At 34.4% G+C, this 70,196-nt stretch overlaps 10 protein-coding genes and 1 long non-coding RNA gene across 12 annotated transcripts in view; 5 read left to right on the forward strand and 6 right to left on the reverse strand.

Annotated features, from left to right (window-relative positions):
• Nucleotides 1–277: 277 nt before the first annotated feature.
• On the reverse strand, nt 278–5,961 carry LOC114728961 (uncharacterized). Its single transcript, XM_028915905.1, has 4 exons — nt 5,497–5,961; nt 4,820–5,424; nt 4,470–4,747; nt 278–636 (listed from the first exon to the last, which is right to left on the reverse strand). Exons 1-4 carry the CDS (start codon nt 5,959–5,961, stop codon nt 278–280), a joined length of 1,707 nt encoding a protein of 568 aa, XP_028771738.1.
• A 10,960-nt stretch (nt 5,962–16,921) lies between these two features.
• On the forward strand, nt 16,922–19,249 carry LOC114728962 (disease resistance protein SUMM2-like). Its single transcript, XM_028915906.1, has one exon. The coding sequence runs from the start codon at nt 16,922–16,924 to the stop codon at nt 19,247–19,249; it is 2,328 nt and encodes a 775-aa protein (XP_028771739.1).
• Nucleotides 19,250–20,835: 1,586 nt separating this feature from the next.
• LOC114728972 (uncharacterized) lies at nt 20,836–22,666 on the forward strand. The gene is made up of 4 exons (XR_003738695.1): nt 20,836–20,977; nt 21,157–21,212; nt 22,181–22,222; nt 22,314–22,666. It is a non-coding gene; the product is annotated as an uncharacterized LOC114728972 (long non-coding RNA).
• A 1,737-nt stretch (nt 22,667–24,403) lies between these two features.
• LOC114728963 (mitochondrial arginine transporter BAC2-like) lies at nt 24,404–25,792 on the forward strand. Its single transcript, XM_028915907.1, has 2 exons — nt 24,404–24,731; nt 25,085–25,792. Exons 1-2 carry the CDS (start codon nt 24,489–24,491, stop codon nt 25,790–25,792), a joined length of 951 nt encoding a protein of 316 aa, XP_028771740.1. The 5' UTR covers nt 24,404–24,488.
• Nucleotides 25,793–26,542: 750 nt separating this feature from the next.
• On the reverse strand, nt 26,543–27,963 carry LOC114728988 (pyridoxal 5'-phosphate synthase-like subunit PDX1.2). The gene has a single exon (XM_028915929.1). The coding sequence runs from the start codon at nt 27,748–27,750 to the stop codon at nt 26,836–26,838; it is 915 nt and encodes a 304-aa protein (XP_028771762.1). The 5' UTR covers nt 27,751–27,963; the 3' UTR covers nt 26,543–26,835.
• Nucleotides 27,964–30,417: 2,454 nt separating this feature from the next.
• Nucleotides 30,418–36,034, forward strand: LOC114728951 (kinesin-like protein KIN-13B). Its single transcript, XM_028915895.1, has 12 exons — nt 30,418–30,799; nt 31,130–31,345; nt 31,883–32,071; nt 32,286–32,387; nt 32,892–32,969; nt 33,066–33,147; nt 33,550–33,709; nt 33,791–34,093; nt 34,339–34,557; nt 34,724–35,075; nt 35,153–35,218; nt 35,570–36,034. The coding sequence occupies exons 1-12, from the start codon at nt 30,635–30,637 to the stop codon at nt 35,747–35,749; spliced, it is 2,112 nt and encodes a 703-aa protein (XP_028771728.1). The 5' UTR covers nt 30,418–30,634; the 3' UTR covers nt 35,750–36,034.
• A 3,179-nt stretch (nt 36,035–39,213) lies between these two features.
• LOC114728985 (uncharacterized) lies at nt 39,214–40,634 on the reverse strand. Its single transcript, XM_028915925.1, has one exon. The coding sequence runs from the start codon at nt 40,078–40,080 to the stop codon at nt 39,433–39,435; it is 648 nt and encodes a 215-aa protein (XP_028771758.1). The 5' UTR covers nt 40,081–40,634; the 3' UTR covers nt 39,214–39,432.
• A 2,487-nt stretch (nt 40,635–43,121) lies between these two features.
• On the reverse strand, nt 43,122–43,901 carry LOC114728986 (uncharacterized). Its single transcript, XM_028915927.1, has one exon. It carries the CDS (start codon nt 43,825–43,827, stop codon nt 43,381–43,383), a length of 447 nt encoding a protein of 148 aa, XP_028771760.1. The 5' UTR covers nt 43,828–43,901; the 3' UTR covers nt 43,122–43,380.
• Nucleotides 43,902–45,035: 1,134 nt separating this feature from the next.
• Nucleotides 45,036–58,277, reverse strand: LOC114728984 (ATP-dependent DNA helicase DDX11-like). Of its 2 annotated transcripts, XM_028915923.1 has the most exons (10): nt 58,007–58,277; nt 54,279–54,359; nt 48,911–49,543; nt 48,715–48,803; nt 47,817–48,170; nt 47,223–47,525; nt 46,863–47,105; nt 46,536–46,757; nt 45,798–46,371; nt 45,036–45,345 (listed from the first exon to the last, which is right to left on the reverse strand). In XM_028915923.1, exons 3-10 carry the CDS (start codon nt 49,527–49,529, stop codon nt 45,125–45,127), a joined length of 2,625 nt encoding a protein of 874 aa, XP_028771756.1. In that variant the 5' UTR covers nt 49,530–49,543; nt 54,279–54,359; nt 58,007–58,277; the 3' UTR covers nt 45,036–45,124. The 2 variants fall into 2 exon arrangements, with proteins under 2 accessions (XP_028771756.1, XP_028771757.1); XM_028915924.1 differs by lacking the exons at nt 54,279–54,359; nt 58,007–58,277 and adding an exon at nt 49,763–49,834.
• On the forward strand, nt 51,393–52,728 carry LOC114728987 (60S ribosomal protein L37-3-like). The gene is made up of 4 exons (XM_028915928.1): nt 51,393–51,504; nt 51,612–51,747; nt 52,186–52,287; nt 52,416–52,728. Exons 1-4 carry the CDS (start codon nt 51,502–51,504, stop codon nt 52,460–52,462), a joined length of 288 nt encoding a protein of 95 aa, XP_028771761.1. The 5' UTR covers nt 51,393–51,501; the 3' UTR covers nt 52,463–52,728.
• A 5,637-nt stretch (nt 58,278–63,914) lies between the features above and the next one.
• The window catches only part of LOC114728964 (uncharacterized), a 7,516-nt gene continuing 1,234 nt past the window's right edge, over nt 63,915–70,196 (reverse strand). Inside the window, exons 2-15 of the mRNA XM_028915908.1 lie at nt 69,728–70,121; nt 69,467–69,644; nt 69,199–69,338; nt 67,919–69,122; nt 67,720–67,820; nt 67,460–67,604; nt 66,981–67,049; nt 66,832–66,877; nt 66,447–66,732; nt 66,165–66,305; nt 65,913–66,048; nt 64,835–65,015; nt 64,636–64,718; nt 63,915–64,265 (exon numbers count right to left, since the gene is read on the reverse strand). Coding sequence (XP_028771741.1) covers nt 64,131–64,265; nt 64,636–64,718; nt 64,835–65,015; nt 65,913–66,048; nt 66,165–66,305; nt 66,447–66,732; nt 66,832–66,877; nt 66,981–67,049; nt 67,460–67,604; nt 67,720–67,820; nt 67,919–69,122; nt 69,199–69,338; nt 69,467–69,644; nt 69,728–70,121 — 3,239 coding nt within the window. The 3' untranslated portion in view covers nt 63,915–64,130. The remainder of the gene's footprint in view (nt 64,266–64,635; nt 64,719–64,834; nt 65,016–65,912; nt 66,049–66,164; nt 66,306–66,446; nt 66,733–66,831; nt 66,878–66,980; nt 67,050–67,459; nt 67,605–67,719; nt 67,821–67,918; nt 69,123–69,198; nt 69,339–69,466; nt 69,645–69,727; nt 70,122–70,196) is intronic.

Consider the following 70,196-nt stretch of genomic DNA (forward strand, 5'->3'; position numbering starts at 1 on the left):
TTAAATTCAAATACAAGCAGAAGAAATTCTCTCAAGCTACCAAGTGACCAAGTCTGAAGGGGAAAAAATGTCGGATGCAGAGTATTAATGTCAGATATAATCTACTATTAAAAAGGGGAAAAATGGACCTTTTCAATGCTCTTGCTGATCTGCGATGACCGAACGAAGTCGAAGAAGGGAGTTTGAAGTCTGAAGTTCAGACTCTGAACCTTGCGACGGCGACAGACTTAGGCGATCTGCAAGAACTTCGACTGAACTGTGCAATCCGCTTGCAGACTTAGGGCTTGGAGAGGGGATGGGAGTCGAGAGTCTGGGAGAGAGGGAGCAAGCTACGAGCGACGAGCCTGTGAGCGTCGAGTGAGCTGTGGGCGTGATTAGGGCGATCTACGAGAACTTCGAAAACGCTGTGCAATCCGCTTGTAGACTTAGGGCTTGGAGAGGGGATGGGAGTCAAGAGTCTGGGAGAGAGGGAGCAAGCTGCGAGCGGCGAGCCTGTGACTGTGAGCGTCGAGTGAGGCAGTGAGCTGTGGGCGTGATTGAACTGAACTACTGAAGGAGTGTGAGGCCGACTGAGTGTGAAGGTGAAGGCGAGAAGGGCCGGGTGGCGGTGTGGACTGTGGGTCACGGGACTATTATCTATTGGATTGGATCACTGGAAGTCTGGAATGACTGGATAGATGGTAGCTGGGCCGCGGGAATTGGGGAGAATGGGAGAGAAATATTTTTTTTATAAAAAAAAATGTTCAAATTCGGTTATTTCGGTACTAACCGAATTATTTTTCAGGACACCAAATCGAACACCGATAACCGAAGTATCCGAATAAAATAACCGAAAAAAAAATAACCGAAATAACCAAACCGAAATAACCGAATTGAGTTCGGTTCGGTTCGGTTCGGTTCGGTTTTCGGTTCCGGTTCGGTTTTGCTCACCCCTAGCTTAGATGGATGGCAAAAGGCTAAAGGTTTTGAAGACTTAACCTTTTACTTTGAAGACGTGGAGAAAGCTAACTGAGTCAAAGATAGTGAATTGTTTACCTCTTTATTAATGGCTCCCATTGGGCTCCACAGCTTGCCTTCATGCAACGCATTGTTGTGTTTATGCCATTGATGAGGATGATGATGCTCTTAACCACTGTATAGAAACCATCATTATTAATTGTTGCAAAGTGATTTTTAACTAATGAATAAATATCATAAAATCAAAATTTGGAAGTCTTATATTGAGACAGCCAAACCATAGTGTTTTGACATCAGGGCATTGAATGAACACATGCTCCATAGTGTCTTCCATATAGCATCCAAAAAGACAGAGTGGAAACTTGCAGATGATGTTTTTGCAAAATATCAGTAAGTGGCAAAGCTTTATGCACTAGCCTCCAAATGAGTGGGAGCTGTTTGTATGGGAGAGCAATAGACCAAATAAATTTTCAAAATGGGTCCACATTAGCTCTAACTGGATTGTAAGATTGGAGGAGCAAGGTATGGCTGTCTTTAACTTGATAACGGCCAAATGAATTCCTGGTCATGTGAGACATTCCTCAACATTATTAGAGACTAAAGGCGGAATTTCTGAGATGGCTTTTAAAATGTGAGTTGAGTTTAAAATATGAAGTAAAGGCAGCTTCCATTTGACTGGATTCTGAGGAAAACGAGTATGCAGTAAAAGATCTGCTACATGAGTTAGGTGCATCATGTGAGCATAATCTTGATGCATAGACCACCGAAGAGGGTGGTTTAAATTAATAGAAGCTCCACTGCCTACTTGCCACCTCAGATTCTCTAAGAAAGTGTTGGCATTATGTAGAATTCCTTTCCACATCCAAGAGATACTATAGGGCTTTTCGGCCAGAGATTCAGAGTTGAGATCAAAGTATTTAACCTTAAGAGTCTTGGACAAAAGAGAATTACTTTCTACAGATAGAACATGTCAGACCTGTTTGGCTAACATGGCATCATTTATGTAGTCGGTAGGCCTCGATCCCAAACCACCTTGATCGGTTGGAAGAAATAAGATATTTCTATTTGAGCTGAATTTTCTTCCTGTCATTGGTGGATCCCTAGAAAATAATACATCTTGAGTCAATTTTGTCACATATATACTTCGGCAACTTTGTACAAGATTGAACAGGAAAATTAGCAGTTGAGAGGATAGATTTGAGTTGACTAAAGTAAGCCTCGCTGCTTGAGATGCAATTCTTTCTTTCCAACCACAAGTCCTTTTCTCTATGGATTGTATCACTTGATTGTAGATGATGTTCTTTTCTCTTTCCGAATCAATCCAAATACCAAGATATTTTCATAACCTTATAGTAAAGTGAACTCCCAAGCAATTTGAAAGTGATATCTTGGTATTGCGTGCGACATTTGGGCTGAAAATAATTGAAGACTTGGACTTGTTGATTTCTTGCCCAGAAAGATTACAATCAGATTCTAGAACATGCTTGACCACAGCCATATTTTGTTTAGAGAACCCAAAAGAATAAGCTATCATCAGCATAAAAGAGATGGGAAGTAGCTTGAGCTTCAGAATAAATTTTAATTCCTTTCCTTTGATTGGTGGATTTCAAATAATTGATCATGCATGAGAAGACATTAGTTGCAAGAATAAAAGATAAGGTGAGAGGGGATCACCTTGCCTTGAACCCTTGAGATGCATTGATGAATGAGATTAATCCATTTCCTAGAGAAGTTCATTCTAGTCATCACAGCTGTAATAAAATCCCAGGACAATTTATTAAAAGCTTTTGACAAATCTATCTTCAAAGCTCCGATTCTTCCTCTTCCTTGTCGGCCATAATGTATCGGATGGGTAATGAATTGTGTTGTTAAAAGAGAAAGCGAACCACTTATGTCTCAAACAAATTCAAAAAGAGCATCCTCACTTTTGATTATAATAACTAGCATATGCTGCCCATGCAAAGGAGATTAAACTTCCCAATATTAATACAAGGGAAAATTAATTCGTGAGTCCTTACAGTTTACTTCAATTTTGAATCAGATCCCTATAGTTTATTTCTTTTAAATCAAACCCTTACACTTTGATCTGTTAAGCCCATCCATCCTTAAGGGTTAACATTGTTATAACACCGTTAAGTTTTGATGATGTGGCTAATAGTATGCTTCCATGGCTAGCTGACATGTTAAAAATATAATATTAAAATTATTTTACTTTTAAAACTTTCAGGTAAACACGAAAAAAAAATCAAGGGTTACTGTTTCTAGGTCTTCAGTTTCCGACTCCCGCCGCGGAATTCCTTGCCTTCAATTGCAATCATGATACAAGGAACGTACTTTTAAAATTCACGGTGCTACATGTCGTCAAGTATTACTCAACCATTCTTATATCTTAATCTACCACTTGTTGCTAGATTTTTGTTTCTCTTCTTTAATTTTCTTGCCGTGAGAGTTTTATTTTTTTGGTGGATCTTAGTTGAGTTTTCAAAACTTCTGATATAAACCCAGTGGATCCTGTACTATTTAGCATATCCTATACTATCGAGCTTAAGTCCTTAACTGGTTAGCAATTGAAGATTAAGAAAGTAAATCATGGTAAGAAATTGAAATTGTCAAAACTTATATTGAAGAGGATGATGTCCCAACTTAGCCGCACGTTGAATACAATTTAATGGTGAAAACAGTAATCATATGTAAATCAACAATTGAAGAGGAAAATTAAAGAGTCATGTTTCATATATAAATTAAAATGTCCGATTTTATTATTTGCTCGCATTGTTGGTTTCTTCGTTGATAATATCAACATTTGGGATCTTACTTCTCTCAAGAAAACAGTAAGCTGTGCTTGTTGAAGATTTTTTTAATATCAATTGTCTAATTAAATTTCCAAATATTGAATGATGGAAATATTCTATTCTATGACATGTACCTTGTGCAAATTTTTTATGGGATACTTTATTTATGTTCCCTGTTGCTTTGGAGTATTCCTTTTTATGCGCCTACTTATATTTTACAATCAATATAGGTCCTATTGCTGGATACAGAATCATGTTAGTCAAGCACTTCAATCGACTAAGAGGATATTATTATGAAATGGAAAGGGCTTTTCAAGAAGAGATGAGAAACATGCTCAATATCATTTGATTGAATAGTTGATCTAGCTTCTTATTGTTTGAATAAACCCTCCACTTCAATTGGTATTTTTTCATGAAAAGCAAATATGAAATAATAAATCCAGTCTTTCGTCTCCAATCAAAAGAAAAATTAGAACTAAAATTGAAGTCATTGTTTGCATACTAAATATCCAGCAAGACGGATATAAAAGTCTACATACTAAATTAGCATTCATTGCCACAATCAAAAACAAATTGAAGACATTGTCTGCATACTAAAAATAACCTAAAATAGTATAACTAAAAGTCTTAAACTCCAAAAGAGTTGGGTACATCAATGGTTTGGAGGTGGGCTTTTTATTGAAGGTTGCTTGCATGTTCTTCGGTTGTGACCATAATTACCACAAGCTTTACACTTGATGCTTGTATTTTGTCTCCTGATTTTGTGTGGAGGTTGTGGCTCATCTTTCTCTCTCTTTCGTCGCTTCTTAGGTCTACCAGGACGTTTGTGAAATGTTGGAGGATCTATGGGCTCTGATTCAATTTGTTCCCACAACTCTTCTCCATTTATGGGCTGTATAATGGGAGCGTAACATTCTTCATATTTGTTCAGAGTAAGATATTCATTGACATATGTATGAGGGTCCTCACGCTTCTCGTAAATACAAATAACAGCATGCCTGCAAGATAAGAAACAAGTTATATATTGAATTTTTCAGATTATAACCACATAAGACAATTTATCTAATTACCTACAAGGGATTCCAGATAACTGCCACCATCGACATTCACAAGTCTTCTCTTTGAGATCAACAATAAATCTTTGAGTGTTATATTGAACTTCAAACTTGTCGTCTCCTGCCCATCTTGGCATCCACTTTCTAGACTCTTCAACCTCCTTGTCAAGTCTCTTACGGGGACGAGGGCATACAATTCCCTTCCCCTGATATTTTGCAGCTTTGATGCGATTTTCTGCAAATCTATTCATCCAATAAATCCGAATCCAATCAAGAAGACCTACTATGGGAAGTTCTCTCGCTTCCAACAACCGACTATTAAAAGATTCTGATATATTATTCATTATCATATCACATGTTGAATACTCTGAAAAGTGAGACTTGGTCCAACAAGATGGAGGAAATATCATCAAGTGATCATGCGCTTCCTTTGACACATTATGCAATTGTTTCATTAGTTCTTTCCAAGCTGGGGGATAAGTGGCCTTCGCTGCACGTATCACTAAATCTCTAATCACCGTTCCACCACCATACCTTGACTTGATGTTGGCATACAAGTGTCTTACACAATATCTATGTTCAACACCTTCAAGTAATTCTCCAAAAGCTTGAACCAATCCCTACAATTAAAACATAATTGTTAGTTTTGAAATTTATGTTAAATAAGTGTAAAAATTAACTAAACATATTACCTTCTGTTGGTCTGAGATAAAAACCCATTTCTTTTCAGCCATACTACCAATATCATCAAACAATTTTTTTAAGAACCATGTCCAAGAATCTTTGTTCTCAGTCTCAACTACCGCCACAGCTAGAGGAAAATATTGATCATTAGGATCGCGAGCTACAGCCACCAACAAAATACCTCCGTATGTGCCCTTAAGGAAGCAACCGTCTAATCCAATAATTGGCCTACATGCTTTCATAAAACCTCTTTTCACTGGTTCTAAGCACACATACAATCTCTTAAACACACGTGGGCGATCTACATAATAAGTAGTGTCAGTGACAAGAGCAAATGTAGATTGCGGATTTCTCTTCTTGACTTCATTACAAAAGTTTACCAACTTGTTGTACTCTTCTTTGTGGTCTCCCTCTATTGTTTTCTTTGCAATCTTCCTAGCCCAAAATGCCTTGTTTATTGAAGGTTGCACCATATAATTTTGTTTTACTATTGAAACCACATCTCCTAGCTTCAAATTCTTATTCATCCTCATATGATCTGCTATCTTCTGAAACCCACTTTGATGTGGCTAACCTTGAATTAAATGTTACCCCACAAGTATGCTTTGGTCCAAGTGTTTTCACTCGAAAAGTCATTGAGCCACCAACTTTGCTTACAAGTATCAACCAACCACACTTCTTCTTGCACCTAACTCGGCATCTTTCCTTATCATTTTTAAGAAACTTAACATCATACCCATGTAGCAAACAGTACTCCTTGAGGGCTTCTCGAAACTGTTGGACTGAATTAAACTCCATTCCCAACTTAAATTCAAACTCCTTGCACATTTGAGCAGAATTGTATTTCTCATACCTTGTTATTGCCTTATTGTCCTTGTCATCACATGCATACTCCTCATACAACTCATCATCTTCTAGATCAGAAAGCATAGCCAACGTGTTCTCGTTCGGTAACTCAGAAGCAGTAACAGCCTCTGAATGCACAGATTCGAATTCGGCCAAATGATTAGAACCCCTACTTCCTTGACCCACATTCTCAACATCAACATCAAGAAATTGATGAAAACAATCATCATCCAACTCTGCATCGTCACTATCCTCAGCTTGCGGGCACGTCAAATTATCATCCTCAACCTCTATTTCGTTCCCACTCCCTAAATTTATATTCCCATTTTTTATGCCTACGTCATCTCCCCTCCTTCGTTCCATATATACTAAACTGATAGAACAAAAGAAAAAAATTAATGAGAGAAACATAGAATGTAGAAAGCGTTTAACAAATTATAACTTTAAAAAGCCCAAATCATTTTTATTGATTTTGATTGGAATTAATATTCAATGTATAGTTTCGGTTTCAAAAAAGATTCAAACTTTATTATGTCAAATCAACATCTTTGTTCTCTTCTCATTGTGGATAGAGAAAATCTGCACATGCTTATAAGGGTACTTTTTCTTTTTTTTAATTTATAGAAGATCAAAGATGGGACCTTTACAAATGGATATGAAATATGGGTTACCTGCTCGAAATTCAAAAACTGTGTTTGAGAGATGGAGAGCAAGAAATAAAATAAAACACGTTGAGGCAAAGCACCAACACGCAGCCTTACTCAGATAATACAAATCGAGACACAGTACCAAAATGCAGTTTTACCTGGATAATCTTGGTTGCCGCCGTCCTCCGCACCCAATGAAAACCAAAACTAAACGTTCTGCAACTGGCCGCAAAATTAGCGAGAGGGCGGGAATGCGATGGTTTCCTGAATCGACTGATCACGATGGTCTTAGTTAAAGGCTTCTTAATCACCTTATTATCCACCTGTCGTCAAAATTAATCCATGTGGTGCCAACTCATGTTTCTTTATCCACGTGTCAGTTTAGTCAGCCTCTACATCATCAAAACTTAACGGTGTTAACCTTTGAGGATGGATGGGTTTAACGGATCAAAGTATAAGGGCCCTATTCAAAAGAAATAAACTATAAGGACCTGATTCAAAATTGAAGTGAACTATAAGGACCTACGAATTAATTTTCCCTTAATACAATAATCATAATTCATTTAGAAAATTAATTGACACATTAAGGCATATATTAGAACATAATATATTCGTAAATGGAACATGGTGAAAGAGAAATTTTGTAATGATAAATTCAAATCTTGCAAAATAATCACAGAGATATATATTTTCAAAATAAATAATTGGTGATCAATAACTTAAAAATGAAAAAAGAAGAAAAAAGTATCATGTTATGCTTCCCGAGTAAAAATCACCGACAGGCAATACCCACCACGTTGAAGAAATTACACATACTGAAATAAGCTTTCACTAATTACTAATGCAGGTGAAGTTTTATTTGTCTTGCAGAACAAAGAAAATCTTCCTTCATTTTGAGCTTGGGTTAATCTTTATGGGGCCATGGGAAATCCCACACAACCTCACTCGTCATAATTCTTTGAGTTAATGAAATACGAACCAGTGCCTCCCAATATTTAAATGTTAAATATAATAAACACAGAATCTTTCAGAAAAATTTATTATTGACGTCAATATAAAATATTAGGAGAATCTCAATTAATTTCAGCTAAAATATCTAAATATAAATTAAGGTCTACATTTTTAACAAATTTTTAATAAGATCATGAGGTCTAATTAAAGATTTCTGAGTATTGTTAAATGATTAGAATACCCAGTTTTAATTAAGAAGAAAAATTAATTATTTTACCCCTGTTAAGTAGTCCTTCATCTTTTATGATTATTTTTTAAGACAAAAGAACATATAAGTAATTTTATAGTGCTTAAAATTTGTATATATTACCGAAAACTTCAAAAATATTTTAATAAAACGTTTTAAATTACAAATATAAGTAATATTTAAATAAATTTTTTTATTTTTAGTTCTAATAATTTACTTTAGTTGTATTTATTTAAGCAATACCGGATCAATGTCAAGACGTAAATTATAACACTTAATATTAAACATTTCTTGTCAATAAAATATTTTCAAATCTTAATATAAATAGTTACAGCCTGAAAAAAATATTTTTTTAGGATTTCTTATATTGTAATGTAATATGATTTAGTTATATATACAAAATTTTAAACACTGAAAAATATTTATATATTTTTAATCTAAATATTAATCATAAGATATAAGGAATCACTTGGCAGAGGTAAAATAATCAATTTTTATTTTTAATTAAAGAGAGGCATTCTAATAATTTAACGACATTCAAAAATTTCTAATTAGGTCTCATGTCCTCATTAAGAATTAAGAATTTGTTAAAAATATAAACTTGAATATAAATTTAAGTATTTTAACTGGATTTTATTGAGATTTTTTCTGAAATATTTTGCATTTCACTTTGAAACAATTTGTTTAGCAATGACAATAATATTATCAGATACAACTAGTTTATTGCATTGGATTTACGTTTTAGCTTCACACACATGAGGCGGGAAAACAATAGATCTAGAATTGTGATAAGTTAATTAACCATTTGTACTCTACAAAAGTAATTATTTGAAAACTAGAATGATTAGAATTATAAACTAATTAAGCAATCGCGATTTCAACACAATATATTTAATATCTTTGTTTCAATCTTACTTAGGCATAATTTATTCCATTCACTATATGTGGGACTTATTTTGGAATTAAATTTTACTAAATGATTGCAATTTAATGCAAAAGTTCGGCATTTATCTTCCTTATTGTCAATTACCAAGAATATGACATCTTGATCTCTCCAAACCAAAATCCTGGATTTAAATTTGATAATACTGATAGTATATTCGCCGAAGGCTAAAGTTACTAAGACAAGAAATCCTTGTGTGCACACAATATCCTATTACTGAAAATTTTTCTGTCAAATGTTTCACAACAAAAGTAACTTGACATTGTGAAAGACAGCCGTAGTAAATCGTGATTTTGAAACATTGATATTGAATCTGATAATATTTTTTTTCCCCTTCTACATGCAGCAGTATATAATAGTTAGATTGAATAATATCTTTATATAACATCTGTTTCCATTGGTAGATAACCGCCAAATACCATACAATTTTCATTGGTAGAGCCTTTTTCAGCATCTCCTCCCTCAAAATATGCTAGCTCAGATTGCAACTATATCCACCCTTCAAAGGCTTAACTTTTCTATGGTTAGCAGCAAAAAATAAACTCTTATAAACCATAAGATATTTTAAGTTGCAACTGAAAAGGTTTCATTTTATTTTCTACAATGAGCACAATAGAGAGAGAAACAAATCACCATTAACACATCAAGAGAATCAAGTTGTCAAGAACAAAGGCAAAGAGTCTAAAGTCATAGAACACTCAACAATCAGCATAAATATGGATACAGATAAAGTGAAAAGAGAATCACTCCATCCTAATACCAAGTGTATAAGCGGAAGAGATAACCAAGTGTGTATCTTACAAGAGGCAATGCTGTTACGTTGGGAGGCACAGCAAAATTTTGAACATCCTTATCAAAGATAGGACAATGAGTCAAAGTAGCATATTCATAGCTGTACAAATTATGAAAGTGTTTTTAAAGTGAACGATATAGAGGAAAACTGCAATAGTGAAAGGGCCAAAACTAGGTCCATGCATATTTTGACTCTTGGTATTGGCACTCTCGTAGTTCATAAACACTTTCAGTGAACTGGACTCAACCTCAGCCCCTCTCGGAAGGAACTTCCTATACATCATTATAACAAATGCAATCATGATAATATCAATCACAAGGTTAAGCAAGGAGAACTTAATATTTAGAATACAAAATATAAAGCAATCGGGCCAATTTTACTTGCAAAGTGCAGTAAGTAAGAAACAATAACAAACATGTCATGAACATAGTGGGGGAGCCCAAAGTTAATGCTGGATATATTTTCAATCTGTTATATGATGAAGTATGATAAATTTCTATCAGACCCATATAAAAACTCTGATAAATGATAATGACAAATTGTGCTATTTGACATGTTCAAAGAGATAAAACATATTTGTCTCTTAAATCACCTTGAGACAACAATAAAGGACACAATGTATGTGCCATAGATTCATGGTCTAAAAGACGCTTGAATGATGAAAATAACTGAATGACTATAGTTTAGCCTATTAAACTGTCACCACATTGAACAATAGTGTTATCTGCTCCTCCTCCTCCTCTTCCTGCTTCTATGGTTATCAAGGATTTCTTAGGAGGAATGATCAGATTTTCACTGAAACACAAAAGGTTTCTTTTAACCCAAGGCACAAGATGAGACCCTGGTGGAAGAAAAGACAGTCATTAGCTTTGAAGCTTTTCATAGCCAAACAAAAATACCTTAAAAAATAATCCCCCGTCTCCCCTGAGAAAACCCCCCTCCCCCCACCAGGAAATTTCACTTGCCCCGATTTCAATGTTCAAAATCTCAAGCATATATAAATAAAATATCATTCTCTTATGGAACATTCATATGACATACAAGCTTACATAAGATTCGCTGCCAGAGCATAATTTCTATGAACATACAGGCAAATCAAAACATGGTGCAAGAACACACTTTGTTTGAGAAAAACATCTTCAAAGACGGGAGAAGTCATTATAAATGTTTGCAAAACGTTCATATTTGGGGCATCCTTTTAAAGACCCAAGTTCAAGAAATGGTTTAAGCATCTTTTAGTGACACATAAGCAGAAGGGGAGAAGCAAAAGCAATAGTGAGAGAGAGATGGAATAGATGAAGAAAAGCAGAGGAAGAGCAGAGAGCAGAGATGCCTTGTTGAATGCTTAGGACGGAAGCACTGATTCATCGACGAGCATGAAAGAATACTGTGAAGGAGAAGAAATCATGGAACGGTTTGCGGAGGAAGAATTTGAAGTGAGGATGAGGGAGATTGGAAGATTATGGATATGTTTGGATTAGCGACGACAAAACTAATTTTTATTCTATCTAATTTTTATAAAAATCAGTTAGAATAAAAGTTAGTTAATATAATATGATTTAAATTTAGATTGATATTTCTAAAAAGTCTGTTTGAAAAGTTAAAACTTGTTTGGATGGATAATTAAAAAAGTAAATTTAAACGTAAAATAGCTAAAAAGGACATGAGTTTTTATATAAGACTCAATTAACTAATTTGATAAGGTTAAGAAAATTAAATAAATTACTGAAAAGCATTTATATTTAATTAATTTACTTGACTAATAAACTAATATATAATTTAGTGATATATATAAGTATTTTAAAAAGATCATGGATTATATAATATAGTTAAGTAATTTATTTAGCATTTTTAAACTGCTCAAATTAATCTATTAAGATCTTATATTAATGAGCAAATGTGATATATCACATATATATACAACTTGTAAATATTTAAAAACAAATAATTATATATATTGAATAAATAAATATATGAAAATTACAAATAACAACAAATGATTAAAAGATTAAAGGTAACAGAAAATCTAATTAAAAAAGTCAAATTAGAAAAACGTAAAACACAACCAAAAAAAAAAACAGAGAGAGAGAGGCTTCATTCAGAGAGAAGAAAAGAGGACAAACCTGGAAAGTAGTTATGCAACCCAACGCAAACCAGCGCACCTAACGTGATAGTAAAAAAAAATGGCTTCAGCCCTAGCGCAGGTTTGGAAGCTAAATAACTTCGGAGCTACCGCTGATCCAAACAAGAAAAATTTGACAAAACAATTTTTAATTGAACAAACATATAAGAAGAAGAGAAAAATTATTTTTTAAAAAAAAAACTATAACCTATCTTTTTTATCTGAAAACTTTAAACGTTTTTGTTAATGAAAAATGACATCTAAAGACTTAAATTTTAGTAATTTAAAAAAATTATTAAAATTTTTAAATATTATATTTTTTTCAACGTTTTCTTTTAAAATAATTTATTTTTATCGAAAAATATTAGCCAAACGATTCATGGCTTTAGAGTATAAAGTGATTGTCAAGGCATAAAGTGATAATAACTTTAGAAATATAAATATATATACTATCTTTAGTCTTTAATATAAGAACTAATTTAAATTTTAATTTTGTTCTAAATATAAGATCCTGATCTATTTTATGTCTCATATTTATCTATTTTTTTTAAAGTAGTCATTCTAGTAGTTGCATATAATAAAAATTTTATTAAATAGTATTTCTAGTCAATATACATTATTAGTAAATATATTTTAGAAAAGGTAACACCTATTTATTATTAATAACTAACTTAACTAATTTTTTCAATATTCATAAATTAATTATGTAGTTCTCATATTATAAGGATTGGAAGTAATATTAACAATAGAAAATGATGTGAAATAAAGGTTAATTTTTCTCCTTTTCTTATATTTTGGTTAATTTTTAGCCAAAATTTTTTTTTTTGAATTAATAAAATAAGTCTTCAGATGTGATTTTTAATTAACAAAATCGTTTGGAGTTTTTTTGGCAAAAAAATGGTTTGGAGTTTTCAGATAAAACAGATGGTTTATAGTTTTTTTTCCCCATAATTTTGCTCATTTTCTTATATATTGGTTTAATTAAAAAGCTAAAAAAAGATATTTAACTGATTTTTTTGAAAAAATGTTTTGGGGTGGGTAGATCCACAAACTGGGATTAGGCATTTCCTCGTTTCTCACCCAATGCCTTTGTCTCTATCTATTTGTCGAAGTGCCCTGCCCTTTATTTTATTATTCTTGCTCCCTTGTCATTTTGCTTCAAACGGTGCCGTATAAAGGTAGCGAAGGGCAACGAACCATAGCCGCAGTGGAGAGAAGCCAGGCCAAAGATTAATAGCATCTGGGGTCGGTGATGGGAGACGTACAAAACCAGAGTTGGCAGCGGGAGGCTCGAGAATTTTGAAATTTGAATTTAAATTGACAGGGAGCTCCTTGGCAAATGAATAGGCTGCGTGCGAAGCCCAAGGAATGACATTATTTAAAACCAGCCCAAACAAAGCCCGAGGCAAACCATGTGTCCTAAGCCACATTTGAGCCAGCTTGCCGGAAAGGATTTACATGATATATTTTTTTTATCTTATTTATAAATTACTTTTAACATATTTTATATAAATTAAAAAAAATTTAAACTGTATTAACTCTTCATTAGAATATAATAATTTTTTAACTTTATCTTTTTTCATTAACTCTCCATTAATATGAACACTTTTTTTAAAAAATAACTATAATAAAAAACAATATAATATATTTATGATAAAAATTTAATGAAATAACTTATGAATAAGATAAGAAAAAAAGTTCTTTTTCTTTTATATAAATAAAACCGGAGAAGTATTGATTAATCGACGACGATGACTGATGATTGATGATTGATTCTTCTTAATTTATATTAAATTTAATTAATTAATTGTGCTCATCACGTGTTGCCCACTTGCTTGACGCGCCTTCCAAAATTGAGGTAGACCTTTAATCATCACAGATGGAGGGACGCAAGTTTAGTCTCAGTTGAGTCTTCCTCAAAATCTCATCTCAGAATAAAGTTTGGCCACAGGAATCTCGATGGTTTAGAATCTGGACTGCTGACTTGATCTGAAGAGAGGATTGGTCCTAGTTAGTAAGGTAGCACTTTCTCCTATTTCGGTCAACGCAGATTAATCTTCTGATTCTCTGGTTCTTCTACTGGTTCTTCTTATGTTTTGAACTTGAGCTCTTCCCCAATATTTCAATCTATGAAACCCCCATGTTTTGATCTGTTAACTAGAACCTCAACTTTGTCTTCGTCTATGATTAATGTCTGGGTTTGTAGGCTGAAAAGCCAAGCCTTTGAACAAGCCCAAGGTTGATCAGAAAGAATACACTGAGGTATCTCATCGATCTCCTTTTCAGATTTTAATTTGGTGCCTTTAAACTCTAGTTTCTATATCACCATGGCTAAAAGAATAGAAATTAGTGTTTCAAATCAACTTTTTCGTTGGACTTGCATTAGATAGTTCGTAATACGGCAAGCCTTCAAAAAGTAGAAAGATGTCTGGTTTGGGGTTAATTAGTTAAGATTCGTGTTATTTATTAATTATTGTTTTTACTTTTAGGTTAAACGCACAACACATACAATACAAATAGCGTTTTTTTTTTTCCAGAAAAAGAAATTGCTCTAATTAACATGTCCACTACTTAGCATTGTTTTGAAGATATGGCTGAAGCTGGGGGAATCATATGGGACATTACCAAGTGTTTTTGTGTTGGTGCCAAGAAAGAAGCTGATTATATTCGTAAATTGGAGAACAATTTGGAGATACTGAAAGATAAATGGGAAGATGTTCGAAGCATGAAAGAGGATTTGAAGACAAGAGTTGATGAAGCTGAGAACACAGGACAAATGCAAAGAACCCACGAAATCGATAGATGGCTAACAAAAGTTGACAACTTTCAACAGGTACTGCCCATCCAACCTGTTGCTAATTTCCTTTTAAAATTTTTTTTTTAGTTCAATTTTAAAGTGTTTACTATATGATCACCGTTCATTCCCTTTATATAAAAGTCACATCACTAGTTTGTAAATATTAAAAAAATTAAATAAGTTAATTATTTATAATAGATGAATGTTATTTTTTTAAATATCCTTATTAATCATGTGCATTAGAATAAAACTCCCTATTATGTGTAAGCAACATGAAGACTATTTTAGGAAATAATAAATAAATATGAGAAACAAAGTGGATTAAGATATTATATTAATGACTAAATTGAATCTCTAATTAACTTTTATATTTATGACTGAAGGTAGAATATACTAAAAAATTTAGGAAGTTCAGGATAGGCGTTAGTCATTAGAGAGAGGAAACAGGAAAAAGTAATGGAAGGAAATTAAATTGATTTTGAAAGACTTGAAAATGTAAAATCCCCCTGTATCCACATCACAAGGCTGCATTTTTACACAAACTTCTACTTAAATTAAAAGTCACATGACACAAAAAACCCTCTCTAATTTGAATATTTCATTTTCATTTACCCACATTAATCAATCTTTAAATCACCAGATTTGGACTAAGACATCCCTAGCTAACTTAAATATTTATTTTTTGACCAAAAAAATTAAATATTTATTGAAATTTTAATTTTTTTAAAGAAATTTTTTAGATAGTATTTAAAAAATAATTTTAATTTTTTTAATGTTTAGATCCATATGTTGCCCTAACAAATCTTTCAGGCATGTATGTACAAAAACAAATGAGGTAGCTTTTAGGGCAACAAAAAAAATTAGGTAGGAATTTAATTAAAAAAAAAGAAGCAAAAATTGGTCAATAAATTTTTCATTTTTTTTTCCTTTTCTACTCCATATTTTAATAAGTTTTACTATAATATTTTATAAACACTATTTAAATATTTTATATCTATAATTAAAATGATTTAAATTGGAGAGAGAGGGCAAACAATTAGATTATGAGGATATATTAAGAATTTTAAATTTTTAACATAATTCTCAATTAATAAAATTCTATTTTAGAATTTTTAATAGAATATTTTAATGGTGTTTCAAATGATAATAAAGCGTAGATTTTAAAATTAGAGGGAAGATTTATATAATTTGAGTAAAATTGAAGAGAAGTCAAGTATATTTTACGTATTTTATAATGATAGTTCATCTTAAGTCCCCCCCCCCTTTTTTTTCCTGGGAATGAACGATGTTGCTTCAATATCCAATTTATGAATGGAAAATCAGTGTCTTATATTTTCGCCCAAAAAAAAGGGGACAGTGTTTATATTTTCAGGAACATAAAATAGACAGTTGATCAATGATGTAATAATTAATTACTAAGTAAATAGATATGTTTAATTCATAGAATAATGAAATTTACAAATTGATTTATTTTATAATTAATGATTCATAAAAATGTTTGTATTTTTGGTGAAAGTAATAAAAGTTATTATTAGAGTGATAAATCTTACCACCATTACATTTTACCTTAATTACTAAATTCCACTTTGATTTGCAAAACATACATTTTGGTTTAACATATTAAGAGCCTCAAACAAAACTAAAAGGATATTTGTTTTAATTGAAAACTATATTAGAAATTTAGAATTAATCTTATTTAAAACTTGTTCCCTGCTCAAAATAAATTTCTAATCTATATCTTAATAGTTTATTTAATATTTACTGGTTATCTGTATAATATAATTAGTAAATTCTTTTAAAAAAATTTATTTTAACCAATATGAATATATTAAAATATATGCATAGAACAAATCGTTTTATAATGTTATTTGACTGTTGATAAATGATGTTGTAATTAATTACTACGTAAACAGATATGTTCAATTAATAGAATAATCAAATTTACAAATTGATTTATTTCATAATCTATAGTTTGTAAAATTATATTTATTTTTTGCATGTAAGACTGTGAGTAATATGCAAAGATTGTAATTTATACATGCCTAACACAGGAAATAACAGTTATTCAAGCTCAAGAAGCTAAAGAAATGAAAGACAAATGTCTAAGTAAATATTGCCCGAAGCATTGTAAGTCAAGCTACAGGTTAGGAAAGAAAGCTGCTGAGATGCTAGAGAAGGTAGATCAGTTGGCAACAGAGGGCAAAAGGTTTGGCGAAAATCTTAAAATTGCTCACACAATACCACCCGAGCCAATTGAGATGCCTCAAGATGAAGTAGTGGGGTTAGATTTGATGTTTAATAAGGTATGGAAGAGCATTGAAGAAGAGAATGTTGGCATTATTGGTTTACATGGGATGGGCGGGGTAGGAAAGACTACCTTGTTAAAGAGAATTAACAATGAACTTGGGAAGAGGAGGCAAGAATTTGATTTTGTGATGTGGGTTGTGGTGTCAAAAGAGCCCAATTTGGATAGTATCATGGACAATATTAGAAAATTGGTTGGGATTGGCGATGACATTTGGAATCGCTGTGGTAATCAGCTTGAAAAAGCAGCAAAGATTTATAGGGTCCTCAACCAAAAGAAATTTGCCTTATTATTGGATGACATGTGGGATGAGATGGACTTGAGCTTGGCAGGAGTGCCACGTCCAGGGAAAACTAATTGTCAATCCAAAGTGTTATTCACAACTCGGTCAGAAAATGTGTGTGCAAAAATGCAAGCTAAAAGAACATTCAAGGTAGAAGCTTTGACAGAGGAAGAAGCCACAAAGTTATTTTGCATGAAAGTTGGTGAGGACACTTTGAGGTCAGACCCTAGTATTCCAAAGCTTGCAGAGAAGATGGCTAAAGAATGTAGAAGGCTACCACTTGCGCTAATTGTGGTAGGAAGTGCCATGGCTGGAGTGAAGAGTGTGGAGGCTTGGGAACATTCAATAAAGAACTTAACAAGTTCTTCACTAACTGCACCAGATTTGGAGAAGAAAGTATTCTCCGTCCTCAAATTTAGCTATGACCGATTGGATGAGGTGCAAAAGCGTTGCTTCTTGTATTGTGCATTGTACCCGGAAGATTGTGAAATTCGAGTTCTCAAGCTCATCGACAGATGGATGTTGGAGAAATTTCTTTGTAAAGATATGACAGAGAGTGTGCAAGATATGTATGGTCATGGTGAGTCTATTATTGAAAAGTTGAAGCTTTCGTGCTTGTTAGAAACTGTTAAAGATGATATTTTTATGTTACGTACAGTTAAAATGCATGATATGATTCGTGACATGGCACTTTGGATAGCACGTGATCAAGATAATATGAAATTTATGCAAAGAATTTCAATCATGAATAATTGGGAATTAGGAAAAATCCGAGATCCTCCAAATGCCACAACAGTAGTTTTATCGAATAGAAGTGGTGTCACACATCTGGAAGATATTAAACACATGAAAAGATTGAAAGTCTTGGACATACGTGTCACAGGACCATTACTTGGCGACATTGGGGGTTTAGTTTCTTTGGAATATCTTTCTGTGTTTACTTATGAGAGTTTCGACGCAGAGTTTGTGAATAACTTGCAGTACTTGACAAATTTAAAGCTTCTTAGCTTGGATGCATATGTGAAATCTTTTCCATTGGGAGTGCTATCTAGTCTTCAACAATTAAGAGTGGTTAGACTGTTCAACATAGAATATTCAAAAGAGAGAGGTATTTTAGAAGAGTTGGAGTGCCTACCAAGTATTGGGGAATTATGCATAGGAATAACAAGTAAAGATGGTCTGAAAAAATTATTGGAGTCAGCCAAACTGCAAAGTTGCATATACAGCCTTCAGATTGGCTTCTCCTACGAGAATGATGTGATGCCTTTATCATTTGCGTTCTTATCACAAATGAAGCAGCTACGGGAATTTCATCTCGTGTTGTTGGAGATTAGAAGAGAGCAATATTCTTTTGTTTTTGATACAGGTTGTCTAATCAAGCTCCGAAAAGTGACAATTAGTTGTTGTTCACTAACTCATGTGACATGGCTCAAGTATGCTCCACTTCTTCAAGAACTTGAGATTTCTAAGTGTCAGTCAATGGAAGAAGTGATAAAAGAAGAAGAAGATGATGAAGACTACTCAATAAAGAATAATGAGAATGTGGATTCTTCTTCTTCTTCTTCTTCTGTATTCTCTTCTATTGTCACACTGCGTTTGGAGTACTTACCAATACTTGAGAGCATTCAAAAGGCACCCTTGCCTTTTCCTTCCCTCAGATCCATTACGATAGTCTGGTGTCAAAAGTTGAACAAGCTACCACTCGATTCCAACTCTGCCAAACATAAGTTGACACATATCCATGGATCTCAAGATTGGTGGGACAAGTTGGAATGGGATGACCCTGCAGCAAAGCACAAATTCCAATCAAAGTTTAAACCTTACTGAAAGGTAAATACAATATTATAGCATAAATATAGATTTCAACTCTTTTTACTTTCATGTGTAATAATTATTGCTTACAGTATCAATTATACCTGTACATGTTGCAGATTGGTTTCACCATCGGGAGCAATGATCATTGGTTTTCATTTGCTTTCTTTCTCCAGCTTTCTCGCTTGAAGACCTTATATAAGTATGTAGCTGAGCTTTTAGACTCAAAAAAAAAAAACAAACAAACGATGTATTGTTTGTATGATTTATTAGTATTCCGTTAATAATCATATACACCTATTCTGTGTGTTTTTATATCCTTTATTCTTTTCTTCTTCTTTTTTTCACTTAATGAGCTGGACCTTTTTTATGTCAGTTAGCACTGTTTGATAAACTATTTCACCATTTGCTTTTAACATTTAAAGGAAAATACTGCAGAGAGAAACCTTTTTTATTTAAGGTTTGGTTTTTGGCATAATCCCTCTCTTTGTATTTATTCCCACTCCATATAATCTTATTATAATATTTATCCATAAAATTAAGAGACCACGTGTGACTAATCTCCTTTCTTATATTTATTCAAAGTATCAGTTTGAAAAATCATTGTTCGTTATAAAAAATAATTATATGAAACTTCAGGGTATTAGAGATTTTTTTTTTGGACCACCTTCAGGGTATTAGGATTAAAAGATTAAAAAGATACCTTTTAGCATTCAGGAGTTAAACTGTAACATTATGTAAATTTAAAGAAGCAAAGGTATATTTTTGCCCTAACTTTTTTTATTTATGGTATCTCATAAAAAGACTATCAATTTAGTAATTATTATCTCATTTTTTTTTAATAAAACATTATCATCTCACCTGCTATCGTCGTTAGCATATAACTAACGTGGCTGGTTATTCTGTTCCCAACGCCTCATCTAATTAAAAATTAACTGCAGATTTCTGGCATGTTACAGATTATTCCCATTTTTTATTAAATTGCTATTACGTTTTCTTTTTATATTCAAGCATGAATATAATTTTTGAGGGACAGAATCTTTTTATTTAAATCATTTTACTATTCGTTTATTTATTTACTTATTTCGTTGGCAAAAAAAAATTACTTGTTTATGTTTTTGGATAAAATTTATTTATTTATTTTCATACTATTAACTATATTCTTGAAAGCTTGCAATATTCTATTTGTTTAAAAACTGATCGGGTATGACATTATAATATCTAAATATATTTAATTAATAGGATTTAAATAATACTTTGTTTTAGGTATATTGAATTAAATAAGGAATATCATTATTAAATGAAATTTTAATTGGAGGCCTAAATGAATAAACTAATAATTAATTTTGAATTTGAATAATATCTTAATTGAGATTTGAATAGAAAGTATTATAATTAAATAATATGTTAATTGAAGACTTAAATAGATAAATAAATAAATAAATTTAAATTTTTATATTTTTTTAAAAATTTCATAAATTTAATTTAAACCTCATTTAAATGAATAAAAAATTATTTAAAATCTAATCAAGTACTCGTATTTTAGTAGCTGATGAACGAAAAGTGGGCTGCTGCTTGCGCCTTTTGCTATTGGCACAATATAATAAGCGACAGAAATTCGCGAAAGGCAACTGTGGGAGCCTGGGAGGGGGTAAGGTCAAGGCTGAAGTTAAGGGAGCTCTTCTCGCTTTTGGATTCGGACCGAACCCTAGCTCTACATCGCAACCATGTCGTCCAAGCAAGGTATCTCCTTCTCCTATGTTGGTCATCGGAATAACCTGATTCTCCGATTCGTCTGATTTTTCTTATGTTTTGAGCTTAAGCTTCTCCCCTAACTTTCGATCTATGAAACCCTCATGTTTTGATCTGTTAACTGGAACCTTGATTTTGCTTTTGCCTTTGATTAATATTTGGATTTGTAGGTGGAAAGGCCAAGCCTTTGAAGAAACCCAAGTCTGATCAGAAAGACTACGACGAGGTATCTCACCGATCTCCTTCGGGGATTTTGCTCCTTTTAAACTCCGGTTTCTAGATCAGCATGGCTAAAAGAATAGAAATTTATAAGTCAAGATAACCTTTTTTGTGGACCTGTGTGATAGATAAAATGAATAGACAGCTCGTAATACGTCGCCTTCATAGAGTAACGAAGATGTCTAAAAGAAATGGCATAAAGATGTCTGGTTTGGGGTTAGTTAAGATTCTATGACTAATATGTTAATTATTAATTGTGAAGTCTAGATCTATTTTTATAGACTCGCAGCTGGTGTTCTTGATGTAACCTTATTTGGTACAAATATCAAAGAATTTTCCCAGGACTTCCGTTCTTTACTCTGTATCGAGCATCTACGGCATGCTAATGTTGCTTCTCCTTTCTTTGCGTTTCCTACATGTAATTTTTCTTGATTAATCCATCGGATATCAACTAATGGTTTTTCACCGTTATTTCCCATTCCTTCTTACCAAAGAGAGTTCAATCTAAATTTGCATCTTTTTTGGATCACAAAAGGTGCCTCTTAAGACCAGTCAAGCAAGGAAGAGGAATGGGACCAAGCTGTTCAATCTCACTTTATTCTGAAAGATCAATACTTGCTAGTGTTTTGCGAACTTTGATCTCATTGGCTAAAACTGGAATTTCATGCAAATAGTCATAGGAAATTTACTTGGTGATCTCATTTCTAGTGCTTTTTAGTTTTTGATGGTGGTCTGGGGTACGGTCTTCATTCATCACACGGGGAACTGCTATGTACTTTCAGAACTGCTATGTATTTTCACTCGTCCGTTTATCACTTTGGAAAATCCTTGAATTGTAACATGTCTTCATGCCCTGATGTATTTACGGACACCAACAAACAGCATTTGTACAAGCCAAGAGACAGCCATCGCATTAATGTTTGAATATGTTTGAGATCTTACATTTGATTTTATATCGGTATCTGTACTTTGCAGGTCGATTTGGCTAACATTCAGAAGAAAAAGGAAGAGGAAAAGGTTCGATATCATATCTTTTATGTTGTACTTACAAATTGATTTATTGTTAATGTGCCAATTCAAACGTATTTCTTTTGAATGCTTGAAACAGGCACTAAGGGAGCTGAAAGCCAAGGCACAACAGAAGGGGGCCTTTGGAGGTTCTGGGCTGAAGAAGAGTGGAAAGAAATGAGGACTTACCCTTTAATGGGACATATAGTTATTGAGCTGTAACTAAATATATATGTTGCTTTGAGAGAATCTCTGATTAATGTGGTCTGTGCACTGGATACTTTCTTGCTTGTATTTGGGAACCTAACTGCGTTGTGTCACGAGCGCAATAAATTGCTTGTTTGCAGCTTTCCTCTAAGACTTTCTTGTTACTTGATTGTTGTGAAATGTCTTTGGCAACGTTGGATGGACATGGATTGTGACAATTAAGGAATATATCTCCCCTTTAAGACTTGCATCCGCCAAATTGCCAATTTCAGAGAAAAAGGCCACATTGTGTGTCGGTGAGATCGACCTTCAATGACAAAAGGGGGGTTTAATCAATTTTTAGCTCCACATGTCATGTCTCCCTCTGAAAATGGCATGGGAAAGTTTCTCAACATTTTGAATTGCAAATTCAGAAGAGCAGCAGGAATGAACAATCATTATGATAAAAATTTACACATTCATCTGAGCTATTCATTTTGTCTTTAATATAAGGTTTATTTAATTAATTTGATTAGATTAAGGAAGTTAGAAAAGTGAGTTAATTTTGAGAAATATGACAATTTTTCTAACATATCATAATTTTTTTTCTGAACTGTTATGATACGGAGTTGAGGGTGATTGCTCGAAAACGTCATTCTTTGTTTGATTTTTCATCGAGTTTGCAGTTTAGATCAACAGGAATGATCCGAGACGGATTGGATACACAATATTTTCGTTAGCTTCAATAAAAATTAGAATTTTCTTCTCATGCAATACCAAGAATAAATACTAGCCTAAATTATACGACGACAAATAATCTTAAGGTCAGGTCAGCAACAAAGATTGTAATTGTATTCTATCAATAAATAGCTCTTTGAACAGGGTATTCACCAAATAGATTTTAAATAACAGTTTGGAATATATTTTGATATTAAAATCTTATACAAATTCAGATAATAGAATGGAAACAATATATATAGAATAAAAATGTAAAAATGCTAATAATATGACTTGTGGACTTGTGGTTAATGGTTTACTGCTGAAAAGTTTTTACTTTTTTTTTTTTTTGGTTAGACGCAGATATTCTTATCTAGGAATAATCATATTTGCGATATCATCAAGTACTAAATATGAATTTCGAATCTTAGTTTACAATTTTGTGAGAAACTAGTCTTTTTGGTACATCCAACCCCGGCTAATTTTTGCTTTTCTATGTATTTGAATGGACAGGCTATGAAGGTAAAACAAAAAAACGGGCGGGCTATTCTTCCTCGACAATAAATCTCTGTGACTTGAAAATTATTGTCGTAATTAATATTACTGCTCGGTTATCATTCTCACGCTCCGTTAATCAAAACATAGTAGCCAGGATTGAATGCATTATACATGTAGACATGACCCATGATTTTAAAAAGAGAAACACATAAAAACTATGGTAAATGGTATTATCATTGTTTCTTACATGGCGAGGCATGCAAAGTTGCAAACGTTCTAGGCACGAATTTGGACTCCCGGACAACCTCTCATGAAAGGGGATGCTGGCCTCTCGCTCTCTTCACGTTCTCAGCACACTACATTGCCCACGAAATAGGAGCCGTTTGTTCGCTTTTGTTTCGGCCAATCATTCAGAAATATACTTCTCTTCTTTGTCATCCGTCTTTGGTTCTCCCTAGAAAGTGGGGATGATAAGGATTTGGTAACAGCCAGAACTCAATTTTCCAACTCAGAATCCAACTACGGCCCGGCTAGCAAAACAAAAGAAGGAACAAAATTGGGCTAAAGAATGGCGTTTTAGCCTGTCCTGCTTCATATGATTTAAATTGCAAAGCAAGAACCAGAACACACAGCCAGAACCAGAAGAAGTTTTGAACTTTCAATCGTATTAAATTTTGGGTCTGCGGAGCCAACGAAAAAGAAGCAAGATTTGAATAGCAGAGCAAACGCCAGAATCTAGAAAAATGTTGAGCTCTGAATCCCATCACATGAGTTTGCAGAATTGAGTTGGAAAAGAAGCACACAAAAGAAAGGCGTTTGAGCTTGAATGTGCCAGAAGTTGTGATGCATTTTGTATGACAAGTTAAAAAGGGTAATGTCAGGCTCAAAGGTTGATGTTGAGAGAGGAAGCAGTTGGAGCGGAGAATTTGTGGCAGGAGGGGTAGGGGGTGTGGCTGGAGTGATATCTGGTTATCCACTCGACACCCTCCGAATCCACCAACAGAATTCAAATATGGCAACTTCCGTGTTCAGCTTAATAAAAAATATGGTTTCCAGGGAAGGCCCAGCTTCTCTCTACAGAGGCATGGCTGCACCTTTGGCTGCTATCACTTTTCAGGTCCTCTTTCTCTCCTCTCTATTTTGATCCTTCGACATAGTTTTTCCTAAATTTCACCAAAGGTAGGTCGATGCCATTGGCCTTTCATTGTCATTTGAGAAAGGACTAATTACAACTACATACTAGTGCCGCCACAACTCAAAATTGAGTTGATTCAATAAGAGTATCTAATATATTTATTACCTATGTTAGTTCCCAGTAGAAAATAAAATCTTGTTGGATTATCCCCCTCCAAGTACACAAGAATGACAATGATTATTTTGTTTGTCTTCAAATCTTCACCAGCAACTAAATATCATTATCTCATAATGATCATTCTTGTTTTTTTCTTTCCCTCTCTCTTTTGGTTCCAGAATGCTATGATTTTTCAAACTTACGCGGTTCTCTCTAGAGCCTTTGACTCATCAGTCTCAGCAAATAGCCCTCCTTCCTACAACAGCGTTGCTCTAGCAGGATTCATAACTGGTGCATTACAAAGCACGATTGTGTCCCCAGTAGAACTGGTCAAAATTCGCCTCCAGCTTCAGAGCAAGGGCCCATTAACAGAATCCTATAAAGGCCCTTTATCAGTCACAAGGAAGATATGGAATGGGGAAGGTCTTAGAGGAATATTCCGAGGATTAGGCATCACTGTCCTCAGGGATGCACCTGGTCATGGCGTATACTTCTGGACATATGAGTATATGAAGGAACAACTTCACCCAGGTTGTAGGAAAACCAGTCAAGAAAGCTTGAGTACAATGTTAATAGCAGGAGGATTAGCTGGGGTAGTAAGTTGGATTGGCTCTTACCCTTTTGATGTTATAAAGACAAGACTCCAGGCTCAAACACAATCCTCACAAAGATACACAAGCATTATTGATTGCCTGGAAAAAAGTGTCAAAGAAGAAGGACACAGTGTTTTGTGGAGGGGGATGAGAACTACAGTGGGTAGAGCTTTTATAGTGAATGGTGCTGTGTTTGCTGCTTATGAAATTGCTATGAGAAGCCTGTCAAATAATGGAAGTAGTAGCAATAACAACCTAGGAGATCCGTCCTTTTCTAGGAACACAAGACAATGAGACAACAATCAAACAAGTGTCTACGAAGCAGATAAAAGTAAGATTTCACATCTGACAATTATTGCCTAGTGTACTTGCCATATGCATGTTAGAGGATGTTTAATACAAAGTTGGCAAATTGTAAGCTCGCAGTACTCATAAGCAAATTAGAAATATTCAAGGAAGATGGTCTTTTGTACTGCATCTCTTATTCAGACGATATATCTTAATTTCCCTTTCAGACGCTATGTTAAGAAACAGACAGGTTCATCCCATCACCCTTAAATCAGACATCTCTCAATGAATGATTGTATCTCTCGTTTTGCTACAAATAGATGCCCTTGAAATCTGTTTTTCTAGGAAGCTGAATACAAATTAAATACTCATTCAACTTATGACAACTTAGAAGCGTCAGCAATCAGATTCAAACAATGATAGGAGGTTATGAACTTTTCCGTAAATTGGTAAACATTTTGTTGAAAGGATCAAAATATCCCCCGTGTAATCACAAAATAAACCCAGAGAGAAATCAGGCCCTCGTAAAGAAGACCACACATCTAAAGATCCAACTGGAAATTTATATCATCGTCACTGTCAACCATTATGCCGTTAACAGCCTGATACGTTTCTTAGAACTTGAGGCATATTCCTTGCACTGAGATAAACACATAGAAGCCAGTCAAATTATTCCAATTCGCCAAGGCAATACAGCGCAACTCGATGAATGGTAAAGCCATATTCAGATCACGTGGAGCAAAACTATTACTAATATAAATGAAGCATGTCCTCTGTTATTACTACAAATGAGACATATAACGTCAATCACACATATGGTCCTTCTATGAACTGAATTTTCACATAAAAGGCAACAATCAACTCATCTCTTTAATTCAGAGAAAATGGTAAAACCATCCCAAATCAATATGCAGTGAAGGAAAGAGATATAGGAGAATTACATACTCTATTCCCGTCACAGGAAAAAGTTCTATATGCTCAGCCACATAAATGGCCTTACTGATACAACTATAAGTGAGACATGATGAATATACCAACGGTTTATTCGATTAGAGAGTGGGGCAATCAAATTGCTCAATCCTGGCATCACTAATATTGAGACATGCCATGGCCTCAGCCAAGCCACAGGAACTTTCAACCAACACATTAGGATCATTGTAGTGCCTAACAGCCTGAATGATTCCCCTAAGTCGCTTGTAAGGATCTGAGCAATCGAAGATTTCTGATCCCACAAACACACCATCACATCCCAGTTGCATCATAAGAGCAGCATCCGCTGGAGTTACAATGCCTCCGGCAGCAAAGTGTACGACAGGAAGCCTGCCCATTTGCTTAATTTGCACTACTAGATCGTAAGGTGCCTCTATCTTCTTTGAGAATGCAAAAACTTCGTCCTCATCCATGTTAGTGAGAGTCCTTATTTGCCCCATCACAGACCTCACATTCCTCACTGTCTCAGCAATATTACCAGAACCTGATAATTCCCCTTGCGTCCTTAACATCGCAGCACCTTCCCTGATCCTCCTCAATGCCTCTCCAAGACTCCTAGACCCACACACAAATGGACACCGGAAATTGTTCTTGTTGATATAATTCTGGTCATCTGCTAAAGCAAGCAACTCGCTCTCATCGACATAATCGACGCCAACAGCTTCTAGAATCTGGGCTTCCACGAAATGCCCGACCCTAGCCCTCGCAATTATGGGAACCGACACAGCCCGCTTGATCTCTTTGAGAAGAGACGGATCAATCATTCGCGAAATGCCTGGGCGACTGAGCTCAGAAACGGTGACAGCACACGCACCGGCTTCTTCTGCAATTTTCGCTTGTCGAATGCTTGAGACTTCAAAAATAGCACCTCCTCGAAGCATTTGAGCCACTCCTGCTTTGAACGAGAATGGATTCGTATTCGGATCGGTAATGACAGTGCTATTGTAGACCGTAACAGTGCCATCTTCAGCCATGGTGATGATGTATTCGTGAAAATGCCTCGCTGATCAAGAATCAAGAATTGATAAATATGAAAACGGTGAACCAGAGGCAAATAACGGTGAAGAATTTTCGGGGCTTAGATTGATTTATGGAGGGAACAGAGTAGAAAAGGAGGCTGTTTCCAGAAATTTCGACGGGGTTTCGAGGCTGGAGTAATCGGTGACGGGAGCAATGTAGAAAGTTCGATTTCAGTTGTGGAAGAATATTAGCGCTCTAATTTAGCAGCCATTGAAATTGAAATAATCAAAATGATTCCCCGTCAACTTGGGGATTAAACAAAAAACAATTACTACTACCCTTTTCCCGTTCTAATTTGATTGAAAGTTTTAATTTAGTCAATCCCCAACTTTTTTTTTAAAAACTTCATGAGTCAATAATTATTTTTTTTATAAAAAAAGGCTTGTTTAACAATTTACATTTTAAAAAAGATTAAATTCTTCTTATATATTTATTTTGTACGATTTAAAATTACTTAGAATAAGCTGTTTCCGTTAAATTTGCAGTCGTTGAGGCTATGAATTAAAGCCCAAGGTTAAAAACAAAAACAAATTTTGAATGAATGAAAAGTGAGATAGGCAAAAAAAATAAAATAAAAGCAGTTATATATAAAGAAAGGTATTATTTGATATGAATGAAAGAATAATGGCCTTTGATGGTTTAGTTGGTTTAGTGCCTGAATGTGTTCTATTATAGATTTGGTTGCTTTTGGGTAATGACCAAGATGAAGGTGCTTCATTAGATTTATACTTGATAAGCATATTAGTTTGTTGGGGTTGGAATTATTAATATGAGTACAATTTGTTGATCTTCCCACCTGATTGGTCTTTTGAGTTGGAGATAGTTGGTGAACATTCGATTGACCATATCATTTTAGATTTGCGATGTTATTGAAGGGCGTTGAAACGGAATGAAAGCCCATATTAATTAGTTATCATCGGTGGAAAAGGATTAGTTCATGTTAATTAATGACTTTTATGACTTATTAAAAATAATTTTTTACTCTATTTACAAGATATTTTTAATATTTTTAGTCTATATTAAAGACATCGGTTAAAAATGTTACGGGCTGCTTTAAATCTGTATAAAAATAATAAATGATAAATAATTAATATAATACTATATGTCATAAAAAAAAAATAGAAATTCCTTCTCCAACTACCTTACAAGCAGAGGGAGAATTATCATATCCCAAGGAATGAATTTAATCACGAAAACAAACTTTGTGAATATTCGTATTGCAAAGCCCTGCTTTTGAGGATGTATTGTGAAAACTACAAATTGAGAAAACCTATTGAAACCATAAACTTGAAATGTAAAAAGAAAAATCAAAGCTTAGAATTGATAGTAACATGAGTGGCCTCAATTGAGATAGGCAGCTATGGCACTATCCATTAAAACAGAGGAAAAAGAGTTGTCAAATAGAAGGAGTAAGGGATTAAGAGAAGTTAGGAAGCCCATATTAAGACTAACCACTAGCAAAAAGAAAACAAGATCAGTGAAGAAGCGGTTGAGAGTGGAGAGGAGAAGAAAAGAGGATGGAGACAAAAACATGACACGGGAGAACAAAATCCTAAGACATTGGAGAAGGATAAAAGAAAAGATGGTGGAAACTAAGGAAGGAACAAAGGAGTGAGCAAAGCAAATATTGGAAGTTGAAGAAGAAAAAGAAACTAAAAAAGTCGGTAGAAAAGAGGAGAAGGAGGTGAAAGTCAGTGGTGCAATATGATGGTGAAGGAGAACCCACAATGGAGAAAAAGGCAAGGCTTTTTTTTTTTTTGGTTTTAAATATAGATATCTTTCTGTTAGAGACAATCCCATTTGAAACGCTATCAAATATTAAATATAGATATCAGATTTGAATTTTGATTAATCACATTGTGATGAACTAACCCATTTTGTTAGAGTTAATTTTTTTTTTACCTAAAGCATAGGTATTAAATGTGGATACCTCTTCTAACAAGGATTAATCTTAATTTGTCATGTTGTGAAGGATTAGTCTTTTATTTTAAATCTAACCCAACTAACTCATTTCGTTAGAGTCAACTTTTGCCTGAAAGAAATTAATTTTTCTTTTATCCTCTCATTATATGGGCTCCTCTCATGTCTATATATAAGTAAGGCTCAAATCACACTTCAAGCCCACCACTAATTGGGCTTCGTTCTTTCTTAAGCCTTTGTATTTTCCAACATTGAAAAATAATGAAAAATTGGTCCCGTAATAAATTAAGCAAATTATTTTCTCAAACAGATGAAGGCCGGAAAACATGGGCCTGTGGCCCAATTCTCCCAACTCAAGTACGGTATCACGTCGCAAATATCGCTGTTAAGCGCTCCCTTTGAAATGAACCAAAAAAGAAAGACCGTATTAGATCATGACACGTGGCATCAGCCTCGGGGATGTCAGGAATTTGAATGAGAAGCCAAGCGCGCAACGATAAAAGCTGAATTGACCGAAAACCCAACGTTGACCCCACCATGTGCAGCGGTGGGCGACGATGATAGGACAAATTCAAATTAAGCATTGGGACCCACGGCCTCGGTCGCACGTGCCAAACCACGCCCCCTTCCCCACCACCACCACCGTCTTCTTTCTTCAAACCAAATTTCAAAGCCTTCATTCATTCCTCATTACACTTCCGCCTATATCTTCGGTTCCACTCCACACCCACCACTGTACTGTACTTCTACTTTCTATTCCTTCTGCGTCTGCTTGTTTCTTTTTGATGCGGCATTGTGTTGCTCCCGATCGGGTCTGATTGGAGCTGGATTTTGGGCTTTAATAGGGTTAGGAGCTGGGGATACTGTAAAAGGTTTGATCTTGTTCTGCGGCCGCGATAGGAAGAGGGAGGAACGGAGATGAACGGAGCTGGGAGACAGGGGCTGAGATCTGCAGCGACGGGAGTGCATCACCAGCGTCAGTACTCCGATAACTTCATGGATAACTCGTCCAATGGGAGGTGGCTTCAATCGGCTGGTCTTCAACACTTGCAAACCTCCGGAAATCCCATTCCTCCACTTCAGGTTTTGATCTTCGACATTATTTCTCTATTTCTGCTAATCTTTTCCGTTTCCACTAAATGCTTGGGAAATTTTTTTTTTGGGGGGGGGTGTCCTTACCTTAATAATGTAACCGGTGTTGTTCATCGCAACTAGGCAGATTATTTATTGGACATAACAAACTGGCTCTTATGCTTTTCTCCCTATAATGTAATATGAATGTAAGCATTACTGTCTACTGGTTATCAACTAGGGAAGAGGGGCTTTTCTATTTAGCTGACTACCATGGGGATGATCCTGACAATCTTGTCTATGGAACGTTTCTATATTTCTTGATATTGGAAATGCGAACAGGACTACAACTTCTATGGAAGGGGTGGGCAGGAAAACAGAATGCTAAGGAACGCACAGAAGAGCTTCAATGGTGCGAGCGATTATTACATGGAGCCATCAACACCTCCAGGGAATTATCGGGCTTCTGGTCCGAAAAAGAATGGTGAAGATTCACCCAGTGATTTCAGCCCTGGGCTGTTGGATCTGCATTCATTTGACACGGAGCTTCTTCCTGAAGTTAGTATCTTTACATTTAATGAACAACATGGATTTGATTTCTGGACTATATAATTGTACATGTGCCAGTTGCTGGAATTCGGTTATGAATAGAGTTCACATTTGAGAGCTTGCTGCTACTGGATTTGTGATAACGCTTTTACTGTCCAGCTGGGTGTAGTGACTTATGACACATGTATTGATGTATTGATTGCGTCCTTTGAAGTTTTGTTATTGCGGGTTCAGTTTTCACAAATGAGAAAACCTATTCTATTCATAAGCAAAACATGAATTAATGTTTCAGGCCTCATTTAAAAAAAGTTCCTTGTGCCTCAAAATATTCTGAAATGAAATTTTTTTAAATTTGTTAAAATAAAGGATTTTTTTGAATTTCTGAACCTCTGTATTATGACCGTGAAATTAAATCCTTAATTGCTTGTGTAAATTAATTTTTTGGTTTAAAACTAGGATGGTTAATCTTCTATTCTCTCCTTTAGTTTGGCCACATGTGAAAAAAAACGTCGCTGAGTTTTGCTGATATTTTGTTTATTGTGGCAGATGCCAGTATCCAATGTATATGATAGTACTTCCTTGCATCGACCTGTCCAAGATAGAAGCTTTGATGACTCTGAACCTTACATTTCTGGCAAACAGACTGGCCGAGCTCGTGTTGCGGAAAACAATCTCCTCAAAAGTTTTTCTGCAGACAAAGAGAAATCTAGTTCTGTTGCAAAAATTAAAGTTGTGGTATGTTCTCTTCCACATATTAATTCAACAACTAGTAACCTTAAGAATTTTTTCCAGAAACTATATAAACATAATACTTGGCTTTTCTTGCATAGACTTTATTTAAATTTCATCGTAGCATCATAAATCATAAAATCAATTAAAAGTTTTCCCAACTGTGAATAGCATTTCTTGAAGTTCATTGATAAGGTTTGGGTGTTTAACCTTGATGCAGGTTCGCAAGAGGCCACTTAACAAGAAGGAAATTGCAAAGAATGAGGAAGACATAATAGAGACAAATTCGAATTGTTTGACAGTACATGAGACTAAACTTAAGGTAAGTTCAATGGTCAAAAGACAAATATAAGATCAGTTTGATTGATATCTGTTGTTTCCATTTAGTGTACTTATCCATAAGACTGAAGAATGTTAGATTTTGAGAATTGAGAAAGCAACAATAATAATAGATCTGCCTGCCAAACATATCGGGTAACAGTAAATCTTTCATGCTGAATTGACACGTATGACTTGATATGGTACAAATGGCCCAATTGTAGAATGCAATCCGCATACGATAAGCTATGTCGTGTTGCAGAATGTAATAATCTGGATGCTCATTTTAATTTTAATATGTACAAAAGCTTACTATGAGTAATATCAGGCCAAAAATACAAGTCATGAGTTGCTTTGGCACTTTCCTAAATATTCTGGACTCCCAAAATTTCTCCACTGTTGAAAACTCTTTGCAGTTATCTTCACATTATAAAGTGATCAAGAGATTTTGTATGATCCTACGGTAGCTGCTTTATTATCTAATTTTTAAGATCACAATACTTTACAGGTTGACCTAACTCAGTATGTCGAGAAGCACGAATTTGTTTTTGATGCTGTCCTGAATGAAGAGGTCACGAATGAAGAGGTGACTACTTAGCTAACTGTTCTTTTGAAATTAATGAATAGGTATAATAAGGTCCTAACAATGTTGTTACTTTTGATCCCTTTCATGTTTCCTTAGGTTTATAGTGAAACAGTGGAACCCATAGTTCCAATAATCTTTCAACGCACCAAGGCTACTTGCTTTGCATATGGACAGACAGGTGATAACGGTCTTTCAAATCTGATCTAGTAGCTATAACAACATGACTTAAGACAAAGTCAGAGTGTGACTATCTGAATTTTTATATGACCCCCCCTCCACCCACAAAAAAAAAAAAAAAAAACACTTGTCATAAGGATGTAAATTCTGTCTTTTTAATCGCATATACTTCTTTAATCTTTATACAAGACACGGTTCTGTTTGGTACTGTGATATCGAATAATAGATGCCGCCAAAATGTTTTCATTTTTTCTACAATTGTTGGTTCAAGGGCCCAAAGCAAATTTGCTTTAATGCTGTTAAGTAAACCTATATTCTGCTACGGCCTTTGTTCTGTGCTAGCGTGACTTTGATGGCTTACTTGTGCCAATGAACACTAAAACACCTTTTTCTGCTTTTCTAGGAAGTGGAAAGACTTATACAATGAAGCCACTGCCACTTAAAGCATCAAAGGACATCTTGAGATTGATGCAACATACTTACAGGAACCAAGGATTTCAGTTATTTGTGAGTTTCTTTGAAATATATGGTGGAAAGCTTTTTGATCTCCTTAATGATCGAAAGTAAGTCATTCAACCTTTCCTTTTTGCTAGCGCCTCTCTGTTTTATGAAATTGGAAGTTAAAATTGGGAACTGTACTGCAGAAAGCTTTGCATGAGGGAGGATGGTAAGCAGCAAGTTTGCATTGTGGGTTTGCAAGAGTACAGAGTTACTGATGTAGAGACCATCAAGGAATTGATTGAGAAAGGAAATTCCACGAGAAGTACAGGCACCACTGGTGCAAATGAGGAATCTTCACGGTCACATGCAATACTTCAACTAGCTATCAAGAGGTCAACTGATGGCAATGAATCCAAGCCTCCCCGTCTTGTTGGCAAGCTCTCCTTCATAGATCTTGCTGGAAGTGAACGTGGAGCTGATACTACTGATAATGACAAACAGACAAGGTATGCTCCAAGGAGCTTGAACGAGTATAAAGTGGATTTACACCATTACGTAATTGACTTAGAAAAGTAATAGTGAAGACAATGTCTTGTACAAATTTAGATAGTTAGGCCCTAAAATGTTGCCAACTTTGCTATAAACCATGTACTCTTTTTGTCCCACTTATGTGTTTATCCTCAGATTTTAGATTCTAGCTTTATCAATGAATTTGTTTTGTTCATTGGCTGTTATAAATTGCACGGTGCAGAATAGAAGGTGCTGAAATCAATAAGAGCTTACTTGCCCTAAAGGAATGCATAAGAGCCCTTGATAACGACCAGGGACACATTCCTTTCCGAGGCAGTAAACTAACCGAAGTTTTGAGGGATTCATTTGTTGGTAACTCCCGCACTGTTATGATCTCATGCATATCACCGAGCTCTGGTTCTTGTGAACATACTCTGAATACATTAAGATACGCTGACAGGTAAAATGATTTCTTATGTTTGATTATAATCATGTTTTCAACATTGCCTGCTTCTTCATTCTTGCATGGCTTCATCCCATATTCACTCTAATACCACTAGTAATGCGCACAAAGAACAGAAAACTAATGGTTGTGTACATATGTTACGAATTGAATGAATATCCAGGGTGAAAAGCCTGTCGAAAGGGAATACCACCAAGAAGGATGTTTCATCTACAAATTTTAATCCCAAAGAATCAACTACCGTTCCCTTATCTTCAATTACTACATCAACTTATGAGGATCGCACTGCTGATACATGGCCCGAAGAAGATGATGGGGATGAGTTTAGTCCACCTGAAGAGTACTATGATCAAGTAAAACCATCATGGAAAAAAAATGGAAAGATAGAGCCATATGGCACCACCGATGACAAATTGAAGAAGCCCAATGGTCAGACCCAGATAAAATGGAATGACCTCCCAAAAGCTGAACCTAAGGTTGTGCATTCAGAAGATGATTTAAATGCTCTCTTAAAGGTGAGATGTTGAGATAATGGTATCCATACATACAAAATATAATTGATTGTAATGTGTGGGATGTTTCATCATTTCAGGAAGAGGAGGACCTTGTAAATGCTCATCGGAAACAAGTGGAGGAGACTATGAATATTGTGAAAGAGGTATTTGGCTGATAGGTTCTAATAATGTTGAAATATGTTTTCATTATTATTTTTATGGTCGATACAAGCATCTTGAACTTGAAATTTGCAACGATGGCTTTATTAGCTGTGGATTGACTCTCAAAAGGATCTTGGTCTTAGATCCATGGTCATTAACTTCGGATATACGCATACACCAGAGACAAGTTTATATTTCGGGATCCGTTCTTAGATTCTGGGAAGAAGGATGAGTTTCCTGAGCATAGAAATGTGTTCCTCGTAGCTTTGGTACATTTAACCTAGAAGTCCTGGCCTGTGCAAATGCACAGGTTTTATATAATGTATTGATTTAGCTTTGTGTTATTAATGCAGGAGATGAACCTCTTGGTTGAAGCAGATCAACCAGGAAATCAACTTGATGATTATATAGTAAGACTAAATGCCATTCTATCTCAGAAGGCTGCTGGCATCCTGCAGTTGCAAACCCGTTTAGCTCATTTCCAAAGACGTTTGAAGGAGCATAATGTTTTGGTTTCATCTGCTGGCTACTAATATTAATAAAGGACACATAGTCTGCGATGGTTATATTTCTGACGCCGAGTCCATGCATTCTGTGATTCAATTGAAATTTATCTGAATCTGGCATATGTGGGAATCTGGTTTGTGATTCATTACTCCGAATCCTACTTTTTCCTCAGGGTAGCTGGAGCCTTCTTTTTTCTCCTTTGCCTTTTGAGCATATAGGCATGTGTTGGTTTACCAGGCTTGGTTGTATAAAGTTCTCCATAAATGCAATTGTAGCTCTTATTAATTAGTCTACTGCTTACCCTGCGGTTGGTTCTCCATAAATGCAATTGTAGCTCTTATTAATTAGTCTACTGCTTACCCTGCGGTTGAATATTTATGTGCTACACATGGGAAACTACCAATCTTTTGGTAATAAATCCCAGATGGCAGTAATGAGTTGTGTAGTGATCTGATTATGATCCTAACCATAATGAAATGAGTTAGAAAGTCTTATGGTGTCACTTGAAAGCTTTTCAAGTTATGGAAGGAATCACCTGATAACATACCCCACAGCCCAAAATCTAAGTGGCAGGTTCATCAAGTTTTCGCAGCAATGTTAGCTTACAACATTTAAGCATGATTGAAGAAATTAGGTAAGACTTGTAAATGCAAGTAAATGTGATTTGATTATGAATTAAAGAAATTGAAGAAGGTTTCTTTTATTCCCCTTTGGTTTTTCTTGAATAGAATGAAACTGTTATCCAAGCCCCCCAAAAAAAAAGATAATTCTACGTCACTTTGAGAGGGGAATTAAAAAAAAAAAAGAAATAGGAAGAGAAAAAGAAATAAAACAAACGCACGCTCCAAGTACTTAAGGTCATTCGTAAATGTTCACTGAATAGTTTCAAGTGCCAACAATAAAGCCATGTATCAATGTTCAAAACAAACTTGAAAGTAGTTTTTTTCTGGTGCCAATCTTCAAAATCCAAATTGACGATCAATCTAGTCTTGTCTAGTTTTCATGCATTCTACTTATCAATTTTATGTAAATAACACTTATGATAGTTACTTACAAATATATTAAAACATGATTAAAGGGGGAAAAAATAAATTAAGGAGTAGAGTTAGAAATAAGAGTTCATGTTCAAACTCTCTTCAAATAATTTTTGAAAAATTTTATTTATAATAATAGAAATATTTAAGTATATAATTTCATTAAAATTTTTATTTTTCTTAATATTAGGATATTTAAAATTTTGAAAAGTTATAATTGACCCTGGAATATATGGATAAAAATTTTTTAAGAAAAAATCTTCGGCATTCATTTACGTGAGCAAAGAACGTTCCTCGCCTGTTCACCTGGAAAAAGGAAAAAAAAAAAAATTTCCTCAGCCACCGAACTAAGCAGCGTAATAATGAAGGGCACACATGTCTTTTCATTCGCCTCCTTTCCCGCCATTTTATTATTCGTCACTTCGTCGTCGCTCCTTCACCTCCTTTGCGGCTTTACAGGCTCCCTCATTCAGAGTCGAACTCTGTTCCAGTAAATCTTTGCCCAAGAACCAATGAGCCCGGAATCCAAAAAAAAAAAAAAAACTAAACACACACTAGAAAAGATGCCGACTTTAATCCTTTTGCCAAAGATGAGCTTCGTGGTGCTTCAATAATGCCTTCTTCGTCACATCGACTTCGAGAACAACCCACACAGCTCCTCTCTTTTCCACCGCCTTCGGTTCGTTTCTGAATCTCCCATTGTCATTATCTGTGAATCACGAAGACGACGTTTCTTTCACTTGTATACATTATCACCATCCCTCCATCTCTTATCTGTTCTTGCCTTTACTGATATACTTCATTTTCAGCTAGCTGATACTTTAAGGTTTTAGTTATTTTTATTGTTGTTATTTTTAAAATCACCTATTCACTCCCTCTAGATGATACTTTAAGCATCAAGTCTGACCTTGACGAAGCATGTCCTCTCTTCGTTTATTTTGCTTACATACTTGGCTGCAAGAGATTGTGTAGTTTTGGTAATATTGTTTGTTTTACTTTTTGTTTATATCTTTCTGTGCAGTTATGGTAATATTAAGAACTGTGTATTTCAGGTTGGCGTACCATTCTGCTTGCTTTTGCTGGAAGAAGATACAGTCACATTGCAGCATGTGAGCTTTCTTCACTCTGCCATGAGTTAGTGAAAGAGGACAGCCACTCTCTGAGGTTAGCTACCAGTCCTTTTTCCTTTTCATTCTCTTCAAGGTTAGTTAAGAATCTCTGTGGTATAACAATACCGGCTTTTCATTTTACTTATGTAAAGTCAGCTTCTCAAATTTTATGACAATGTCAATTCTAAAGAAATATTGAAAAAGAAAAGTTTGTGAAGTATATATGTAATAACAAAAGTGGATGTAATAATCAATTTTTTTCTTCTCTGAGATTGTCACTGTCAAATTCAATTATTTGAAACACGACACTTACCATGCAAATGTATGGTTATTTCTGACACAGGATATAGATGGGATATTTACTTCAGTTTCTGCCTATGTAAATATATGGTTCTTCTGCAAATTCTCTATTTTCCTGCATCAATGATGACTTTATGTCTGTCCTTGCTTTTGATCCAGGTGTCCACAACACATTGGGGTAATCCACAGCAAAATTTTCAAAAACCTCCTCTATAATTTCGCTGTAACTAAAAGATCCAGACCCTTCTCTAGAAATTGAACTTCTCAAACTGTTAAGATCAAATGTCATGACACAAATGTCTCACCCTCTTCAGCATCAAAAGCACTAAAACCTACTCTCCACAAAGGCTCAACTTCTTGAACTTAGAGCCATTATGGACTTCGAGCACTATGGGTCTGATTTTGGTACATTATACCACCATAACCTACTGCAAACAAGAGGAATGGTCTATATGCTGATTGGCAGTTAATGGCAGGGGAATGGTCTATACATCAGATTTACACAGTCCAAATCCTATTATATCATTGACACAGCCTATGGGTCAGATTCAGTTCAATTGGTCAAAAGCTCTATGACTTTGTCAAGAAGGGAAGCTTCTCTTCCTCCTGGTTATGTACTATTTAAGAGTAGAAAATGCATGTACGAGAGTTACTTCTTCTATTTCTACCTACTCTGCAATTATCAGATATACGATTCATTCACTCACTAAATACGAAGCATCTAAATGCCTCTTCCTCCTCCATCCACCCTATTTTTTTCCTTCTTTTGTGTTGTATGTATGGAATTCAAATTCCATCTTTGAAAGATTGAGGTTTCTGGAGTAATGTCAATGTTAAAAATTTTTAACGCTCATTTTCTGATGCTTCAATAAACTAGCAGAACTCAGCAAATCGTCTCACAGGCCACACGGTATCAGTATTTAAGATTCGGATTAGGTTAATGTTTACTAAGAAATGCAAGACTATTAAAATTCAATCATACAAGGGAGAAATTAAAGATAATGAATATGGCCAAAAAGAATGACCACCGAGATAGGGACATACGCCTATTTGAATATTTTGTTGTACTTGGACGAACAAGATCAAGCATGCAGTCAATTGATACAAGATAAAGAAGGAAAAAATCTCTATATGGCCAGAACTGAAAGGAAACCGGTCAACCACACAGCACACTCGGAAGAGAAGATTAAGAAGCACAAAATAGTGAAACAGATCAAACAGATTCCATATACACCTGAACATTGTTTGCAATTTGGTAAACCAAATCTACAACCTGATTGAGCGACGCCTTCCTTTTGAGGGTTTCCTACTGACAGAGGGCTGTGAAGCAGAGAACTCTGAGTGCATGTCCACGAAAAACTTATCCACAATGTCTAAATAAACAGGACTTTTGAGACGAGAATAATAGTGAAGTGCCTCTTCTATGTCTAGAACTTGCTCAACATCAGCTGCATCTATCATCTCCAATTCCTTCATCTTCTGTGCCAAAACTTGAGCTCCTCCATTCTTGTGTTGATGATGACTTAAATCTTCCTTCTTCCCAACTCGATAACTCCCTTTGGTCTTTCGTTTCACTTGTCCTTCATGTTTGCTCTTTCGTTCACTTTGCTTGGCAAAACTCATGTAGTTTCCAGTACAAGAAGCATCTCCATCTTCTGGTGGCTCTTTGGACCCAGGCAAGGCATCACTATCAACCCTCTTGATTATGCTTAGATCTGACTGCAAATGATCATAGAACTCATTGTAGAATTGGTCTCTTCTGTAGGTTCTTCCATAGCAGCTGCTGCAAGTGAAAGGGTTGAAGGAAAGGGATCTGGGTGGTCTTTGGTACCCTCCACACAAGAAAGACTTGACATTTCTGAAGGTTTTGTGAAATAAAACCTTGGTCTTGTCAATGGTTTCTCTGAGCAGCATTTGTGGTTCGTTCTACTGTGAACACTGAACAGGCAAAAGCTTTCTCCAGGTGGCTCTTCCTTCGAGAGCTGACACAGCCTAAATCTGCTATAGGTCGTGTATTCTCAAATTTTGTCTTAAAGTTACCAAAGACAAAAACAATAAAGTTAAATAAGAAAACATGTACTATAAAAAAGGGGTCATAACTTTTTTTTTCCTGTCTAGTTTTCAACTCTATCTTTTTGCTCACGGCATCCCATGCTCTCTGTCTCTTTCAAACTCTCTGTCTTTCTGGGGTGGCCATATGATCATATGATAATTACCATATCTCAGCCAAAAGTACTTTGGGGTCCCATACCTTAATCTGAGGTTGTTCCTCTTTGGATTAAAGATAGTTAAAGTTAAAGATCACAAATTTGAGGACTTTGGTATGTAATTATCACAAATACTGTCATGTTTTGACTAATTGTGGTTGAAAGTGCGGAGGCATTGATTAAAATGAAAAGCTAAAGGTGGTTTGTAACTTATAATAAGACCCGGCGTTTTTCCTTCTCTTTTGCCAAATTTGAATCCTTGGGACCCATAAATCGAAAACTCCATTATCATCTTCTATACCTTATACAACTATACCAATTTATTAATGATCTGTACTCGTTAGCAATTACATTCTGATACTGCTTGAAGGCATACTTTCTATATGGGTCGCATGGAAGGATTAATAGGAGATACTCCATTAATGCCACAATGAGTTAATGCAGTAATTACATTCACTTGTGAAGAAAGCCTCATTTATTTCTACGAAAGAGGAGGATGGTCCCCTTATTGTGGTAATGTTGTGGGAATGACAAGTATTGGATATAGCAAGTTGAGGGGCATTTCATTTCCTGCATTTTGTAGTGTGTTGTCGCTATCGTTCACTTGCCTGTTTTTAAAGTCCTTCAACCACCTGTGTCCGAAATTATTAAGTTAAAGCGACTAATAACTTAGTGCAAAATCAGGCAAAAAAAAAAAAAAACTTAGTGCAAAAGTGTAGCTCATAGTTGTTGGGTTTTTCTTTCTTTCTTTGTTTTTTCTTAAACTAGACAAATGAAAGAGAATGTAAAAAACTATTAATTCCTAGCATTATTTTTAATCAATATCAATACACACACTGCAGTTCCCACCCTCAAGACTTCCTAACCCTTGAAATTCAAAATACCCTAATTATGACATTCATGAATCAAACATGCATCAATATTGTCCCCCCCCCCCTCATTAACATACTTTGATTCTGAAAAATGTACGTATACTATGTGACAATGTTAGTACAAATACATTGAATTCATTAAACTATTAATTAATATTTAATGATAGTACAAAACATTGCGCATACATCTTTTTTTTTTTTGTTCAAATCATTCTGCATACATCTAATTCGAAGTAAATAAAAGCAATCGCTCTTATTTCTCCTCTCTGAATTCTCTTTTTTTATCAAATAGTTTATATCTGCAGCACAAGGACCCTCAACTCAAAAGTTCAAAATATTGTCATCATATTTTGTGCTATTAATTATGAAACGAAGTCATAAGTTTACATTAAACTTGTAGCTGATGATCAAACTCGAAGAAAATGATTAGAGAAGGAAGCCAAACGAATTATTAGAGAAAACAGAGAAAAACTCATAATCACTAGCTTCCCCAACTTTCACCATCTTAGTGTTAAGAAGTTAGTGACTTGTATATAAATAATAATAGAATTTGATGAGTGTGTCTTATTTTCAACTGCACGTTTTGTATGTTTGTCAATTTGTTTACACCAGTCAGCGTCCAGAAGATATTTGTATAGTGTACAAGTCAATAGTTATGAGCACCTGTACAACAAACTGGGTTAACATTCCAATTAACATTGAAATTTCCGTATAAGGCAATATATTTAAACTTGGATGCCAAGATTAGCTGCTACGGTGTATTTAGTAATTCTGCCTTACCCATGAACAACATTTTTTTTTTTGTAATTCCAAAAAAAAAAGGGACATTTAGCTCAATTAATCTGCATCTAGGCGGGTGGCAATAAATACTTAAGAGAATTACTGTGAGAATCCAGGAAAGGAGGATACTCCATCCGTTCCTAAATATAAGACCATTTTATAAAATAAATTACACTACAAAATAGGTTTTGTATTTTAATACTAGAAGAGTAATTACTAAAAAGTTTTAATGACAGGCTGCTTAGTTGTTATAAGACTTTTTTTGTGAATATGTTTCTTCTTTAAGATCTTATTGCAATTTTTCCTGAATACTTGTACTTCTCACATCAAAGAACAGGAAGCCAATGGCTTCACCATGCGGCATCCGTAATCCACAAATCATAAAAGCTGCTACTCCAAGCCATATGTGATGATCAAATATCATCAAAATAAGCCAACCTGCATATAGAAGAAGAGATGCATCTGCCACGTGGGCCCTTATACGATGAACAAGAATAAACATCGCCAGAAAGTCTTGGTGTGTCAGCTCAATAAAAGTTCTTTTCTTTACCTGCCTTGTTTTCTCAACAAGCAACTTGCACCATAACTAGTCTCCCCAGCTTCAACTTGGGTATCAGTAGCAGGAACTAGTATCAAAAGCATGAATGTTATAAATGCTTCACGGTATCATCAACTCTAGAAGTTTCCCTGTATTAATACTGGGGGAATTAATTATGTATTAACACGCATTTTAAAAAATTATGATTGTATGCATATTAAATTAAAAATTGATCTGAATTTCGTAACACAATATTTATCTATAGCTAAATATAATTAAAAAAAAATTATATGTGAATCCAGATAGAGTAATGTAACATAACTAACAGTAGTTAGATGAAGCAAAATGGACCCTTATCCTTAAGCGAGGCATAGTTTCACACTCTAGTCAATAAAAAGAAAATCCCCTTGAAGAACTAGCCAATTGAACCAATAATGCTTGAAGCTTAAGTAACATTAGAGAGAGAGAGAGAGAGAGAGAGAAGAGAGAGAGAATGCAAAGCTGCAAAGCAACATAAATGTAGGCTTTGTTAATTGTGCTGCAATGTAGTCGGATGAATGTTGGAATTTGATTCTGCTTATAATTTCAGTGCTTGCCCCACTGAATAAATAAACATAAATGCAGGCTTTTAGTTTTACATGTGATGTTCCAGTAAAAGTTACAAAATTTGAATTCTAGGCTTTCTAGCCTCAAGCACCAATAATCAGCATATGAACTACTCAGTTAGGAATACAGATTATATATCGCTATTGCTGAATATAACTTATATTTCACTTTGTTCCGAGCATTCAATCTAGTATCAGAAAGGAAGTGGTAATTAATCTGCAGAACGAAATGGATCCCAAAGAAGAAGCAATAGCAAGAAGAGATTAGGTAGCAGAACCGGAACCACAGGGTTAACATTTCTGACGAGGCGCTTCCTGGCAAGCCTTCTCCTCACATATTCCCTCCTCTCTTGTTGTCCCCACTGCGCTTCCTCCAATCCTTTGGCCAGCATCAATGGCGGAGGCTGCTGAAACGGGCACTTACACCTCCACGAGGTCTTCGGAGGCCCCAATCCGAAAAGCCTTCGGAAGAAGAGAGAGAGACTCCATTTGGTAAGAATCGAGGGTTTAGGACAAAGAATTGGAGGGTAATCCCAATTCAGGTAACATGGAATTTGGCGGGAAATGAAGAACTGGGAGTGGAGGGTCGGTGAGGTGGTGGGGCTCGTGAGTATATGAGTTAGGGCGTGGAGTCTCGGCGTCCATGTCGTGTTCTCCATCAGAACAAGACGATGCGATTCTGAGATCAGACCAAAGAAGAAGGCTTTTGGTTTGTATGGACAGACAGATATGGTGGGGATTGGGGAACATTTGCGTAATTGATTCCTTCGTCACAGTTTCTTTTGCCAACTTGCCCTAATTCTGGACTTTCACAGCATTCGCAGACCATAATCGCATTTCTGAACATCTTTCACTGATAGCTTCCAAATGCTCGTCCGATGATTGTTTACCTGATTATGGTCAAACATGAGATAACAAAATGACAGCTTTACGAATAGCCGACGGGTTCGTCGAAGATAATTTATTCGCCTCATGCATTATCCACGAAAATGAAATAAATAATACTTGGGAAAATGATTTAAAAAAATACCAGTTAACTTTTAAAATAATAAATAGATGATTTTAACATGTCAAAACTATTACAAAACATGACTTATTTATTTTTTAAAAAAACTTTAATAAGTATTTTTTTCGTTATTTTTCTGAGACATTTTAATCAAATTTTTTTTATATATTCTTCAACTTCGATCATACATTATTACGTCTTTTATTTTTTATGTGAGCTTATAATTTAATAATAATATTTTAAAAATGGTTAAGGTGCATCTAGCATCTTGAAGTATTTTCTCAGGTGCAGTCAGCACTCTAAAGTATTTTGTAGTGTATCCAGCACTCTAAAATATTTTTTAAGGACACCCAGCACTCTAAAGTATTTTTTTTGTCTTGGTGTTAGATGTACCAAAAAATATTTTTGAATACTGGACGCATCTAAAAAAAATACTTTGAGATGTTAGATGCATTAAAAAAATCATTTATATTGCTAGACGCACATAAAAAAATACTACTTCAGGTACTGGATGCATCATAAAATACTTTAAGATACTGGATGTATTTGAGAAAATATTTCAGAATGCTAAATACACTTTAACCCTATTTTAAAAATAAGATGCTATTTCCAATTCAATGAAAATTCAAACTTTAGTTGGTTTGTCTAAGAATGTATTTGAATAGTTTGATTCTACCAAAAACAAAGTTTTCCCTTTTGATTACATCGGATGTATTTCCAAACATGCCACTACAGACATGAAGTATCATCACCTTATAAGATGAATAAAAATGATAGCTGAATGCTCTTCTTCAACCATCATGATATTTGTGGTATGATACAACAAATAACATTGATCATTTTAAATAATCACACACTATATTGGATCAAATTTAATTTTCCTTAGGATCTGCTTGTGTGAGTACAAATACTGAATTCTGTCTCTTCGGCTTGGTAAGCCCTGTATGTATTTACACATCCTTTTGACAAACCCTTGTGTTCAATTTAAAAAACTGATGCAGCAACCTATGGACTTCACCGTAGTTATTGGTAGACGAAACCAATCGATCCTTTATCCACTGTGGGAGCTTGTTGACTGCAGGAGAAAAACTCCTCTTTGAGGGATCAGATGCGTACCTCGCATCAACCAGCAAAATTGATGCGTAGTCATTAATGTGACGGATTGCTCTCCCTAAAACAATAAACACACAGATGTCAGTGACTGGAAAATTTCCTAGTTGCACCATCCTGCACGTCAGATGTATTAAGCTATTTGATTTAGCTTATAAGTGATTTTGCACCTTAGTGTTTGCGAAACAAAAGAATCTATTAAATAATTTTTTTTTTACATTTTACAAGACAAATCTGATCTCATATATCTATTTTATATATTGCAAGATAACTTACAATAAGCTCATCTAAACACCTACCAAGTAAATATGTGCGAAAAATTTTATCTTGTAAAGCAGATTACCAAACACCCAATGTACACCTTTAGAAGCTAGGACATGGTTTTGAACTTTCGATGGAATCAACCTACAGGTTGCTTTCACCGAAATGTGGTTTTGGCTCCACCCCAATGTGACTCCTAACACACCCTTGTGAGCTTGAAGAAAGTCTTAAAAGATATGAACGTATACGCACCTATTGATTGATTTACAGCTTTCATGCAGAGATTCTCATAATATTCCTTTCCTCTGTGACTGCAACTTCTTAAGATACCGAAACCGCCTTGTATATCTCCACTATAAACATTATAACTGGCGGAAAACGTAGAAGTTTCAATGGGGTTTGAATTTCGAAAACCTTCGATGTGCTTTATCCTCTCTAGCAACTCAATGTCAGATGGACTAGGATACGGCAGTCCAACCATGACTATGCACCGCCCCATCCCATCACTTAAGTTAATCCCTTCAGATATCTTTCCACCAACAACGGCCAGGAGGACTGCACCGCTTTGCGATGCTGGGTTTCCACTCGGATCTATACTCGAAGATGGGTAAACTGTTTCTTTGTAATCTTTAAGAACAGATTCAATATCTGTATTGTTTCTAGGCTCTCTAAATATACGCTTCCTCTTCGTAATTCTATCCAGGATGCCAGAAGATTCCCAGGCTTCATAGACTTTCGCTTCGTAATCAAAAGATGAGAAGAAAACAACAATTCCTTCAGGAACTATGGTCACCAAATTACAGAGGAGAAGACCAAGCTCCCGCATCTGTAAAGCACACAATACATCATAATCAATACTTCAGGAAGTAAAATAGAGAATAGCAATTCACATAGAACACTATTCATCAGCCAATCGCTATAATCACAACCATTAGAAGAACTCGCACTTCAAACCAAAACATCGGCAGATCAGGACTGACTTTTACTCACAGTATCAGGTGAGCTCCTTGAGCTGTAGCTAAAATCAAAGGAGCGGCCAGAAGGGCCACGGGAGACTGCAATTGGCATAATACTCTGTGGGGGTACAATATGACCGCATGAAAAGAAATGCAACTGGTTTGGTGGCAACCACGGAAAGAGTCGCTCTCGTGTTTCTTCAGTAGGTTGTAGAGTTCCCCCTACTAAAAGAACAGCGTGTGCTTGGTCCACAATCTAGGGAAAGATTAAGAGTTAATTATCTTTTCATGATATTATCTATTGAGACAGGAAACCTAAGCTCAGATTTCTCAGAAATTAAGACAACAGCATCAGGCAAACCTCAGAAAATATCTTCTCTCCACTGAGCATAACATATTTAATATATCCTTGTTTCCCAGGGCTCGTTGTTCTAGACCTGGAAATGATTATCCTTCCATCATTGTCATTGTTTGTCAGTGATAGCAATACGTCAGCTAATGCCTGGAATGCAGACTGAGTGCTTCCATCTTCATAACGTTCTCCAATTTTAGTGGTAACTGAAATCTTCTCCAAGTTGGCTACCTTTTCTCCGTAACTAGAAACCTGGAAAATAAATTACATTTGGACATCAAAATGACAAAACCAGGAAATCAAGAAGCACCATGAGGAATTTAATTAGAAGACAGTGCATTAATGTATATATACAGCAGCAAGACTCACCTTGTGCATGATTTTGCTTTCCTTGATATACTTCACCAACTTAATCAAGTTGACATTGTCTACATTTAGTTCAAAGATAAAATCATTGACGGACATGGTAAATTCAGAGGCCCTACTATCCTGAAAAGCCTTTTCTATATCTTGGCAAGAATTTATGAGGTTTGAATCCTTCTCATTGATTAGCACTCGGAGGAAAGCTCGAGTGAGGACCATTATAGTTTGAATATATCTCCGGTTACCAGGTCCCAGAAGATTACGGAATCTGTCAAAGTATCTCTCCAAATGGGAATGTACATTTTCCAGCTGAAGAAAAAGAAGAATCATCTTATAGTCAACAGAGACATCGACACTGCATATTAAAAGTGTAGATGTTTAACGAAGAACAAATTAATATGAATGAGGTGTACCAATAAATTTACACTAAATGCATATTGACTGTCTCCAAGACATTGATATCTCATTGTTTGATGGCGTCCGCACCAATATAAAGCATCTCAAAATGGCATATGCAAATTCAAATATCAAGATTAAACTAGCTCTTGAAAGATAGATGTTTGCAATACTTCAATCAAGGTAGAGTAATGGCTAACACACCTGTGCTAAAGTAATTCTGGAGTCATACATGCTAATGAGTGAATCAGCTAAATTATGAGCTTCATCTATAATGACAACATTGGATTTCAAATTTAAACCAAGTGCTTCACGAGATGATTTTGACAGAAGAGACTGATATGGTAGAACCACAAGATCAGCTCTCAAAACCATGCTTCTAGAACCATAATAAGGACAAGTTCCCAAATTTCTTCCCAAGTTAGCAAGATCTTCAATATCCAAGGCCCCTCTCTGAGATACCTCATTCATGAATTCTCTTTGTAATCTATGCTTTCTTAGCATTGGGCAGCCAGACAATGCCTTTGTTCTCCGTACTCTTGTACATGCTCTAAAGTTCTGAAAATCAGAGCCATCATTATTCGTGGGAAGCCAAAGTCCAGGGAGACAAAGTAGTCTATATAATCACTATTATTTATATAATTGCAAAAGTGCTTGTTCCAACTTGCTAGTAAGTAGGATAGTTTGCTGCAAAGTTAGAAACATTTAGCATACAAGCATTGAATAACAGTGGAATAGTGGATTAGTATTCAATTATCCAAATAGACACTTTTTTCTTGGTATTTTGGCAGAGCAGATAGACGTGTTAAATAAATTGAAGCTTAGATTATTCTACGTTCACCAAATCGTATCCTCCATTGCTCCAACAAACTTCCGAATTAGGATTTATTTTCCTGCAAAATGTAAAAATCATGCATCCACAAGCACATAATATTCTACAATTTTGCATGGCATCTTTAGATGATTCTTTCAAAAGGCATGTGGTATTATTCTATAAGATAGAGAAACAATTAGAATTAAACAAACACGATAACCTTTCTCAACTCAAAAGTTGTATATATCATTTTCCAAAGGATAACCATAATAACTTGAACTCACGCACCTTAATTTCTGCTGGTTCATTTTTCTTTTTCTTCTGGAGTTCCAAGCACCGCTCATTCATGCGTGTAGAGTTTCCAAGTTTTAGTACTTCTGGAAACAAGCAGCAAGATAATTACTAAAAATCTAGAAATTTTGATTAGCCATGCGGCCTTAGAAAAAGAAAATAAACCTGCTTGCTTAAGGGGAAAATGTCTGACCTTCGTTAATGCAAAGATTTTTCCTGGAGCCCAAACAAACAACGTCCATCTCATTAGCAAAGACTGTTTTCCTTAATTCCTTTATGAACTGTGATAGCTGTGAATGAGTTCGACTACAGAAGAAAACCTTTAACTTTTTTTCCTCCTCCTCCTCCTCCTCCTCAGATTCATCCTCTTCACTGGACGAAGTAAACCCAGTTTTAGAAGCCTTCCTCTTCGACGTTACATTATCCAGAGCTTCTTCATTTTCACTTTCATATTCCTCAAGTAAGAATTCCTCATCGATAACATCCACGTCCACTTTATCCATTTTCTCATTCGAATTATCACAACCCTTTCCAGGAGGAGAACCTTCACCAATAACCTGGAAATCTTTACAAATTTCCCGGTTATTCTTCTTATCAGGCTTATCTAATCTGGATCCATACTTTTTCTTGCTTATTCTTTCAGATTGGACTTGCTTTTCTTTGTCCACAACAAAGTCTCTCATCCAATCAGGTTCATCATCTGAACCCCCGCCCAGATTTTCCTGATTTTTACCACAATCACGCCCTGCTTCTGATTTCTGCTGTTGCCTCCGATCAAGCACCCATTGCAAAGCACTACAAATAACACTCATAGTCTTCCCAGTACCTATTCCATTAAAATTACTCAAATTAAACTAGTATAACGAATTTATCTTACACAACGACTAAAAAACGAAATGGGTTTGATTGACTGGATCTAACAGCAGAGGTAAAAGCATAAGTATTAACAATATAACCGTAATTTTCAGCAATCCAAATGAAATGACAATAACGAAATCATCTTCACCCGAAATATTCCAAATGAAATTATGATAGGGAGATTTACCAGTGGGACTTTCCAGCATGGAAACGCCACCTTGTTCGAGAGACTTATAGAGGGCATTCATGAAGTCAATCTGGATGGAGTAGGGTTTAAAGGGAAAGGCGGGGAATTTTGAGTCACATTTACTTCCATTGCTGGCATCCATTTTTTTTCAATTTCACGTTTGCTTGGAATGAAGCTACGAGAATCTGCTCGCAAGGAACTATAACTATGCTGTGAGCTCTTTTATGGTCATATTGCCGCCATGTTTTTTACTCCGTTTGTGGCCGCATCAAAGGCGGAGCGAGCGAGACTTCCCGCCAGGCTCAGCGCGGGAAAGGATCCAGAGATAGGCCCTGTTTGGCTGCACGGATTAGTAATCTCAATTCGGTAATGCGATGCTTTACTCCTTCTTTTTTTTTTTTTTTGGAACTTCTCAAAGCCAAGTCTTCAATATAATTATGTAAAATTAAATTTCTACTGAATTTCTTTTTTTTTTAAATGAAAATGAATGTGATAATTCTGAATTCTAAATATTATAACTTTGCAGTGAGTTCGGAAAAAATTTAAGTGAACGTTGAATAAGTTTAAGACATCTTTTATAGTTTATACCTTAACATTTAACTTTCCTATTATATACATATTTATCACTATATTATTATAATAATAATAGCTTTTAATATGTTTTTAAGATAAACTTAGCCAAAAGAGGTCAAAATTCGCAAACCAAAAATAAATTGAAATAGTACAAGATCTTTTTTTTTAATATCAAATATATCAATATATTACATTATTTATGAACTATCAGTGATAAAAGTAGTTCGGCCTTTGGAGAACATGCTATACATTTTTATTCCTGACGAATACACACGCACATGTATAATCCCCAACTATCAAATCTATTTTAAAAATATTACTAAATTCGTTCTTAATATAAGACCTAATTAATTAATTTAGAGAGATTAAAAAATTTAGTTAAATTAGTTATTTGTGGTAACTAAATCAAATTAGTTCTTACAATAAGGAGCGAAGGTAGTATAATATGATACTACATCCTGTCTTTAATATAAAAGCTAGTTGATTAATTTGAATAGATTAAAGAAGTTTGCTAAATTAGTTATTTATAAGAAATGTGTGTTATTTTTTTTAAAATACTATTATTACTAATCAAGTGTATTAGTTAAAACTATAATTACTACAAAGACTGTTTTATAAAAAAGTAGATAAATTGAAAGATAAAATGAATTGGTTCGTATATTTATGATCAAAATAAAAATTAGACAAGCTCTTTATTAAAGACGGGAAGTAGTATTAATTAAAGACAGTCTTAAATAAAAATTCTAGTTTAAACAGTTGTAGAATAAATAAAATTTTAAAAAATGCAAAAAAACTTTTTGGAAGATTTATTTTATATTTATTAATATATTTTTATTTAATTATTAATAAAAAATATATTTTATTCATTGTCTAAGAATTTGTTTTTAGACAGCATGTTTAAGAATTCAATAAACTTTAAAAAAAGGAACTTGCCACGTTGAAATAGAAAAAGCCCAGCCCATAAAGAAAATGCGGTGTATCATAGCGGGTGAACCTCACTCCATCTGATGATATTACTTTGCCTCCGAGGGGTCGAGGACCGTCAAGTCTCCACTCTCAACCCTAAACCTATTTGGTTTTAGTTAGCTATTTAAGAATTCATCTATGCGCCGCTGACGCTCTTCAGCCATATTCCTCATTTCCTCTAGGGTTCTGTCTCCGCTTCGATGGTACCTTTCTCTCTCTTCATACGATTCTACGATTGTGTTTGGTGATCAGAGTGCTATTTTTTCTGTGCTTGATTCATATATGTTAATATGATATTTTTGAATTGCAGGGGAAGGGTACGGGAAGCTTCGGTAAGAGGAGGAACAAGACCCACACTCTCTGTGTGAGGTGTGGCCGACGCAGCTTTCACCTCCAGAAGAGTCGCTGTGCCGCCTGCGCTTTCCCTGCCGCTCGCAAGAGGAAGTGTAAGTTTTACCTTTGTCTGGGTTGCTTGCTGGAAGTTGTTAATCAGCTTTGTATTGTGTGTTCTTTGTTTTCCTTCAGATGAATTTGTCATTTGTATCTGCTCGCGTGTTATTACCTGTTCTTGGCTTGCCTTTAGAAGTAAAGTTCTTTATTTCAAATGAAGTTAAATTTGTTTGGTACCAAAACTGCTTTTAAATGATACTTCATTATATTGGGCTTCTCGGTTATTTATAATTTGCTCGGTATTGATTGTGATACGATTTGTCTGTGATGAATGTTTTCTTGCGTGTGTGAATAGCCGGGTGGACGTGCTTATTAGAACCTCGAAGTGATCAGCTTGTGTTTAAACTATCAAAAGGACTTGTACTAGGTTTTTGTTTTAATGTGCTTTGTATTATGTGTGATGAGACTTTTTCTTATCATAATTACGATTCCAGATAACTGGAGCGTGAAGGCGATCCGTAGAAAGACCACTGGAACCGGCAGGATGAGGTACTTGCGAAATGTGCCTCACAGATTCAAGAGTGGATTCAGAGAAGGTATTAAATACTGTCAAACTTAATTTTATTTGGTGGAGATTGTTTTCTTTAATATTCCTCGAGAAATTAAATCATCGATTTGGGTTTCTTGTCATGCTTATTTTTCATTTTTGGATTGTTTGTTTTAGGTACCCAAGCGGCACCCAGGAAGAAGGGAGCAGCTGCCACTGCTTAAGTCATTGGTAGATTGGGTCTAGCTCTTGGAACATTCCTCTTGATTTTTCAGTCTCATTGCTTTGTCTTTTTATTTCTTTTAATTCGTAGTTGTCATAAATTTGAACAAGATCGGGAGATGTTTTGACTGTTCAATGAGAGGTTATGAGATATGTATTTTTTACTTACATCAGTTATCATTGCGGAAACTCAGTGACAACCATTTTGGCATATGAAGATTTGTTACATAGTGATCTATGAAAAGTATCAACTTTTGTTATTATGGCAGTTTGGAAATCGCAGATTATTCCTTGTTTGCTATGCATTAACGTATTTTGGTTTACTCTTCATGCATTGGCTTGCATTTTGTTACATCTATCCTTTGTACACCAATAGAGTTATTCTATTCAATTTTGAATCCCTAATAGCCAGGTTCCAATCCTTGGGAAGTTAATTTTTTTTTTTTTAAGTTTCCAAAGACTTCTTTTCTGAAAAGTTTTAAACATTTCAAAATTCACTTTTAGAGTAACCTGTCGAGTGGTTCGAGTACCCAATTTAATCTTTTTATAAAAACGGTAAAAATCATTTAAGACCCATGGGTTGTATTTAACCATTGAATCCATTTTTTTTTCCATCCAACCTTTTGGATCCCATATCAAATCAATTATAGCCAGTAGGATTTAACTTTTAATATTTTGGCCATAGGCTCATATAGGTTGTGTTTGGGTGACATTTCAAATTATGGTTTGGGAAATAAATCATCCAAACACTCACTCAAAAATCAAAACCATGGTTTTGAAAAAAGCAAAAAAATTTTACTTTTGGAGGAAAAAAAAGAGTGTAAGAGTCTATAGGATATGTATATTGTTATTTTTTTTATAAACATATTTTTTTATAAACATATTTAATCTTATATTTTATAAATATATATACATATTAATTATTTATTAATTATATTATCTTATGTATTATTAATTATGTTAATAAAAAATATATTATTAACAATTTTATTCCTTCAAATTAAAATATATCATAAAATCTATTTTTTCTGTAATTATCATATTAATTTATGTCTTTTTTTTAGTAATTTGTATATATAAAAAGTGCTTCTGATAACAAGTATCCAAACACTCTCACTTCTCAAAATTACTTTTTCATAAAATCTATTCTTTTCAGAATCTATTCTCCAGAATCACTTTTCCAAACCACGGTTTGGTTTCATCCAAACACACCCATAGATACACAATTTTAGACAAAATAGTAACTATATATCAAAATATTGATCATTTCTTTCAATAGTAGTTATCATGGTTTATCTGTCCTTAGCCACCTCTTTATGGAGGAATATTTACATACCAAAATAGATATACAATACATCTTTACTTTGAAATAAGATGCATTTTAAGCAAAATATACATGTACAAAAGATCGCCAGCTTCCTGCAACTTTAAACTCCACCAATCACTACTTCCTTACCCTTAAGAGTACTTACTCTTGCTGTATTATATGGAAGAAGGGGTGAGATTCTAAAGAATCTTAATAGTAACAAATTTTGTTCACATAATCATATAAGATCACAAACAACATGCTACACAAGCCAAAGAGAACAACACCTTGTATCCAAATATAATCAATGATGCACATACATCATACACCTATCTAGCCAATCACTATCTATTGCACCCATATTCCAAAATAAATGGAAACCAGCGCATATTGTCATGACAAATATTATCATGCAAAAGCAACTTACATGTTCTCATGCACAAACAGCATAAAAGCACATCCAAGCACGTGGCAATCAATGCACAATCACATTAAAGGAAAAGAGTTATTACCTTTTGCTTTTTCTTCCACACTAACTTCCCCTTGCTTCTTCCTTGGCTCTCTTGTTGATGGACTTGAACAAATATCAAATCCTATAAATTATATGGGCAAGGGCAGATTAATATATATATAGATATATATGTATAGGGATAATTAATATATAAATCCTTATAGTTTCAACTGGTTTTTAATCAGGTCCCTATAATTTTTTTTTCTTTTTATCAGGTCCTTATACTTTCATATATTTTCAATCAAGTCCTTATAATTTTTTTTTCTTTTTATCAGGTTCTTATTGTTTTACTTTGTTTTTAATTAGGTCCTTGTAGTTTTTATTCTTTATTTTACAAACAATAACATTTAAAAAATATATAAATTATTGTAACATCTTATGTTAGTATTCTTTTAAATTTTTAGTTAAACAAATACATTATTTATTTTCAATTCAAATTTTTATAATTATAAAATTCAAATTATAATAATAATTTTTCTAAAATTAAAATATGATTATAAATAATTTATATTTAAGTATAATTATTATTTTGATTATTTATTAATTACTAAATGATTATATTAATTATTTTGTCCAATTATATAATTGTTAATTTAAAAATGAAATTAATTTTAAAGAATAAAGTTAATAAATAATTTTTCAAAAACTACAAAGCACTTAATTAAAAAATAAGTGAAATTATAAGGACTTGATAAAAAGAAAAAAAAAGAAGGATCTAATTAAAAACACACGAAAATAAAAGGATCTGATAAAAAAAAATTTTATAAGGACCTAATTAAAAATCAGATGAAACTATAAAGACCTGGAGATTAATTATCCCTATATGTATATCATTTGTTTCTAGTCTCCAAAAATAATTCAGCAACCTTGCTAATCTATAAACTTTTTTTTTTTCAGATTTCAATATCTATCTTCACACTTTAAACAATTTTGGACAGCATCCCACACATCCAAAAATATTTTAATATGTCTACACCAAGGTTTAATCATCTCTCTTCCCTTCCTATATTTCACACCACATTCTTAAGCAAATCTGAAATTTTTTTCCAAATTTGACATGGACAACAGCCAACACCCACACACACATATCTCTTACATCTCCTTTCCCCCCTCCCATTAAACCTCACGGCCTTTCCTCCAAAATATCCTATAACATTATTTAATCTTTATAATCATATTATTCCTATTCATTCACCTTTTAAGTATGGAACCCATGCCATCCGCATAAAACAATGAAGGTATTGATTCAAAGACGTCTTCGAGAATGCCACTAAAATAGAATCAGTCCAAGAGCAATTTCCTATATATGTGGGTCATAAAACCTGTCTTCAATTTCATCAATATTCAGCCTTATACTCAAGGAAAGAAAAGTCTGAAGCTAACTGTAATATCCTAAAGTTTAATTAAGGATTTAAAAAAAAAGGGGGGAAGAGTCAACAATTACGGTGGAAAGAGATAGAATAAAGAAAAAGAAGAAAAGTTGAAAGTTGAAAGTGGAGACATGGAAAGTTGGTGCGTGGAAAAAAATTGAGGCATAGAAAAATTAATCCATTTGGATTAGGAATGAAGACTTTGGGGGGAGGAGATTTAATGCCAGAAGAAAAATGGGATCGAGTGGTTGGAGAAATAAAGAATAAAAGGGAGAGTGGACACGGAAGATAAGGCATATGCTGAGAGAAGGAGAGAGAATTAGAGAAAGAGAGATAGAGTGTGTGAAAGAGTGCAGAGAGCTATCGATGGTCACTGTGAGGAAGAAGGCAAGCTTTGAAGATGTTTTAGGTACATAAAATTACTTCTTTTTATCAAAAATTTCTTTATGAATATTTCATGTATATTTTGAGCTTCCTATTTACATTATTACTATAGTGATTAGAGAAAATTTTGAGACTTATATATGATCTAAGTATTGAGTTTTGACAAAAGATGACTATAAAAATTTAGAAGTAAATAAGTTGTTAATTTTGATCAGTTTAGATTTCTCTATTTGTTAGTTTTAGTATTTAAATTAATTTATTTAGTTGAAAATCTGTTATTTATGGGATATATCATATTTTTACCGATTAAATTCAAGTTAGATAATTTATTTGGATTGTTTGATATATTATTGAAATTTTAATCTGTTTAGTTTTATTTATTGGGTGACTGGAGGTTTTAAAATAATTATTGTAGTTAAAAAGTTTATTATTTGTGGAAATATATATATGTTAGTTATACCATTAAAGTTTTGATTAAATTATTTATTTATAAATATTTGAAGTATTATTGAATTTTTGATAGTTTGATTTTGAGGTTTAAACTTAAAATGGGATTTTTAGAATTTAGAACATAATAATTTTATATTTGGAAATTGTGGAAAATCCTTTTTATTAAGGCAAATAATTTGGAGGTGATAAATAAATAATTATTTAATCCATAAAATATAATTAAAAAATTGCAATATCCTAATATTTAAAAAAATAAAAAAATATAATAGAGTCAACTTTCCACCAACTTTCGGTGGGAAGTTGAAATTTGAAGTGGAAAATTTGGGGGAGAGTGGAAAAATGGGACAAACGTATGGAAAGGAAAATTATCCTACACATGACTTAGAATTAGCAGCGGCGATTTTTGCATTGAAAATTTGGAGGCACTACTTATATAGATCACATTTTGAAGTCTTCAGTGATCACAAGAGCCTGAAGTATTTAATAGATGAGAAGGAATTGAATAATAGACAACGTCGGTGGATGGAATTCATCAAAGACTATGACTTTAAGCTTAAGTTAACAATCAATGTTGCTCGTAATATAAATTTATTTCTTTTAAACATGATAACGATTTTAAAATTTTAAGGTTTTTTTTTTCTATCATGGTTAATCATTCAAATAAATTGTTGGATTTAATCATGGATTTAATCTCCCATATGGCTCCCCTGAGCCTGTCTCCTCTGCATATAGCCTCTACGGGCTAAATCCTTCTGACTTGACTCTTGCCTTTGCTTGAGCTCCCGGAGCTCCCATAATTATAACTATTCTTTTTATTAAATCATTTTAGATTAAATCCAACAATTTATTTGAATGATTAACCATGATAGGAAAAAAAGAAACTTTAAAATTTTAAAATCGCTATCATGGTTAAAAGAAATAAACTTATATTACGAGCAATATTGATTGTTAACTTAAGCTCAAAGTCGTAGTCTTTGATGAATTCCATCCACCGACATTGTCTATTATTCAATTCCTTCTCATCTATTAAATACTTCAGGTTCTTGTGATCACTGAAGACTTTAAATTGTAATCCATATAAGTAGTGCCTCCAAATTGTCAATGCAAAAACCGCCGCCGCTAATTCTAGGTCATGTGTAGGATAATTCTCCTTTTTATATGTTTGCCCCATTTTTCCATTCTCTCCCAAATTTTCCACTTCAAATTTCAACTTTCCACCGAAAGTTGGTGGAAAGTTGACTCTATTATATTTTTTTTATTTTTTTTAAATATTAGGATATTACACTAACCCCCTTGAATCACCCATCCCCTGTTTTGGCAATCAGGTACCAGAAAAAAAAATGAACACAAACAGCAGCATAAAGTGCAGGACTACTCTCACACAACTCAAAATTTATGCTTCGGTCAAAGCTTTCATGCGATTCTTGAATTTCTCTTTTTGGGGAAGGATTTTCATTTATTTCTTCCACTCCCATAAAGCCCCAATCAAAGAAAACAAGGATAGACAAAAGCCTGAAGGACTCACCTTAATTAGAAAAGCACGCTTACATGCAAAGAAAACACCTCTGATTCTTCCTCGTGGTCGATCATCTTCCTCTCGCCCTTTCAAGCTTTCTCTGTTCCTTCTCCTTTTATTCAAGTCGGTAGCAAAGGAGAATGAGAAGGGAGGAGGCGTTTTTGGCAGATTAAAAAGGACAAGGGATGTGAAATGACCATCATGCCCTTTGGTCTTTATTTTCTTTCAATTTGATCCTTCTCTATTTTCTAGGAAATCAAATAATTCCAGAAGTTAAACTTGGACATTTTATATGAATTTTCTTCTTCTACTAGCTTCTTTAGTCAATGAAATAATTATCTTAAAATCTCAGCTCAAAAATTATCCTCTAACTATTTTCTTTGAATTTTCCAAGAAAATAAATCCTAAATTCTTGAAATTAACTTTATAATTATTCAGACAATATTTTAAGGGTCTTAATCTCAAAAATTTCTCTAAAAATTTCTCCTTTATCATGATTTAGTCAAATTCATAAAATTTGGGATATTACAGATTTTCCTAACCTACAAATGACTATGTAGGTATTAGTTGTCTACCAGAATAACACGATCCTTTTAGGTTAGTGTTGCAAGTCCGACTTTAACATTCAATGTATAGGTTGTCCTCACTTGAGATTCTTAGATATTAACCGACAACGCCTCGGTGTAACACGCGTTTGAAGCCTGTGATTAGTCCTGGCTTTGTGTTTCATTAGCACGGGATCCCTATACACCCGCAATGTGAATTTTTCAGAAGTGCATGGTTGGTTTAATTGTTGATCCTTTTGGTTGATCAAGAGAATTAGTTATTTGTAAAATGTGTATGTTGGTTTTTTTTTTCTTCAGAATATCTTTCTTAATACTTAGTAGTTTGCATTGTAAATCATTCCCAATGATTGCATTCTTCTAATCGAGTTATTTTTAACATGTTTCATGTAGATAAAAACAAAATTAAATTTTATTCACTTTTATTTAAAATTTAATAAGTTTTTAACTTTATCACTATTAAATATATATTATATCTTATATAAATTAAGGTAACATAATAATCAATGAAAAGTAAAATTATATATTTATAAAAAAAATTGTGTCTTATAAATATGATTTTAAAAAAAAAAATTTTGCCTTATAAATGTGACTAGAGAACTATATTTTAATGTCCGTAGTTTAAGGTGAAATTGATGAAGATAAAGGAAATTGATAGCAATGGCAAAGCCATATAGTACTACACGAGTAGCCTGAGTAATTCAATCTACTGTGATTCAAAATTAGGGGGTGGTTTGGGCACCACAAAAAATACTTTTTAGAAGCACTTTTTTACAAATTGAGATAAATTTTTCTACATATTTATTTTATATATTGTAAAAGCACTTTTAAAATTATAGTTTTGATTCCATTCAAACGCTTTAGGTCTTATGTAATAAGATTCCGTTATTTTAGTCAGGAAGATGAATTTTAACTTCTGGGGTTAGGTTCTGCAATACATTGATCATATCCATGGAAAGCATCTCTCGATCACCCTAAAGGAATTTTGTGTGCTCCCAGCAATTTATTTTCATTACAGGACGTTATTTGCGCTTACTCAATGCCCGTTTGGATGAGCGATTGGAAAAGCTGTTTATTGAAAAAGCAGCTTATGGATAAGTGAAGTGGGGTAAAAGCTAAATTGGATAAGCTGAATTGTGTTTGGATTGGAGTTCAGAAAAACCCGTTTGCAAAAGTGAGATTGGTAAAAAGTTGTTTGGATTATGGTTGAGTAAAAGTAAGTTTGGTTGTAAAATGACCAAAATGGGTATGAGTTATAATAAATAATAAAAAATGGGAAAAAAATAATTTCACATAATACAATGGAATTAAAATAATTTAATACGAATAAGTGAATTAAATTTTAAAAATTTAGAGAAATCAAAAAAATTATTTTAAATATAAAGTGAAAGAAGAAAAAACTTGAATTGAGATAATATAATGATGAAGTAAAATTTAATGAGTGAATTAGAATTAAGAACTGTAGAGAAATCATAAAAAATTTGAGAAATGAAGTGCAACATGATAAAAAAAATAAATTAACATAATACAATAAATTAAAATTAATTTAATACGAAGAAGTCAAATTGATTGAGTAAATTAAATTTGAAAGCCTCAGAGAAATGAAAAAAAAGATTGTTAATATAAAACTAAACATAATTTAAATGGATAACAAAGTTGCTTTCTGTCATACATTTTTCCACTCCTTTCTCGAAAATTCGTGACAATTTTGTTCCAACCAGGCCTTGTAAAAGATGTTCCTTGCCGTTCCTTATGCATTATTTACTCGGCACAAACATCGATCAGAATTTTCATCGTGTACGGATCCCAACTCGCTTTTTCTTTGTCGTTATCCATTTCTAGGTGGGAAATAATATACATAAGACTAACAAAAACAAACAAAACACAAAAAAAAAAAAATTCAAGTTCAAACTAAAGAAACCAGAACTAACACATCCTAATGCTGGATAAATTTGCACTTATCTCATGAATAATTATTCGGGTCCCACCCCCTAGTCCACAATTAATTTTTATTAATCGTGTAAGCTACACAATAATGCTCATTTTTTAAGTTCAAATAATGATGAATTGATTAGTGTTCATGAGTTCACATTCTAATAAGCTTCTCTATTCTTTCTTCTTTCTTCTATATCCTCAAAATAGATGACTACATACAACAGTGTGCACAATAATTAATAGGGAGAATCCCAATAAAATCTGGGTAAAATACCTAAATCCAAATAAAGGCCTACATTTTTAATAATTTCCTAATTAGGTTATGAGGCCTCAGTAGGAATTTCTAATTATTGTTAAATGACCAAAATGCCCCTCATTAATTAAAAAAGAAAATTTGATTATTTTACCCTTCCAAATTGTCCCTCATATCTTATGATTATTTTTTTGGACTAAAAAGCATATACGTAATTTTACAGTATTTAGAATTTGTATATATAAACAAAACCTTCAAAAGTATTCTAATAAAACATTTTAAATTACAACATAAATAGCCTTGAAATACATATTTTTTGTTTTCTGTTGGTAAATATTTATTTTAAAATTTTAAAATATCTTAATTACAAAAAATATTTAATACTAAGTTATTATAAATAACCTTTTTGGGTTGGAATCGCTTAAGTAAATAAAACTAACAAAATTATGAGAACATAGTGTTAAATATTTCTTGTAATTAAGATATTTTAAAATCTTAAAATAAATATTTATCAACAAAAATAAAAAATATTTATTTTCAGGCTATTTAACTTGTAATTTAAAATGTTTTATTAGAATATTTTTAGAGCTTTTAGTGAAACATACAAATTTTAAAAACTATAAAATCACTTGTGTTTTTTATCCTTACAAAATAATCATAAGAGATGAGAGATTACTTGGGAGGGGTAAAATAATTAATTTTTATTTTTAATTAAAGAGAGGGATTTTAGTCATTTGACAACATTCAAAAATTCTAAATTAGGTTATGGCCTCATTAAGAATTTGTTAAAAGTGTAAGCCTTAATTTAGGTTTAAGTATTTCAGTCAGATTTTATTAGGATTCTCCCTAATTAATATTATATTTTTGGTAATTAAAGCCATAAAAAATAATTGGTTCATAAACAAGTCCACCAAGTTGAAGCATTTTGTGGGGTCATTACTATAGTTAATGGGAGTATATATTCAATTAACCAAAATATTAAAATATGCCCACTTTATCCCTTTCTCTTCCACATATATTATCTGGACAATAATTAAATTCGCAAGAAAAAAGAGGGAAGAATTAATAATAACTAATCATTCATATAACAGCCACAATGGATTAGAACAAAGTGCCATTCAGGAGATTTGTTTATTCTAGTTCTTCTTTCCCATTCCCAATAGTCCAAACCCAATTTAAATGAACACAAAGTCAAAAAAAATGTTGCGCCCATGACAAACATCACCAGAGCACGCAGATTTGATACATTTGGTCTCGAAAGTGTTCTCTATACGGATAAAAGCCAACTTGACAGGATCAGTTCATATTAAATCAAAAACTTCTCCATCTTGCAATTGCTGCAATATCCAGATCATTGAAGACGAATAAGTTTCAAGGATTAAAATTTATATTCCTCTACCTCACAAGTTGCAAAGCCGTCGGCATTTTCATAGCTCTTTTGTGAATCCCCTCATCCAAATGTTATATCAGCTCACACAAAGATCAACACACACACACAACTCCACATGATTCGATCACTCGCCTATCACTGCCAAATTCACCGGAAAGCAACACAAAAATAAGAACCGGCCAACCTGTCTCAGATCGGACCAACTGACGCTTGCCAGAGGTAGATCGGACACTCTACTCCACTGGGAGGCTAAGAAGTCGAAGCACACCTCACATGCACCGGCAGACGGTGGCGACCTGGGTTGGAGACGCCGACAGCAGCTTGGAGAAGGAGGAGACGCGATGAAGGACCAGCCTCTCGGTCACTCAAAGCCACACTGAAGACGATGACCCCACGACGGAGACGCGACGGAGCTGACGACGACCAGGTGTGGGTGGTTCTGGCGAGGACGTGACGGCGGACGCTGGGTTGGAGCTCGCGGTCGCGCAGAGAGCGGTGTTGGAAGAAAAAAACCGAGTGAGAAAAATGAGGCCCCAGCATGAAAATGACCCCCTATTCAATGGTCAAAAATAAGCTTCTACAGTAACGCAATAAGCCACAAATTTCAGCTTATCTCAGACCGCACGTTTTGCAGCTTAAATGATATAAGTTGCTTATTTTTTTAAGCCCAGCCAAACACAACCAGATCAGCCAATCGGGCTTATAAGTAAAAAAAGCAGCTTTTAAGCCCAAATAAGCTTTGCCAAACGGACCCTCATTCTCTCTAACCGTTTCTTAAGCCTGTTCAAGCCTGTCCCTTGAATCTTTTATCTATATGGGAAGTATCTATAAAGGTATGATTTGACAAAGGCGCAAAATACTTTTTGCCTTTGATAAAATCACAAGTCAGACACAAGATGTATGTTGGGAAGGGAGGCGAGATATACACACACACACACATTTTACCCCACAATCAAACTTTGTTGAAGAGATGTAAAACATGCGCCGCAAAATCATCAAAATGTAACAGCCAATGAATGGCGTGCAAAGGTTGAGACTTGCTACAAAAATGAAGTAAATAAATTGGCTCAAGCTGCCACTTCGGCAGCAGAACGCATTTTCCAATGTCAAGGGACGAAATACTATTACATGCTAGAGGAGAATTATACTCCTCTGCTTCTATTTATAAAGTAAAAAGAGAAAATATTTTTTTTATTCTATTTATAGGATATTAAGAGAAATTTTTTATATAAATATATAATTTTATCTCTCATTTATTATCGTGTTAACTTTGTTTACATGAGATAAAATGTATATTAAATAAAAATAAAGTTAAAAAGCTATTAAATTTTAAATGAAAGTTAATAAAGTTTAAGGTTTTTCTTAACCTGTGTAAAACATACTAAAAATGCCTTATAAATAAGACCAGAGGAGTATTATTTAAATCCTCTTTAAATATATATATATATATATATATATATATATATATATATATGAGAATAAAGCATAAAAAGATGCGCGGAAGAAAGATAAAATATAATTTAAAAGATAAAAATTGAAAAAATAACTAAATCATTATAGATACGAAAACTTGTAACATGGAGCCGCGTATGAAAGCCTACAATGCAGTAGAATCAATATTTACATCTCATTCCTTGCAAAGCCAAAACTAGACACCTCTAAAAGATTCTTATTTGCTTATTTAGTTTTTCACAAATAATCTGGTATCCGAAGTTAAAGTAGACTCAGAGTAATTCAGACTCAAATTGGGTTAGGCTCAAAATGGAGTAATTCCTAAGAAAACTTTCTTTTTTTCTTTCCTTGTTTGGTATTCTGTACATACTTGGACTTCAGACTTTTGTTAACGCCTGAGGGCTGATCTAGCCAGACTTTAGTACTGAATCCAGAAATTGCATGATGCGGTAAAAATGCAGAGAGACAAATACTTGGTTGGTTGCAGAGAAACATGGGGCAGCCAGTACCGTCAAAAAATTTATGTAACCCATGGATAATCTAATTCTGATTGAATTCGCCAAACTTGTGCTTTTCTTCGTGCAGCTGCTTGCATACATGATCTAGTTCTGGAAATGCTGTCACCATTAGTAATTCAAGAAGGTCAAAAGCCAGCTGCTTCAAACAAACAGATGACTGCAGGAACAGAGTTAAAAGCCATTACAACTTGCGATCTTATGTTCAATCAGTGAAAATGGGAATTCTAAACCCCAAGCAATAATATCGGTTGAATTCTACTTCAGTAAGCTAGAATTTAGATGACAATGGCACCAACAAAACCGCTGGAAACCACATAGAATCATTCAGTTAACCTGAAATATTGCATCTATAAGCTCCTTCACCCCTTCCAGTGCTAATAACTAGAATTAAAAAAGGAGGATAACAATGCCGCTTTAAATTTAATTACAAGGGGGAAAACCATGGTGTTGAGGTGATACACACACACACACACACACTTATGTTTTATGGAAGAAACTAGTGACAAAATCCTAAAGAGGAAAAATACCTGAAGGAAAAAATAGAGGTTCCTAGCACACTGTTCATACTCCTTGCGACCAACAAGACCTACAATTGCTGTTGGTGCATGATCTACAAGCACAGAAATGTCAATAATTTGTTTGGCAGAAGCCATTTGCTTAAATATAGTATATTCAATACTGTCAATTCTGGAAATAACTGGAGAGCTAATGTGCAACATGTATTACCAATCATTAGCTCGTACACAAACTGTGCACGACGTTCTTCCTCTTGTTTCTGCTTATCCTCCATGCTCTGAGAACATAAATCTTTAGGTTTCTGGCCGTGAGGTGAATTCTGAGCTGGGCTGGAACGTGGCGGGCATCGAGTTGGATGCTTGGTTATGAATATTCCATCAGGCCATAGTATCTATATAGATTGTCCAACAACTCATGTCAACATCATATATTTTTGTCTAGCATGCTATTCAAAGCTGAGTTTTTTGCTCAGGAATATCACTGGGTTGTAGCAAAATAAAAATTATCAATATTTAAAGGTAAAGTACACCCCTTCCCAATACAAGATACCCAAATTACATGAATCTCCCGTCTTAAGAAAATGCAATCCCCTCCCTTAAGTTTGATTTTAAGAAGATAAGCTATACTTGCTTCCCCTGCACTAAATTAAGTCAAATGGACATCCAACGGCGCAACATGTATTATTCCAATCTAGGTTGTATCAAAAATAGTAACAGACCATGTCTCAATTATTCAGAGGGTAAATTACACTCTCTTCTTTTTTCAAAAAAAGGTCCAAATTATATGGTATTCTCTATTTTGAAAAAGACACTCCGCTTGAACTCGGAAGTTAAAAGAAACTCTAACTTCCTTGGCAATTAAAAAAAACTACTTTGATCATAAGACACTTAAACATATTGCCTAAATAACATAGTAAGTATTATATGCACTAAAGCAAACAAGATATTCAACTTCCTTTTGGTTTGGAGGTACTCGCTCTTTTCATGTAAAAGAAAAAAGACCAATGATTGTCAAAACAAAATAAATAATTAACACTGAAGTCTAAAAGGGATGCTCACTAGCAAATTCTATTTTTAATAAAAGAAACTAATAATATTCTTAAAGTTATTTTAGCCATTTCTTTATTTTAATGGGGGTTTGTATACTTATGTCCATAATAGAAGGCACAATTATATAATTTGAATATCTATCTGGGAAGGAGAGTGTTATTCATCCATATTTAAATTAAATGTTTGAAGAGACTCAGAACAACAGAAATTCTCAAAAAGTGAAAGGCTCTTCAGATTACTTGTTCAACTCGCCTGATCCCAGAAGCAATCACTGTCCCCTTCCGGAGCAGCTGGATTTTGTCCAGCAACCAATCGTCAAAGGCATCACCCATTCCTAGTTGTAGGATCTGTTTAACCACCCAAAAAATTTTCCGCCTGTAACGTGCACAAAAATATATAATGTAAGCATATCTGAACTTCACATCGGATCTAAAACCAAACATCTTAGCTTTTAGATACGGATATGAAAGAAATGTGACTTTTCAGACTACCTGATCCATCCACCATCTTGAAGCTGGAAGATAACATCAACCAGATCCAATATGGGAACACTCAAATTTGGAGGCACCCACTGCATAGAAGAATTATAATCAGTCAGAATCAGTATTGCAGCCATGCATATGATAGTGTGCCTAGGAAGCAAATGACGATCAGGCATTATTGTTTCATCGTGCATGACGCAAATGAAATGATAAATATTATACCTATTCATCTAGTCTAAAATGTAAATAAGCGTATGTAGAACCAAAAATTTGGGTTTATCTTAGAATCACCTCTGTAGGAAGAGCGTCAGAAGTATCATGGAGTAAATCAGACACCTCAATGGAACCATCAGGCTCTTTCCCTTGCGTTCTTCGCAACTTCTCAGGAGAAGTTTCACTCTTCCCTGCTCTAGCACTTGCATCAATGCCAGAATTTTCCAATGAACCCGAGATTCCTTATCAAGAACAGCCTCATTACTTTTAACAACAGTGTTTTCTCTTCTGGAGGCAAAGAGGTCACGTATAGAAAAATTGGAGGTGCTTTTACTTTTCTCAGATGGTTTATCATCCATGTCAACTAGGTTGGTTTCCAATAAGCAACAAAAAAAAAACAAGTCAAAAGATAGGAAAAATTCAAAATATGCATGTCCAACGATATCCATCAAACATGAATCACCTGACAATGTTTTGACAATTGAAAGCAAATTCGAGAATCGGTATGTCTGCAATACAATGCAATAGCAAGCAATAAGCCAGAATATTAAAAAAAAATAAAATAAAAAAGTGTTGGTGACAAAGGAAAACTTGTTGGACATAAAAACAGACCTGAGAGTCAATACTGAGAAAGTCCCATGCTTCAATTGATCCTGAAACTATTGGAAGCTGCATAAGCTCCTGAGTAGCAATAAGCCATGAGTCAATAGAAATAATCAAGGTATAAAAGAACATGATCAGAAAAGCCGGGAAAAGAATGCTATACTATGCATGTGTAGGTAATATCTCAAAATATGGATGCATTCATGTTCAACATCTATCCTGTCGGTATCAAAGTACTGATACTTCAATTTTATCACAAAACTGAAACCGGATAATTCACTCTTTAATTAATGTTCATCAAGAATAAGAACCTACCAATCAGTCACAGGAACAGTGGGGACCTGGAAATGAGGGATCACATTATAACAAGAACCCATGTGGAAAAAAATGAGAAGTCAGACGAAGCTTTGTTCTGAACGCTATTATATATCTTAAGAATGAGAACACGATTTAAATTAACAAGGGACTGAACAAATTAAGCTTCTGACCTTTAAATAAATGTCCAACAACTTACAACGCTCTTGGACAACAGTTACATCTAAACCTGTTGATAGAAAATGTTTTGGAGGCAAATGAAGGTTATAATCAGGAGACTCTTTCAGGCGCCGATGTAGTTCCTCAAAATGACGAAACCTTAAAAATGAAAAAGAAACATCACAGAAGTAAGCCTAAAGAGAACATATAAGAAGACAACTTTAACTGACTAATATTAGGAACAAATCCATGAAGGATTAAGAAAACTTAGCACCTCCTTTTAATTGTCCAACTCCTATTATTTACATCTGTTACAGATATGGAATAGACAGCAAATGTTCTTGACCCACTCTTCACAATATTTGCGCCTAGGACCTGTGTCAGTTAATTAGATTGCAAATAAATGCATTAGGAAAAAAAAAAGTCAAGCATCATCAACTAAAGGAGCTGCAACCTACAAATAAAATAAGTACCTCACATCTCAATTTAGAAAAGGAATCTACTGGAAGTGAACTTTTCAGGGGATTAACAGCAAAACTGCAAGACTCTGATCTGGAAATAAAGGATGCTGCAGTAGAAGCTGCTGCTCCACTATGTATTCTACCCAAATCATCGCCAAACTGAATAAAATCCTCATAGTTTGCATTTGATGTTGATGACTCAAGTATATCATGTCCATCTCCAGATAAAAAGCTAGTTCTCTTAACTTCCTGCATGTTTTGACCACTTGACCTTTTCCAGCCATATCGGGTTCTGGATAGTCTTTGATAACGCGGTTGTATCTTATTCACCTTTGTATTATGACTATCAAAATGTTCAAGTGGGTGGTGAGTGAGAGAGAAACCCCGATCTCTATTTCTTCTTGCATCCCAAACTTTAGTTCCTGTGGAGTTGAGACTGCTGATCATGCTAGTTTCGTCATCTTCAGATGTAAAAGAGGTACTGCTCCCTGAATCAATCATCAGCAAACGCATGCGGCTTTGGTCATCATCTTGAAATGATGGAACTGATGGGCCAGTTGATCTACTCTGGTCTGCACAAAGAGTGTCTTCTACCGTGTAACGATTACTGCTTCCCAAATTAGCACCGGCACCCTTGGAGATATTAAGTTTAGAATTAGTTTCCTTTTCTTTAGGTCCTGATATTGCCTTCTTATGATCAATGTTTGGCAATTTTCCTCCCACAACATGTTGTGGGACAAGCTCACTTGACTGATTCTCCCCATCCATGTTCTTGTAATTTCTCCCTTTTGTCCACATGTTCTCAAAATGTTCTGGAGCAAGAGCTTCGCTCTTCCTCTGGGACAGGAGATCTAAGATATCACCCCACTGCCCTCCTGAGTGATACTGTTTAACACCTTGATTATCACTAATTCGGGAGTTTGACGGCAATGACTTCCATAAAAGTGATAATAGAGCATCAATCGCACGCAATGGATCTTTAGAAAAAGTATCAAAAGCATTATGCTCCACCCATGACTCTGCAGTTCTAGAATGACTATTTCCTAGCTGTACTAGCTCTAAACCAGTAACAGAAGAATCGGAATGCTTAGTAAAACGACCAGAAGATATCTTCAGTCTATCATCCATAGAGTGAGATGCCTCTTGAACTGTGTTAGCTCCTTTGTTAAGTTTGGTCTTATTAATTACCACAGATTCAATTCTTTCATTAAGAAATCTGCCAGTGAAAAGAAAAAGGGGAAATGAGAATAGCAACAAATGCCAAAAATAAAGCAAAATAGCTCAAATGATACCTTGGACAAGCTAAGTTGAGAACAGGTCTCATCACTGCATGTGCAAGTAGTTCTCGACCAGCATATCGGATGAAAGAGCATTGCAGATCCTCATGCTTGAAAGTGACCGACATAAGACCTTCCATCAAATGCTGCAAAACCTGTCAATTAAGAACACATGTAATATTCCTCAAACTTAAGAGGTAGGAGGAATAGAATTTATTCCTACTGGATAAGACTTAATTACTCATTGTTCAGCATACGCAGATTACACTATAAAGTGGACAACCTTGTGCTCAGCTTCAGCAGAAAATAAAGCAGGATGCAATTTGTCCTCTGCAGCCAATGCAAGTTTCAATTCTGTATCTCGAGATTCAGTTGTTAAAGGAGATGAGCTTTGCTTTTCAATTTCTGCCAAAGTAGCACGAAACACCTCCAAGTGTGTGCAAACAAGATCAATAAGATCACTAAACCACAAAGTAAAAGCTAATAATCAGTCAATCAGTTAATAGTGTCTAAAATATCATCGACAAGAAATGAAATAAAGAACCTCATCAAAAGTTCAATCAGGTTTATATTCCTCATCCGTCCTGAAATCTCTCCAAAAACACCAATTATTATTTGCACTAACTCCTCAGGACCCTCTCTATCTGGTGTTAACCGAGAGTACCACAGGTTAGTCACCCACTCAGAAACGAGATGTCTAGTGAAGTGCTCCATTGCTTCCTCAACAACAGACGAGTTCACCTTTTTTCTCCAATCAGACTTTGCGATAACTCTGGGAGACTCAAGAGGTTTCTTTGAAGACTGAGCTGCGGTTGTGCAGGGTCTACTGTTGTATGCTACAGCTTTTCTCTTCATTTCAAAATCTAGTGATAAATACCGGAGAACAATAACAAGAAAGGTAGCAACTGGCAAGTTCACCCAAACTGATGAGCTAGTCACTGAAATGAAAAGTAAAAGGGTTAATACCAAGACCCTGGAAACAAATGAACCCCAAAATCAACAAGTACAAAGTA

This window comes from Neltuma alba, unplaced genomic scaffold (assembly GCF_004799145.2).
Source record: "Neltuma alba isolate B1F8T4 unplaced genomic scaffold, ASM479914v2 tig00012586_pilon, whole genome shotgun sequence".
NCBI classification, from domain to species: domain Eukaryota; kingdom Viridiplantae; phylum Streptophyta; class Magnoliopsida; order Fabales; family Fabaceae; genus Neltuma; species Neltuma alba.

Bases quoted from the DNA above. Each gene is read 5' to 3' on its own strand.
- LOC114728961 (XM_028915905.1), bottom strand. From the start codon at position 5,961: ATGGTGCAACCTTCAATAAACAAGGCATTTTGGGCTAGGAAGATTGCA. The intron at 5,425-5,496 runs GTAATATGTTTA...TTTTAATTGTAG, and splicing joins TTATCTCAGACCAACAGAAG to GGATTGGTTCAAGCTTTTGG. The intron at 637-4,469 runs GTAATTATGGTC...CCAATCCAATAG, and splicing joins CATCAAGTGTAAAGCTTGTG to ATAATAGTCCCGTGACCCAC.
- LOC114728962 (XM_028915906.1), top strand. From the start codon at position 16,922: ATGAAAGACAAATGTCTAAGTAAATATTGCCCGAAGCATTGTAAGTCA.
- LOC114728963 (XM_028915907.1), top strand. From the start codon at position 24,489: ATGTCAGGCTCAAAGGTTGATGTTGAGAGAGGAAGCAGTTGGAGCGGA. The intron at 24,732-25,084 runs GTCCTCTTTCTC...TTTTGGTTCCAG, and splicing joins TGGCTGCTATCACTTTTCAG to AATGCTATGATTTTTCAAAC.
- LOC114728988 (XM_028915929.1), bottom strand. From the start codon at position 27,750: ATGGCTGAAGATGGCACTGTTACGGTCTACAATAGCACTGTCATTACC.
- LOC114728951 (XM_028915895.1), top strand. From the start codon at position 30,635: ATGAACGGAGCTGGGAGACAGGGGCTGAGATCTGCAGCGACGGGAGTG. The intron at 32,970-33,065 runs GTGACTACTTAG...ATGTTTCCTTAG, and splicing joins AAGAGGTCACGAATGAAGAG to GTTTATAGTGAAACAGTGGA. The intron at 34,094-34,338 runs GTATGCTCCAAG...TGCACGGTGCAG, and splicing joins GATAATGACAAACAGACAAG to AATAGAAGGTGCTGAAATCA.
- LOC114728985 (XM_028915925.1), bottom strand. From the start codon at position 40,080: ATGCTGCTCAGAGAAACCATTGACAAGACCAAGGTTTTATTTCACAAA.
- LOC114728986 (XM_028915927.1), bottom strand. From the start codon at position 43,827: ATGGAGAACACGACATGGACGCCGAGACTCCACGCCCTAACTCATATA.
- LOC114728984 (XM_028915924.1), bottom strand. From the start codon at position 49,823: ATGAATGCCCTCTATAAGTCTCTCGAACAAGGTGGCGTTTCCATGCTG. The intron at 49,544-49,762 runs GTAAATCTCCCT...TTAATGGAATAG, and splicing joins CATGCTGGAAAGTCCCACTG to GTACTGGGAAGACTATGAGT. The intron at 48,804-48,910 runs GTCAGACATTTT...GCTTGTTTCCAG, and splicing joins AAATCTTTGCATTAACGAAG to AAGTACTAAAACTTGGAAAC.
- LOC114728987 (XM_028915928.1), top strand. The intron at 51,748-52,185 runs GTAAGTTTTACC...TTACGATTCCAG, and splicing joins TGCCGCTCGCAAGAGGAAGT to ATAACTGGAGCGTGAAGGCG. The intron at 52,288-52,415 runs GTATTAAATACT...TGTTTGTTTTAG, and splicing joins CAAGAGTGGATTCAGAGAAG to GTACCCAAGCGGCACCCAGG.